Source organism: Schistocerca serialis, chromosome 2, assembly GCF_023864345.2.
Source record: "Schistocerca serialis cubense isolate TAMUIC-IGC-003099 chromosome 2, iqSchSeri2.2, whole genome shotgun sequence".
Lineage (NCBI taxonomy): Eukaryota > Metazoa > Arthropoda > Insecta > Orthoptera > Acrididae > Schistocerca > Schistocerca serialis.
This window is the reverse complement of record NC_064639.1, coordinates 238327931-238400019: the sequence shown is the minus strand read 5'-3', so window position 1 is coordinate 238400019 and position 72089 is coordinate 238327931.

Below are 72089 nucleotides of genomic sequence, written 5' to 3'. Positions count from 1 at the left end.
AAGTTGTTGTTGTGGTCTTCAGTCCAGAGATTAGTTCGATGCAGCTCTCCACGCTGCTCTATACTGTGTAAGCTTCTTCATCTCCCAGTACCTACTGCAACCTACATCCTTCTGAATCTGTTTAGTATATTCATCTCTTGGTCTCCCTCTACGATTTTTACCCACTGCGCTGCCCTCCAACACTAAATTGGTGATCCCTTGATGCCCCAGATTATGTCCTGCCAACCGATCCCTTCTTCTACTCAAGTTGTGCCACAAATTTCTCTTCTCCTCAATTCTATTCAATACCTCCTCATTAGTTATGTGATCTACCCATCTAATCTTCAGCATTTTTCTGTAGCACCACATTTCGAAAGCTTCTATTCTCTTTTTGTCTAAACTATTTACCGTCCACGTTTCACTTCCATACATGGCTACACTCCATGCAAATACTTTCAGCAAAGAATTCCCGAAACTTACATCTATACTCGATGTTAACAAATTTCTCTTCTTCAGAAACGCTTTCGTTGCCATTGCCAGTCTACATTTTATATCCTCTGTACCTCGACCATCATCAGTTATTTTGCTCCCCAAATAGCAAAACTCCTTTACTACTGTAAGTGTCTCATTTCCTAATCTAATACCCTCAGCATCACCTAATTTAATTCGACTACATTCCATTATCCTAGTTTTGCTTTTATTGATGTTCATCTTATATCCTCCTTTCAAGACACTGTCCATTCTGTTCAGCTGCTCTTCCAAGTCCTTTGCTGTCTCTGACAGAATTACAATGTCATCGGCGAACCTCAAAGTTTTTATTTCTTCTCCATGGATTTTAATACCTACTCCGAATTTTTCATTTGTTTCCTTTACTGCTTGCTCAATATACAAATTGAATAACATCGGGAATAGGCAAGAAGGAACTAATATCTCAATGAGCAGTGTGAAACCTCAGCGCAGAACGGAGTAGAACACGTGATTCAGCAATGTAAATTTACTTTCCTACACGCCGGTGCATAAGCAAGGTCACCGTAGTGATGAGACGCTATAACCGCAGAATTTTTCGCCTCAGCGGGATAATAGTAAAATTGCGCTTCACCAAAACTACAGCCGAAGAAGTCCGTCGACTGCTGTGGACCCAAGACGACCGTCCTGCTCCACGACCCGGCAACGACTCTCTGGCTCCACGCCCAAGGAACCACCTCCCAGCTTCACGCCCCAGGAACGACAGCTAACTTTCCTCCACTTTTTCCCAGCTCAAAGTCTTTTCTCCCCCCTTAACTTTGGGTGGCGAATCATCTTTCTGGAAGGCGCTCGTTTCCGAACGCCGACCAACCTCAGTTTAGAATTCAGACTGAAGTTTCTGGAAAATTGGAAATTTGTGGTAAAGTCTAATGGGACCAAACTGCGGATGTCATCGGTCCCTAAGCCTACACACTACTTAATCTAACTTAAACTAACTTACGCTGTGGACAGCACACACACGCATGGCCGGGGGGAGCCACACGGAGCGCGACAAGGCGCCCAAGACCGCGCGGCTATTCCGCGCGGCGTAGTTTCTGTAAGTTCTTTCTACGTCCGTAGAAAAGTCCGCGAATGCTTGCTGCCGCGTGGTTTTAGACGACCCGCTGCCTTCTCACGCCTGCCCGCCGGACACGTGTTCCCGTTTTGCAGGTGGTCCAGCTCCCGGGCATTCCGAGATTAGCACCGGAAGCGGCTGTGCCGTCCTATTGTCCGAAGGAATTTGCGAGCTCCTTGTGTCCTTCCGTTCTACCACTAGTTTCACAGCTGTGCTCGTTCCCCAGTCACCCAACATGCAGACATTCTACAATAAATAAAGTGTACTAGGCGATGTCAGTCACATACATGCTTTTACTGAATGATCACAAACATGCCTTCTCTATCATTGACGCGACTTACTTATGGTATTGGATGTAACACGGTTTGTAAAATGACGCCACCTTACAATATAATATAATCAATTTAATTAATTCGTAAAAGGAGATTGTCCATCAAAACATGCCAAGAGTGCTCAATATACCCATCTACTACAACTCATGAGTCCCACTTCGAATTGAGTCCCGATGGGCAGCGGAGAAGTATCTATTCTACTGCTTGTCTCCGTGCTGGCAGAAACCTACGTTGGCTGCCGAGATCGCCGGATCTATTCCCAATTGAGACTGTTTGGAGCACTGTGGGCAGGACTCTCCAACCAGCTCGGCGTTTAACGATCTAATGCGCCAGTTGACAGAATTTGGCACGATACCTTCAAAAGGACATCCACAAACTCTGCCAATCACTGCCAAGCCGAACAGCTGCTTGCATAACTTGCATAAGGGCCAGAGGTGGACCAAGAGGTTATTGACTGGCTCGTTTTATGAAGCTCTTTCTCTTGACTACATCACCCAGTTTTTCTGAATTTGTATCATTTATTTGTCCATATATATACATCACATCTATCGATTTGCGTCCCATTCGGATAGTTCCTTCTTGGTGCGTCTTTTTTTTCTGTACTTCATTATATGTAACTGCGTTATCTGGAAAAAGTCTGTGGTTACTATTAGTGTGGTATGCCAGGCGAATAGTGTACAACATGAACAGCAACGGTCCCAACACACTCCCTCAAGTTGCTTCAACTTCTGTAGATCACTCTCCACCCAAGATAGCATGCACCTTTCTTCCTACCTAGAAATCCCGAACTGAGTCTCAAATTTTGTTTGAAACTCCATTCAATGGAAATTTTATTAATTAGCACTACGCGTAAAATGTACATAATTTTCAATAAAACGATTTTAAGAATCACGTGATGCTTTTGATTTGTTGCGACAACACAAACGTAAAGACCTCTCACAGACTAGGCCTTACGCCTGGCCGGCCGGTGTGGCCGAGCGGTTCTAGGCGCTTCAGTCTGGAACCGCGTGACCGCTACGGTCGCAGGTTCGAATCCTGCCTTGGGCATGGATGTGTGTGATGTCTCTAGGTTAGTCAGGTTTAAGTAGTTCTATGTTCTAGTGGACTGATGACCTCAGAAGTTAAGTCCCATAGTGTTCAGAGCCATTTTTGAACCTACGTATCTGTACTATTATTCTCACTATTACGTAAGTTCTTTGTTAACCTTTTATATTGCAATTATGATCTGGATAATATTTGCGGCAATGAAAACAAGATTTTACCTGTCAGCGATTAACTCATAAGCAAGCCTGAGCATCGTATTATTATTTATTATGTTCGGGTTCGTCATGTATGTTTAATAAAAACTTTTCTCCAAGAAATATTTTTTTATCCTGATACCAAAAATATTTAAAATATTTTTTCTGTTGTTTTGTGGGTGTGCCCGAAAATCATGTGATTAATTATATACACGTAATGGCTGCCAATGCGCCACAAAAGAATGGCAGATGAGCAATAATAAAACTTGAACTCTAGCGATAATTAATTATTTCCACTTAATTACTTTCACACGGAGGGAGAGGTATGAAATGAGATTATGAGGACAAATACTTTTTATACATATATTCCGAAAACACTTACGTTCAGTTTACAAAATTGTGTGTTCAGAAGCAACCTCGTACAAAAGCGTCCAGCAGGTTCGAGAGTTGACATCACAGTGATAATTTTTTTCATCCAAGTCTCTATCTTACAGTCATATGGAAATTCTATGACAAGATATAATCACAGTCTACGTTAATATTAATATCTGTAACACAGAAATATATTTATTATTAATAGTTCTATGTTCAAAACACATCTAGGCGGATGTTATTTTCAATCAAAAATAATATTCCATCATTCATAGCACATTTACATACATGAGCACTCATAGTTTTGTTTGTTATTATCATAGTTCACTTGTGGCTATAGTAACAATTTACTACGGTTTTAGAAAGTTTATCAGGACACGATACAAGTCGAAATTTTGCGAATAACCTTGTGGCTGAAAAGACAACACTAAACAGCCGCAGAGAAAATAATATCTCAAATAAAAACAGCCCTGTTGAAATGTAGCTGCACCTGAACATAAGTGATGAGTAAACGAAGACAAGAAAAAAGAGTTTCCATAACCACACGCCACAGTACTGTCAATTAGCTGCTGAATACCGGATTAGAGACTGAGCCATTGCCACCGATATTTTAGTAGTGAATTTCCGATGCTGCCGAGCCATTTTGTCGTATCATTGGAAACTCTACAGCCGGCCGCTGTGGCCGAGCGGTTCTATGCGCTTCAGTCTGGAACCACGCGACCGCTACGGTCGCAGGTTCGAATCCTGCCTCGGGCATGGATGTGTGTGATGTCCTTAGGTTGGATAGGTTTAAGTAGCTCTAAGTTCTAGGGGACTGATGGTCTCATATGTTGAGTCCCATGCTCAGAGCCACTTGATTTGGAAACTCTACGCTTGTACCATTCGTGAAATGTGTCGTAAGTGTGTTTTGTAAGCGTATACCTGCAGCTTGCACGACGGCCACATGCTGCCCACCAAGGGTTTTTGTGTGGCCCGCCAACGTAGTCAGAAAAATCTGGCTTGAATCTGGATTTCCTCCCCGTGCGCTCGACCAAAGATCTGCACCAAGACAGCCATGTCAATAAGCACGCGCAGCGTAGATACCATATGCGCAAAGCAAAGTTCACAAGTGGCGCGGCGGCTGATGGCGACCCTAAAGGCATTTCCAACTTACGCTCGTTCCCGTCAGCCACCGCGGCGAGTACCAAGAGTATCAACATGATTTGGGCGTAGAGCTCTTTTCCGGTTGATCGGCTTTATTTTCATGATATCCGTGCAGTAGTAAGCGTATCAATGTCCGTCTTTCGTGAAACAATAAACCTCCGAACAACCGTACAATCGGCGATGAGTGTCGTGTGTTTAACGAGGAATCGACTTTTTCTGAAATACAAAGGTAATTAACGAATGCAAACATTTTAAAAGGTGCGGCCCTCAGCTAACCTCCGCCTTCACAAAGTGATCCCCGAGATACATTAAATTCCCATCCCTGAGCTAGACAAACGGAGGATGGACGGATGGGCCCCTAGCAGGGAAACGATGCACCTGCGACATTTTTGACACAAGAAAAGCTTTTTTATCTACTTTCCGCACACTAAAATTTTGGATGCATTGTTTTTTTAGATCCTGTATAGTGCAGCCTTCTGCATGTCGCTCCTGTAGGAATCGCGAAGACATAATTACCTTTGGTGTACTGGTAGCCATATAGGAACGTCAGACTTTTGGAAGATGATGCAGTTGTCTATAATAAAGAACTGAACTTTTCAGGCACATCTTCGTTATATTACAAATTGGTGCAAAGATTGGCAACTTTCCTTAAAAGTTCAGGAATATAAAATTCAAAAATCGGAAAAAAGTTTTATTCTATGTTTCGAACATCAACGAGTCGAAACTGGAGTAAGTCAACTGATACAAGCATTTGGATGAAACAATCTGTAGAGATGTGGAATGGAATGATCAGTTAGGTTTAATCGTAGGAAAAAATAGGTGGCACACTTCTGTTCACTGACAGGATACAGCGGAAGTGCTGTGAGTCTAAAAAGGATATACCTTACAAAACCGTAGTGCTACGCATCCTAGAATATTGCTCAAGAACAGCAGCAACAATGGTCAAAGGTTTCTTTAACCAATGAGAAAATGTTACAGAGACGCTGAAAATCTGAACTGTCAGGCGTCTGAAGCCAAACGCCAACGATTCGGCGAAAGCGTTTCAAGAACCAGTATTACGTGATAAATACAGAAACGTCGAGCGTGAAAAAAAACTACATATCATACAAAACAAGAGTGTTTAGAGGAGATAAAAGAAACACTATATTTACGCAACAGAAACGGCACACTAATGATGATCAGAGACGGTGTTCAGATTGCCGTGTGATGACAGTTGCTTTACATATGTTGCCGTCCTCCTATGGATTTGTTTTTTTTTTGGGGGGGGGGGGGGAGGGGGACACGAAGCGCCTGGTGTCCGAGACACGACAGCTACGCCAGAAGAGTGGTTGCCGTTTGGCTGAAGCTACAGCCATTACTCATGAAACACCCGGTTGTTAAGAGCACGTCAGACACTCATTGCCAAGCCGGTTCCAGTAGTGCATTGACGTAAACGGACGACATTATCAGCAACATCTCTAAAACAATATTCACCACATGGCACTTCGAACACCGTCTCTGAAGATCACTACCGTCATAATTTTCATGGACCCCTAGCAGGGAAATGGTGCAAATGTGACGTTTTTGTCACAAGAAAAGTTCTTTTATCTACTTTCAACACACTAAAATTTTTCATGCCTTCGTTTTTTACATTCTGCATAGCACAGCCTCCTCCACGCCGCTCCTGTAGGATTCGCGAAGACAAAATTACCGCCGACCGGAGTGGCCGAGCGGTTCTAGGCGCTACAGTCTGGAACCGCGCGACCGCTACGGTCACAGGTTCGAATTCTGTCTCGGGCATGGATGTATGTGATGTCCTTAGGTTAGTTAGGTTTAAGTAGTTCTAAGTTTTAGGGGAATGATGACCTCAGAAGTTAAGTCCCATAGTGCTCAGAGCCATTTGAACCATTTTTTTTTTTTTTTTTTTTTGACAAAATTACTTTAGTTTCACTGCACACAGAGATCTTTAAGGCCAGATTATCAATCAAGTGAGGAAAAAATACGCAAAGTTTGGAAATTATTTTCTTCGAGACAATGAAAAGCTATACAAAGGATATGTTTGGGGATTATGATTTGTCATACTTTGAATTTATTTTAGATTTTCAAGAAAAAAAAAATTATGGTTTGATCAACGACCTTCGAGTTGGATGTACGCAGACTACGTGCAGTGTAGCCCCTTAGGGGCTATCTGGAATCAAAAATGGATAACATCAGTCGATATTGCATTAAATTTATGGGCTCTTATACCTAACCACAATAACGATATGGTGTTAACTCGAACTCTGAGTTAAATTTTTGGAGGTTTGTTTCACTCTTTATGGCTTTGTAAAAATAGCTAATATTAACAGATTTCGTGTGTTATAGGTATAAGCTCTTTATATTCGATGAATTATTCTGATACAATTCTACCCTTGAATGACGTTTACTAATTTTCTATCTTCATACTCGCAGAATCCATGCGAAAAGTAGTTCATACAATAGCTATGCCATGAGCGCATAAGTATTCTTTGTAGTACTCTCTCTGGTGGTTGTTAGAAAAAAAAGAAAGGGGGCTTCCGAGATGGTCTTCGTGCCGATTAGCCTAAGTTTGATTTGGAAGAACTGTAATCTGATTATTAAGATTTATGACAGAAGATAACTGAGACGAAACTGTACGATTAAAAAGGAAATATATATAGATTGCTCCTTCAAGTAAAAGGTGTGTATTGGAAATTTGAGAATTAATGATATTTATCGATATATTGCGTAGTTGTTAATCAGAAGGGAACTTCCGAAAGACTGGATACGAACCTGCATTTAATAATCCAAGAGCTCCATTACTTCTTCGGAAGGTTAAACTTCATCAAAGCCAAATATCTGCTTGATTTGTGGTTTCCCGACTGATTATACAACGCTCCCAAAATTACGAGGCATTTTATTTGTACAGATTAGCAGACTGCCGCAAAGCACGAGCCTGCAGAGAAGAAGAATCATCGCCTGATTTCATTCTAACAAGTAAAATTTCAGAGTCATTTTGAGTGACTGAGCTATGACTGTGTTTCCTATCATGAATGATTGATTGCTCGAACGAATTGAGAGCTACAGAATTACGTAGAAAAGAAGGAAAAAAATTACACACTCTTTATGGCTTTGTAAAAATAGCTAATATTAACAGATTTCGTGTGTTATAGGTATAAGCTCCGAAGAAAAGTGTTTACTTTTCGCAGATCAAAAGTTGAAGTTAATAGCTCGAACGGTTTTTATTTTATGCTGCACACAGATCTGAAAAATTATTTCTCGAGAAAAACCTGTTTAAACGTCAGGGAAAACGTTTATATGTGTTATTAGTTCCATTTGCATAAAAACTCCATGTTATTATATATTACTGATGTCGCTGAACACAAATCTGAAGTTAGATTTTGAAATTCAAAATGGATAATCCAATATGGCGGACAAAAAATTACTTTTTGGCCAATTTTGATCAAGATTTGACCAAAAAATGTGTTTTCGATTACGTTTAAGCTGCAATTCCAGGGCTGTATATCAACCCCTCCTCTAATTCGAGTGGTTCCTGGAGAGCAATTCCGTCGTTATTCTTGGGGAGAAAAGTCGATCCGGCTGAGCTTGACACGCCGCGCTGGGCAACCTGCACACACTGTTCGCCAGCTTTTTCGGCAAATATGTTTGCATGCATACTGCAGTATAAATCAGTTAGCGAACGTGCGTCAAGTTTTCTACCTGAGTCGGGCTTATCAGGCTGAGCGTGTCCCACGACGGCCAAGACACTTCTTGGAATAGTGGGCTGCAGAAACTTTTGCAACGCACGGATTAAAAACCTTTTCGTCCCAACAATATAGAGACAAATACCTATCAACAACTGCAATTAAGAAATTGGATTTTCGACAATTTTAAGTGACATCCGCGCATTAAGCATTCTCCCCGTGTTTCACACGCTAGTGGAAAGGGATCGCTGTCGCATGTTGCAACAGGTAGGAAGTACCCTCTGCCATGCACTTCACTGTAGTTTACGGGCTGCTGATGCAGCTATACAAGTAGAACAACTTTACTGAAGCCCTGCCTTGTTGATATTCTAGCTCTAGAAGCTGTATTATTACAATTATTTACGTAATTGTCAGTAAGTGATAACAACAACATAAATATTAGCTTGTATATAATAATGTTCATTCATTTTCTTTGCAGGTGAGTACTGCGGCTGAACGATATCAATTCATTAGTGATGCAGCGCCGTAAGTACCAGTTATCTACAATTATTATATTTAGCACTGTCCGCCGCAGGCCTTAGCGAAAACTTTTTAGTGCACCTAACCGCAGCAGGTGGACGGCGGATCACTCACTGTTTACGCGTTACACCAACATTTGTAAGAACAACGCCGCACGTACTGCCTTATATGCTTTTGCATGTCAGTGTCTGATTGAGCGAGTCTCCTTGCGTAACTTCCTTAGTTTCGTGGCCTGCATTCTGATTCAAATATTTGCTGCTGCTGACGCGAAACGGATGAAAACTGTTGCTTCACTCATGAGCGTCGGAGATAGGGGTAGACAATCACCAAACTTGCAGGAAACTTTTTCTACTTAATGTTTTAAAGTGATATTCAAGTGTACGCCCCTGCTTCAGTAGCAGGTATTTTGTACAGAGAATGAAGTACCCTCCATTGTATAGTGTACAGTTACTTGTGGTGTATGTGTGTAAATGTAGAAATCATTTTATTTCCGATTAATAGGACTAGTACGTTGTTCTGACTCAGGCTACAGGCGATAAATTCGAATTTTACCAGGGAAATAATGCGTTACGTGGGGAAAATCAAACTCCTGGCATGGAGGTATTCAAAGTAAGTACCTTGTACAACTAATTCGAAATCAAAATTTTGCATGAAGTTGAAATTGTGAGGAAGAAGTATAGTTTGCTAAGTTAAAATGGAGGAATAATTCAAACAGGCCACTCAGACTGGAGTCACAGCTGATTAGTCCTGGTTTCGAGTCATGATTTTCTTTCTGTTAATTCCGTAATTTCCAAAATTTTAGTTTTTTTTCACTATCTGTGCAGCTTTCGGTACTGCACGACTGTCTCATTTCTTATACCCTGCGAGATTTCATTCCATGTCATGAATTAATTCCGCAACACTGGTAATTTTTGCGGTTTTTATTATTTTTGGACTTTTTTGTATTTTCGATGAATTTCAGTAGTTACTCGTTATCTTATCTGTACGTCATTTTCCGATAGTTTTTCACAAATTATACTATTTCCCTCATTTTGCTAGCTTCTTTCAGGTAATTAACGGTCGCAAATCGTAAAACTAGAATGCAACTAATTTAAGTACCTATCCTTTGCTGTTGCTACGGTGTTAGGTACCTGTAAGTGCTTCACTGCTTCTTATTTATATCATAGTACAAATGCACTCAGGGCTGTTGTTAATGTACACACACTGTTTATTTAATCGCATTTCTGTATCGATGCCGAGTAAGATATTAACTTGGTTACGGTTTCACCGTTTATAAAGTCTTTCATATTGCTACACTGGTAAGATATATCCATTAGTACAATTTCCTTTTGTCGTAATATTCTTTGTACATATTTTATATAATATCTCTTGTTAACACCAAATGCAAAGAAACACTTAAAAAGACCCTCGTAGACACAGTAATCGCCAAATAACGACCGGCCGGTGTGGCCGTGCGGTTCTAAGCGCGTCACTTCGGAACCGCGTGACCGCTACGGTCGCAGGTTCGAATCCTGCCTCGGGCATGGATGTGTGTGATGTCCTTAGGTTAGTTAGGTTTAAGTAGTTCTAAGTTCTAGCGGACTGATGACCTCAGTAGTTAAGTCCCATAGTGCTCAGAGCCATTTGAACCATTTGAACCAAATAACGCTAAGACGTACCTAAAGCGTACAAATGTCATAGTGCTGGATTTAAAATGAAGTTATATTGTGTAACTGAAGACGGAATTTATATATTTATTCATTTGAATGAGTTATTAGCAGTACAAAACAAGAAGCTCGTCAATGAAGTATTCCCTTCAAACAATGAGGATTGGATGTTACTTGTAAAAAAGATGTGAGCAATGTGATAGAACTTCTGCACCACTTGCCAAATTTTCTGCCGATTTCCTGGGTAAGAATGTCACAGAACGTAAGCTTTTTTTAGTTATAATATAAGAATATACTGCAAAAAAGGTAGTTGTACCTTTTCTTAAAGTTTATTCTGTGCAACTAACCGCAAATTACACTAATGCTCGTATGACTTCCATAACACAGTTACAACACACTCTTTCCCCTGTCGAAAATTTCCTTAGCATTTGTGCATGATTTTGACTCCATTTCCGACATTAAACATACTTCTAGAATCGTGGCATTAAACTCGAGAGCTCATTGTGGTTGTAGGGTACGTAGAAGAGACTTAATACACTCCAAATGAAGAGGGCCACGATGAGTCACGAGACCGAAGATCAGTGAAAAACAACTGGACATAAATGCATTCTTTCATACAGTCTGTGCCATGCTACTGAGACGAGTTGCCTCAAAACACAGCCGCGCGAAGTAGCCGCGTGGTCTTGGGCATCTTGACAGGGTTCGCGCGGCTCCCTCCGTCGGAGGTTCGAGTCCTCCCTCGGGCATGGGTGTGTGTGTTGTCCTTAGTGTAAGTTAGCTTAAGTTAGGGTAAGTAGTGTGTAAGGCTAGGGACCGATGACCTCAGCAGTTTGGTCCCTTAGAACTTACAACAAATTTCCAAATTTCCTTAAAACACACTGCCCACGAGTCTCCACGCATATCTCCAAATACACTGTGGGAACGTCTCCAACTCTGGCGTCTAATTCAAAGAAATACGAGCCCTTCTGTTCAACAATGCACATTCTATATTAAACAGCGACTCCTGGACCTGTCGAGTATTGCGACCAGTGATATGCACGTGTAGAGATGGAGGTAGTATTGCAGACGATTCATGTGAAAAGGTTTTCAGTGTGATTATGGTCGCACTACGGGAATTAAGACTCGAAGCGCGGAACAGTAGTTGGAGCTAGATGAATGAGACATTCTATTTCGGAAACCGTTACGGAATTCAGTATTCCGCTATACTCAGTGTAAAGAGTTTGCCGAGAATACCACATTTCAGGCATTGCCTCTCGCCACGGATCACGCAGTGGCCGACGGCTATCACATGACGTCCGAGAGCAGCGGCTTTTCCCTAGGGTTGTCAGTGCTGACAGACAAGCAACACTGCGTTAAATAACACCAGAAATCAATTTAGTACATACGACTAACGTATCCGTTAGGACAGTGAAGCGAAATTTGACGTTGATGGGTTATGGCAGTATACGACCGACACGAGCGCCTTCGCTAACATCGCTAGATCGCCTGCAGCGCCTCTCCCGGGCTATTGACCACATTGGTTGGACCCTAGACGACTGGAAAATCGTGACTGGTCAGATGGAGTCTGATATCATTTGGTAAGGGCTCCAGTATGGGGCAGACCCCGCGAAGCCATGGACACAAGTTGTCAGCAAGCCACTGTGCAATCTGGTGGTGGCTCCATAATAGTGTGGGCTATGTTTACATAGAATAAAATGGCTCTGAGCACTATGGGACTTAACATTTGTTGTCATCAGTCCCTTAGAACTTAGAACTACTTAAACCTAACTAACCTAAGGACATCACATACATCCATGCCCGAGACAGGATTCGAACCTGCGACCGTAGCGGTCGTGCGGTTCGAGACTATGGCGCCTAGAACCGCTCGTCCACCCAGGCCGGCTTACATGGAATAGACTAGGTCTCTGGGTGTTCGGATACTTTGAGACCATTTGCAGCCATTCATGGTCGCCATATCCCCAAACAACAGTAGAATTTTTACGGATGACAATGCGGCTTATCACCAGGCCACAGTTGTTTGCGATTGGTTTGAAGAACATTCTGGACAGTTCGAGCGAATGGTTTGGCCACCCATGTCGCCTGACATCAAACCCATAATTGAGAGGCCAGTTCGTGTACAAAATCCTGCACCAACAATACTTTCGCAGTTATCGACGACTATAGGGGTAGCATGGCTGAATATTTCTGCAGAGGAGTTCCAACGACTTCTTAAATCCATGCTACATCGATTTGCTGCACTAACCTGGGCAAAAGCAGGTCCGACACCTTTTGTCAACTCAGTGCAAGTATCTACTTCCAGACGATAGGCGTCTTGTCACGGCCCGCGTGCCTGCCCCCGCCGGAGGTTCGTGTCCTCCCTCGCGCATGGGTGTGTGTGTCGTCCTTAGCGTGAGTTAGTTTAAATTAGATTAATTAGTGTGTAAGCTTAGGGACCGATAACCTCAGCAGTTTGGTCTCATAAGACCTTACCACAAATCTCTAATTCCCAGACGACTTGGCCGGCGTAACGATTAGAACTTATACAAACAAAGCTTCATCGCGGATCAGTCTATCTGTTAGTAAAAACCGTATCAAAATTCCTTCAGTAGTTCCTGAGAATGATTGTCACATACTGTCGACGTCCGGCCACCCAGATTTAGGTTTTCTGTAATTTTCCTAAATCTGTTCAGGGAAATGCGTTTCGAAGGACACGGCTAATTTTCTTGTTCGTCCTCCAAGCAACCCGCGTTTGTGCTCTGCCTCTAATGACCTCGACGTCGACTGGACGTTACACCTAGGTTTTTGTTCCTTCCTCCCACGTAGAGACAAGAAAGCGGTGGTGGACTTAACTTTAATAATGTGCACAGATTATTTTACAATCCCTTTTTCTTTTGTTTTAAGCAGATCATCTGAAGATGACTTGCTAAGTAGTCGAAATCCTTCATGAGCCGAGGCTGTGAATTACAATAAAAGAAGACGTGTGAATATTCCATCGACTGATGGAGGATAATCACATTAGTGCGATTAGTTTGTAATGATTAACAGTCGGTAAATAAAAAACGCAATTACTGATAGTAAAAAGATGGTAGCATGACACTGTGTCAGTTGCTGCGTTTTTCATTTGTCTCGTATTCGACCACTTCACAGAACTTTGATGTTTTTCCGTCAGGCTTTTACTGTCACGAGAGTTTGATCCCAAAAAGACACAGGTTTATCGGACGTATGAATGTCTACCAAAATTTTCGGACAGTTAGAGACATTTCCAAAATTTACAGCACTTTTCCGCCACGAAATAATATTGGTCCATCAATAAGAGTTCCAGCACTACTTACCTGCAATGCAGTCGCATTCAGTTGAGCGCCTCCAATGTAATAAATGGATAAATGGTACACAGGGGAAATTACGCGTCTGGGTGAACCCTTTTGTGTAGCAGCAGTCTCAGAAATTTACAACCATTATGTTCTGTGTCATTTGTATGTGTAGTGAAAGGCGACAGTCTTATCACACTTCCTTTGTGCACACAGGGCACCACTTTCTCTCTCCAAGCGTCACTACGCTGTAGGCCTAGGCGATATCTTTGGTGTAAAGTGTGACTTGTCACTTTTCTAATTTCATGTATTTTTTGTTATTTAAACAACAACGTGATTTAACAGTGTCTCTGATTAGGTGACCCTTCTGCATGCTACGTAGTAAGTAAACGATTACAAGAAGTTCATAGAGAGGCAGCTTCTTCAGAATCAACTACAACTATGATTCGACGATTTCAAGAGCTGATATTGGTTAATATGTTTTCTCTGTAAATAATGGTATGAAGTAATGTAGGTTGTATAGTGTCTTTTTCGACTGTAATAAAAGCCTTATTCAGATCATATGCGTTTCGCTTTATTTCAAAATGGTTCAAATGGCTCTGAGCACTATGGGACTTAACATCTGTAGTCATCAGTCCCCTAGAACTTACAACTACTTGAACCTAACTAACCTAAGGACATCACACACATCCATGCCCGAGGCAGGATTCGAACCTGCGACTGTAGTGGTCACGCGGTTCCAGACTGAAGCGCCTAGAACCGCTCGGCCACACCGGCCAGCCTCGCTTTATTTCAAAACATCTTCAGTGGTCACTGTAACAAATGTTTCTTCTTACAAATCTGTGAAGATCTTAAACAATTTTCGTGTTTTAAATGACTACTATTAAACTGTATGAAATTGCTATGATTACTCACAATTTTTTTCCTGCTTCATTCCTAACATTTTTATACAAAGAAACATTTGATTTAGTGCCCTGCAGTTCACTGATACAGAACATTTTAACTAAAGCTACTATTAGAAAATAAGGATAGACAAGGAGCTTCCAACACTACGCAAATGTAACAGGCGGTCAAATGAAAACTGAACACCCGCCACAACGTGTCCATGGAATGATTCCACTTAAAACTAATCAAACCGCACGTTAAGACATTTATCCCATTGGGAGACGAGACAATCAATTCCTATTTCGTAGAAGACTGTCGGCCGCTGACGGATCCACAACCACATCCACTCTCGTAATTACTAGTCCGACTGAAACTGACGCCCTAGCGTGTCTGTCTACAAGTCGCCAAATATGTGTAAACCAAACTGTGCAAGATCCGGGCTGTACGGATGATGGTGCAGCGTTTCCTAACCCAATCGCCGAAGCGTTGCCTCCGTCCGATTGACAAAGTGGGGTTGGGCGTTATAGTGCCAGAGGACGTTTCCTCTTCTCTTCGAGTTTCCCCAGTGTGGAACCGCAATCATCGGACCTGGGACCATAATCAATGCGCAGCGCTATGGAGACATTTTGTAGAAACTGCGACTCGCCGTAAAGTGAAAACACCCAGAAATACCTCGGTATCATCCTGTTGCACGATAACGCCCCCCCCCCCCCTTCATTGCCCATCGGTCGAAGACTATGCTTCAGTGATTTGGTGGGCAAACACTGCGATATTCTCCCTGTAGCCCGGATCTTTCACCGTGTGATTTTTCACATCTTTGGCGACCTGAAGGCAGACGCGCTAAGACGTCGGTTTCAGTCGCACGAGTAAGTAGAAGAGTGGGTGTGGCTGTGGATCCGTGGACGCCGACTGGCGTTCTACGAAACAGGGACTAATAGTCTAGTCTCTCAGTGGGATAAATGTCTAAACACCTGTCGTCATTCCTTTCGGGTGGAATCATTCTATGGTTCCGTTGTGGCGCTGTTCGGTTTTGATTTTACTGCCCCTCATAAGAATCGTATTTAGACTCATACGAACAGATAGACTATCTGGTCTAAAGTGTCCGGTCACGCCAAAGTAATGCGTAATTGACTAATACATGTCACAAGAGGCGCAACGCCAGTATAACATGCGGCGCAGAGTATTGTGTTGTAAGTACACAAGTAGTAACAGTAGAATGGGTCCGTCAGGAGAGATCAGTGACTTGGAACGTGAAATAGTCATTGGATGTCACCTGAGTAACATATCCACCAGGGGCATTTCAATCTTACTAAAGCTTTCTTAGGAGAAGAAAAACTTCCTAGCCAACATCGCAATAAAACACTGTAGTGTGGATGACCGGTTTCGGTAAACTGTGTTACCATCATCAGATCTGTAACAACATTACAAAGGTGCTGAAAACTGTTTAATACATAATGTCAGATTACCCCAAAGAGAAATAAATGACAACATACCTTCGTACAGGTTATTATAAAAATCTTGTGGCAGATGCACACAAAATATTTCCGCTAAATTTCCAGATGCACAGCATATGAAATGAGTGATGTGTTGGCACGTGAAAAGTAAATGTTAAAATTACTATGTACACAAATCGCGACAACATTGCATCCATATGATCACACGTCATGCCTACTAGGGCACCACAAGACTGATTTTCAACAGTCGGTGCATGAGATGAAGTGACAACAATACGACAGGCGACGCTACAGTGCATAGTTTCTAACAGATGATTGGAATCGAGTGATTTGGAGCCGTGAATCGCGCTATACCCTGTGGCAACGAAATGAAAGATTGTGGTTTTGGCGAATGCCTCGAGAACGTTACGTGCCACTGTGTGCAGTACGAACAGCGAAGTTCAGAGTAGTTAGTGTTACTGTGTAGAGATGTTATGTGTGATTAGGTTGTGATTTCCCTATTGCGCTTATGTAAGCACCGAACGCAGAACGATACGAACACATTTTACAGAGTTGTGTATAGCGTACAGTAGAGGAACAGTTCGGAGATGATTGCCTGTATCATCATGACAGTGCATCCTGTCATGAAGCAGCATCTGTGAGACAATGGTTTGTGGACAGTAACATTCCTGAAATGAGCTGGCGTTCTCGGAGTCCTCACCTAAACCCAGTGGAACACCTTTTGGATGAGTTAGAACGGCGACTTCGCTCCAGAACCCAGCACCCAAAAGCTCTACGTTCTCTGGCTTCGGCTCTTGAGGAACGAAATCAACAAAACAGTAGAGTGGAAAATGAAGCAGAGGAACTCCTAGATGTCGATCATTGAGAAATATAAAGGCGCCACAGCCGGCCGGAGTGGCCGAGCGATTCTGGCGCTTCAGTCTGGAAGCGCGCGACCGCGACGGTCGCAGGTTCGAATCCTGCTTCGGGCATGGATGTGTGTGATGTCCTTAGGTTAGTTAGGTTTAAGAAGTTCTAAGTTCTAGGGGACTGATGACCTCAGAAGCTAAGTCCCATGGTGCTCAGAGCCATTTGAACCATTTGAAAGACGCCAGAGGGAGGTTGAGACATTGCATTTTCCTGTAGCTGAGCAGGTCATAGACCGCACCAGTGCATCTAAATTTCAATTAAATAGGGAACAGATAACAATACATATATTACACACTCATCGTTGCTACACTCCTGGAAATTGAAATAAGAACACCGTGAATTCATTGTCCCAGGAAGGGGAAACTTTATTGACACATTCCTGGGGTCAGATACATCACATGATCACACTGACAGAACCACAGGCACATAGACACAGGCAACAGAGCATGCACAATGTCGGCACTAGTACAGTGTATATCCACCTTTCGCAGCAATGCAGGCTGCTACTCTCCCATGGAGACGATCGTAGAGATGCTGGATGTAGTCCTGTGGAACGGCTTGCCATGCCATTTCCACCTGGCGCCTCAGTTGGACCAGCGTTCGTGCTGGACGTGCAGACCGCGTGAGACGACGCTTCATCCAGTCCCAAACATGCTCAATGGGGGACAGATCCGGAGATCTTGCTGGCCAGGGTAGTTGACTTACACCTTCTACAGCACGTTGGGTGGCACGGGATACATGCGGACGTGCATTGTCCTGTTGGAACAGCAAGTTCCCTTGCCGGTCTAGGAATGGTAGAACGATGGGTTCGATGACGGTTTGGATGTACCGTGCACTATTCAGTGTCCCCTCGACGATCAATAGTGGTGTACGGCCAGTGTAGGAGATCGCTCCCCACACCATGATGCCGGGTGTTGGCCCTGTGTGCCTCGGTCGTATGCAGTCCTGATTGTGGCGCTCACCTGCACGGCGCCAAACACGCATACGACCATCATTGGCACCAAGGCAGAAGCGACTCTCATCGCTGAAGACGACACGTCTCCATTCGTCCCTCCATTCACGCCTGTCGCGACACCACTGGAGGCGGGCTGCACGATGTTGGGGCGTGAGCGGAAGACGGCCTAACGGTGTGCGGGACCGTAGCCCAGCTTCATGGAAACGGTTGCGAATGGTCCTCGCCGATACCCCAGGAGCAACAGTGTCCCTAATTTGCTGGGAAGTGGCGGTGCGGTCCCCTACGGCACTGCGTAGGATCCTACCGTCTTGGCGTGCATCCGTGCGTCGCTGCGGTCCGGTCCCAGGTTGACGGGCACGTGCACCTTCCGCCGACCACTGGCGACAACATCGATGTACTGTGGAGACCTCACGCCGCACGTGTTGAGCAATTCGGCGGTACGTCCACCCGGCCTCCCGCATGCCCACTACACGCCCTCGCTCAAAGTCCGTCAACTGCACATACGGTTCACGTCCACGCTGTCGCGGCATGCTACCAGTGTTAAAGACTCCGATGGAGCTCCGTATGCCACGGCAAACTGGCTGACACTGACGGCGGCGGTGCACAAATGCTGCGCAGCTAGCGCCATTCGACGGCCAACACCGCGGTTCCTGGTGTGTCCGCTGTGCCGTGCGTGTGATCATTGCTCGTACAGCCCTCTCGCAGTGTCCGGAGCAAGTATGGTGGGTCTGACACACCGGTGTCAATGTGTTCTTTTTTCCATTTCCAGGAGTGTATAATTATGAATTGTGTAAACAAACCTTCCTCATGAATCAAACTCTCTGTTAGTGCAAACCGTATGAAACTTCCCACTGTAGTTCCTGGAATTAATCCCGACATAGAGACAAAAAAATGTGGCAGGGGACCGTGCATGGGGGCTTAATTATTATTAAAGAAAATAATTTTTTATTTTTCGTAGCTGTAAGTCCGATTACGCTGTCTCGTAAACGGTTGGCCCTGACTAATTTTAGTACGCAATCTGACTGCATAGAACAACAACAAAGAATGAAAGAAAATTTCCGTTAACACAATTAATTAATTAAGTCCCCAGCAACTATAAAACCTACGAAACCAAAACACAAGTGTAACTGTTCTGTGTGTGGAACTATGACTCAACGTACACATCTGGCACGGTTCTTCTTCACTAAGACAAGAAATTTCAAATACCATTTATACTGACGCGATAAAAAAAATTAGAAATACTATAATTGCGCAAGAAAACCAGAATTACACTCTAATACAAGAACACAAGCCAGATGCTTTGTTGACTGAACCTGTAATGACACATTATTTAAGACATTGAGATAATAAAAAGAAAAGGAAAAATTTTTTTCTTTTACCTTCATATATTGACGAAAATCACTCTAATCAATACAATATATCTCCACACCGACTCTCTACTACCACATCTCAACAAGAACTCTCCACCACGACCTCTCGACAAGCACTCTTCACTACCACATCTCAGCAAGCACTTTTCACTAGCACATCTCAACAAGCACTGACTACTACGAGTTCTCGACAAGCTCTGCCAGTGGAGGCGGCTGAATAATACTCTTTGGCGCAATCTCTGGCGCTGTGGCTCAGTGTAGCCACCTTTCAACCGTAATTCGTAATAGGTATACGCAAACAAGAACTAACAGCGAGCAATAATAATTTAAGACCAAGAGAGAAATGCTCGGATTAAATAGGGCGTAATGTATAAATGCAATCTTTCCCCACTGTTACTCAACATATGTACCGAAAATTCAACGAAACAATTAAAAGTAGACTCAGAAGTGGGATGAAAATTCAAGATGAAAGGATGTAAGTGATAAAATTTGTTAGTGACCTTTTTGTATTCGGAGAAGGTAAGGAAAAAATACCGAAACTGTTTGTTGTAATGAACAGCCTACTGAGGGAAAAATACTGATTAAAACTAAAAAAAAGTAAGTGTAGAGGATGCCGGAAATGACGTTAGCGACAGATATAACAGTAAAACAATCACAAAAACAAAAGCATGATCTTTTCAGGAATTTTCAGTCACCAACTTTATCCTTCTAATGCGAAAATATTATTTTGGAGCCCACCTACAAAGGGGGACACGATAAGAGCTCACTAGGAAAGATTAAGTGTTCGTTTTTCCCGCGAGTTATTCGAGAGTGGGTCGATAAAGAAATAGCTAAATAGCTTTAAGGTGGTTCGATGAACCCGCTGCTAGGCACTTAATTGTGAATTGCAGTCATCTAGATATAGATTTAAAATTGGCGAACACCTACTAATAGTTGACCAAGTGAAGAAATTTTAATCTCTGTAAAGTACAATAATGCAAGACGATAGAGGCAAGGAGGACAGGAGAACCAGACTAACACACACAAAGAGGGAATGCCTCGCTAAAAGAAGTCTGCCTGTATCAGATTTCATTAATTAATTTTAGGAAGAAATTTTTAAGGGCACGACGTTTATAAAAGTGGATCATGGATTGAAGGAAAGAAGGGAAGTTGAAATTTGGCGTTAGAGGATGATGGGGAAAACTAAGTGGAATGATAGTATAAGAAATGACGAGGTTCTCCGCAGAATCGATGAGGAAAGTCATACGTCGGAAATATTGACTAGAAGAAAGGACAGGCTGACGGAATGTGTGTTAAGACGTCAGGAAATAACTTCTGTGGTACTAGAGGGCAAGACAAGAATTTGAGTACATCCAACAAATAATTGAGGACGGTTGATGTGAGGGCTACCCTGAGGAAAAAAGAGAGTCCTGGCCGGTCTGTAACAAATCGGTCAGAAAAATGATGACGCAAAAAAGTAAGAAAAATGAAACGGATGGTACTACAGGTATGAAATATAATGAAGAAAAGTTTTTTTTTGCTTAGCCTGTTGCTGAGAGGAATTCTATAAAAAGAAGAAAAGGAACAACAGCGGATCTCAACCGCTTCTCGTATCTCCCTCTCTCATTATTCTTTGTTCGGGAAAGTTTTCTGTGAATGAGAGGAGCGGCTATATTTCTGCTTAGGACTTAATTACTACAATACGCTAACGCTCATTAAGGCACTTGGTTAACAGCTGGGTGCATATAAAGCTGATACTACACAGGTTCTTTTCTTTTCATCGGGAAACAAAAAGAGCTCTTGATGATAAAGTGGTATGTATTTTAGAGATAACAGCACGCTAAGTACAGCTGTCTGTTTATTTCCTCACAAGGGGAACTTGATAACTGGTATGCTCAGACCGTCTATTCTTTGATTGTTTCTCACCTCTATTAGTCTCATTTTTTATTGGCTTAAACGGTTTCTTAGACAGTATATTTTTTAGATTTATTCATGTGACGTGTGCCATATATGTTAAAATCGCAATTTACTGCATGTAGGTCTGCCCCATCCGAACGCTCGAATGTAATCGATGTAATACTGTATTATAATAGTTACCGACAGAGTAGGGCCTTGTTAGTTTCGGATTGTGGCACAGAGGGCATTGGTATCAATTAAAATAGTATTTTCAACACGATTTCTCCTTGTGACGTGATTCGTTTATGGTAAACAGCCTGAAAGCACGTGCTTGTCGCGCGCCTGCTTAGCTTGTCATTTCGGTTGTTTTTTATACGAAGTACAACGTGAGTGCTTGAAAATTACAAACAACGGATAGAAAAGGTTCGAAAAGTAGTCTCAATCAGGCAAAAAAAGAAAAAAAAAAAAAAACTTCAACTGGTAAGCCGAAGCGAGTTAATCGATATAATGTCGTCAAAATCAGTGTGTTTCGACATCGGCGAAAAAGAAGCGAACTGTACGGTGAATTGTCGATTAAAGGTTTGTTCAATTACATAATCTCAAAACACAATTTTTCAAGTTGGTAGGGGGTATAACTCATGAAATATATACGTAATTACATTACACTTCTTTGCAACTTGTGAGTCGGTGTTTTTTCTTCTCTAGTATGTAGGATTTTTTTGCGGTATCTTTTAATTATGATTTTTGGTGCCCGATTTTATAGCAATTTTTTTATCGAAAAAACTGGCATTTTGTTAAAAGCCAATTTCTTAAATATCCCTACGTACCACATTAGACAGTATCAACGGTTTCAAAGTAGTTGTCGAAATTTTGTTCTAGGCAGAAAATTGTGGCGTTCAGAGCTCGCACCAACCGCCCACGGAATCAGTAAAGGCCTTTCGCCAATGTCATGTAGTGTCCTCTGGGTGTAAGTCTTTCACTTAACAAAAACATGTAATACAATCATAGGGGTGTACAATAAAGGCCTAAAGCCAGTTTTGTAATTTGTTTGTAATTTTATTAAAAAAAATCCTGAATATAAGTTCCAAAATCGAGCGTCACCCTCGTCTTCCCCCCGCAAAAGAACGGCCGTTTTGTGGAGGCAGAATCTCTCCAGTGGCTGCAAAAACTAATAGTGTATCTAGGCCTGTTGCTGCTATTACACAAGGAAATGGCAAATTCTTTTGGAAGGTTATGCTTTCTCACTCATCTTCACGTAACCAAGTATTAAATCAAAATCTGTGGCAAGAAGGAAAGGGAGCATTTTAGGAATAAAACATACGTTTATTCAGGCCTTTTGCTCATACTTCCTTGACCTTTGAAAGTTTATGAATTTACATGTAATCGAGTTCGGCATCGTTGAATCCCTCCCTCAATCACCTTCTGGAGATCGCCAATAATTTTTCCATACATAGGTTTCATAAATTCAAAATAATTACTAAATTATAGCTTTCTGAGGCTGAAAAATTTTTCGGACGCTCATTAATTACCCACTCGTCGTGTAGCCAGGCATGAGGCGTGGTGCACAATTGAAGTGTATGAAGTCGGAGTTCGCACTCCCTTTACGTGTCGCCTGGACATGTGGATGCACGTGGTCTCTGTACAGTGCTGCTCCATGCGGCGGCACTTGGTACTATTGTCACCGGACAGTGAGCAGTACGAGATTCATCGCACAGACTAGCTGCTTTGCGTTGGCAAAGTGGTGGCTTTTTCCAAAGTGTCTACTTTTATTACTTACATTTTATTACTTCACAAATTAGGTACATCAGATTAAGACAACTAACTGTTCGGTATAAATACCGTCTTAATCACTTCTTTTATTACCGGCTACCTGTTTGAACCTGCGCTCCATATACCCTCTGGTCTAATTGGAACAGGTATAAAAAAAGGGAACAACAATAAAAATATAAAAATTACGAAAGTGTGACATTACAGACATTACCATCAGAGACTGCACAGCTACCATCAGAATATTATGAGAACCCACTCATACCAGGCGCCGCAAAGGGCTGTTGGTCAGTTAACGTAAAATACAAGTATTCGTGAGTTAAAATTTTTTTGTATAGTCAAGCGACGTATGCATATGTCCTTGGCTAGTATATTAAAGTAGAGAGAAAGAGATTCTTCCATGCTAAAATAAACTAAAATAAATAATGAAATCAACGACTAAAAGAGATGATCATGAAATAGGCTGCCCTATGTACGATGCGCCATACAGTAAAACAAAGAACCATATGTAAAAAACAGCCTCAGAGCACAGTGTGCATTTTACATTTTCGTTCTCATTTTTATACTTTAAAAGGCAGTGCAAAAGAAAGATACGTATCTAATCATCATACTTTGTATCTTCCGTTTGTTAAAACACAACATTTAGAATTGACCTTCATTTTATTGAGGAAGAATACAAATATACTGAGGACCATTACTGTAAGATTTAAAAAAACGGGAGAAAGGGAATGCAGATAACAAAAATAACTGTAGTCTTTTGCAAATACTATTAATTAGAAAGGCCTTTAAGGACAGTAATGTGAAAATATAGCCGGCCGGAGTGGCCGTGCGGTTCTGGGCGCTACAGTCTGGAGCCGAGCGACCGCTACGGTCGCAGGTTCGAATCCTGCCTCGGGCATGGGTGTGTGTGATGTCCTTAGGTTAGTTAGGTTTAATTAGTTCTAAGTTCTAGGCGACTGATGACCTCAGAAGTTAAGTCGCGTAGTGCTCAGAGCCATTTGAACCATTTGAGAAATATAACAGAGTGGCCACTAGAATGCGCCACCTACGACAGCAGGGTGAGTGACGGGCGATGCAGTAATATGTTTGTGCGTGTTACAGGCTGCAGTCTGCGTCGAGTACCTTCCACACAGAGCAGTCAAGAAGGATAAACAATTTCATGTTTGTGGAAGGAGGAGAAGCACCAGACACAGCGTACCTACTGCAGTGTTGTTGTTGTTGTGGTCTTCAGTCCTGAGACTGGTTTGATGCAGCTCTCCATGCTACTCTATCCTGTACAAGCTTCTTCATCTCCCAGTACCTACTGCGACCTGCATCCTTCTGAATCTGCTTAGTGTATTCATCTCTTGGTCTCCATCTACGATTTTTACCCTCCACGCTGCCCTCCAATACTAAATTGTTGATCCCTTGATGCCTCAGAACATATTCTACCAACCGATCCCTTCTTCTAGTCAAGTTGTGCCACAAATTTCTGTTCTCCACAATTCTATTCAATACCTCCTCATTAGTTATGTGGTCTACCCATCTAATCTTCAGCGTTCTCTGTAGCAGCACATTTTGGAAGCTTCTATTCTCTTCTTGTCCAAACTATTTATCGTCCATGTTTCACTTCTATGCATGGCTACACTCCACACAAATACTTTCAGAAACGACTTCCTGACACTTAAATCTATACTCGATGTTAGCAAATTTCTCTTCTTCAGAAACACTTTCCTTGCCATTGTCAGTCTACATTTTATATCCTCTCTACTTCGACCATCATCAGTTATTTTGTTCCCCAAATAGCAAAACTCATCTACCACTTTAAGTGTCTTATTTCCTAATCTGATTCCATCAGCATCAACTGATTTAATTCGACTGCATTCCATTATCCTTGTTCTGTTTTTGTTGATGTTCATCTTATATCCTCCTTTCAAGACACTGTCCATTCCGTTCAACTGCTCTTCCAAGTCCTTTGCTGTCTCTGACAGAATTACAATGTCACTGGCAAACCTCAAAGCTTTTATTTCTTCTCCATGGATTTTTATTCCTACTCCTAATTTTTCTTATGTTTCCTTTACTGCTTGCTCAATATACAGATTGACAGATTGAATAAGATCGGAGTAGGCTACAACCCTGTCTCAGTCCCTTCCCAACCACTACATCACTCTCATGCCGCTCGACTCCTATAACTGCCATCTGATTTCTGTACAAATTGTAAATAGCCTTTCGCTCCCTGTATTTTACCCCTGGGGTTGAAAGAGAGTATTCCAGGCAATATTGTCAAAAGTCTTCCCTAAGTCTACAAATGCTAATAATAGGAGTAGGTATGTAAGAGTAAGGGGAAAGGTACAGAATCCAGTAACCTGAGCAAAAAAAAGCTATGTGGGAACTTAAGTGTGAAGAATTCAAAGTCCAGAGAAACACTGATGGTGGTAAGACGGCTAAGAATAAATGACAACTGCTGTGTAAACTTACAGATGATAAGCTTATATAGGTGGAAGATGTACTACAAGGAACATGTTAAAGAATCGACCAGAATTTCAAGACATAAGCTCCTCTACAGGCAACGAACATGACACAGAAACCCAGGAGATAAAAGCATCGGAGGTATAGCAGACAGACAGATCAACACCGGCAAAGCAACACAATCTGGAGCTGTGTGTACAGAGTTTTTGATGGCCGAGCCAAATATATTTTCCGAATATCTCACTAAGCTACTTACTATCTTCTTAGTGGAGAAGAAATCCCTGTAGAGTTTAATGAAGGGTTCTTCACAAACCTATTTAAAAGGGGAAGCAAGGATAATTGCTCAAACTATCGAGGCATCACAGTTCTCAGTTCTATATCGAGTCTTTACGGTAAGATCCTTAAAACTAGAACTGAGAGAGAAATTGAGGCAGTAGAAGAACAGAGTGGCTTTCTAGCAGGCAGCCCGTGTATTGACTATATCTGCAGCGTTATACTGCTGACTGGCGAGACAGCGGCAAGCAACTTACAGACACACATGGTTTATACCGACTTGCATAAGGTATATGACAGTGTACCGCATTCTAGGATGTGGGAAGCAATAAATAACCAGAACATACATAAATGTCATGCACAGTCTGTATTTAAATAACACGTTAAAAGTTCGGAAGTGACTAAGGCAAGATGGTGCTTATCGCCTAACCTCTTTAAACTGATATTAAAGGAAGCACTGAAAAATTGGAAAAAGAAGTGCAAAACATGGGAATTTGAATAGATGATGACGCCCTGTTCTCCCTAAATTTCGCCGACGATGAGATCATTTTCGCCGACGAAGAAGATGTATACTAATGTTAAGAAAACTTGAGGAATACTGTGCATAGTGATATATAAAAATAAACTCACAATGACTTACTCAATACAATGCCAAAGAAAAGATAGCTATAGAAACTAGAGTGCACAAAATGGAAAGAGTGTTTCATATGACCAAAAACGTTTATAATAAAAAATCCTTGTCCTGGAACACGAAATTAAGACACTACCAAACAGTGGCCAGACCTGAAGCTCTCTATGCGGCAGAAACACTTAAACTAACAAGAAATGGAGGTCTTGAGAAACTAGAGAAGGTCGAAAGAAGAATTTTAAGGAAAATACTGGGAGCTAAAAGAAACGATAATGCTGAATACAGGTTAAGACCAAACAGAGAGCTATATCTGAAAACGGAGAAACTAACTGATGTAATGAGGAAGAGGAGACTACAGTTTTTTGGACATATATTCAGAATGGATAACAACAGACTAACCAAGCGGATATTCACATTACTCAATAGCTACAAATTCAAGCCAGCATGGTTCATAGAGACTGAAAAGGACATTGAAAATGCTGGAGTTACAATAGACACAATAGAAAACAGAACACATTTCAGAAAGGCAGTTCAAAAGGCAGAATTTCAGGAGAGAAAGAAAATAACTAGACGAAAGTGGACTCAAGAAGAAAGGGAACAACACTCTAAAAGGATGAAGGAAACTTGGAAACTAAAGAAATCTAATACAATGAAGAGTAGTCAAAGTTGATTCATCGTACCCTCCAAATGGGTTATTCGAAAGAAAAAAATAAAACCCTCACAATGACTGACTGACTGGCTGTCAGAATCATAGGATGGGATTAGTCACGGGTGATGGATCTATAGTCAAGTGTAGTCGACCAAATAATTATTTAGGTTCAATGATTTCGGATAAATTGGAAGCAACGAGGAAGCAAAGCGCAGAATAGGAAATGGAAAGGCAAAGGTGGCAGTGAAACAACTACACTCTATTATCTTGAATAAAACTATAGTTGAAAGCATCGCTCTCTATGGGTGCTCCTCAAAATGTGGGAAGTTTCCAGGGGCAATGAGAAGAAATTAAATACAGTGGAAACGAAATTTTGGAGACGCAGTTGTGAAGCAACAAGATTAGACAAAGTAAGATATGAAGTGCTACGAAGCTACGAACAGGTGATAGTTACCAACTACATTGTAGATACAACATACGAATCACACAGCCAGCCGGTTGCAAATAACTGTTTGGTACATTGGCGTAGGTTTCGGCACCTCTAAGGATGTTTTCATCAGAATGAGATATTAAAAAACCGTAATTTTTTTTTTACTTGAACGTATCTGCTCTTAGCTCTTGCCATTGCTTCTAGCAATGTAATTTTATGGTTTCTTAAAATCTAGTTCTGATGGTGTCCTTAGAGGTGTCGAAACCTAGCTCAATGTACCAAACAGTAATCGCCAACCGGTTGGCTGTGTGGCTCCTATGTTGAAACTTATATACGATTGCTGAGAAACATCCATGATTAAAAATGTAATATTTTAGATACATTTAAAAAAAAACGCCTAACATGGTACGAACGTCTTTGAAGAATTCCAGAGGAAAGTCGGTTTCCTAAAATATGGCACTGGAGACATCCACCGACACAAAAAGCGGAAGACCCCAGCTACATAGGAATAACTGAGTGAAGCATGGAATGCAGTGGAGAGAGACTTCCAAGAAGATGATTGGCAAGATAGAAGCAAGGTGGATGCGAGAGACGCCGCATGGAGCAGAAAACTCGCAGTAAGATGGAGAAGAAGAGGAGGATACTGTGAAACGTCCCCTTTCATCAATTTAAACAAGACTTGCTTAAACTGACACACAATATTTTTAGCGCAACGCAATCTGACCTTCAAAAATCCCTACAAAAGAATGGCCCTGACTAACATTAAACTATACCTTTCACAAATCACTTACCTCACAAAAATCTTCGCTGCTCAAGCTACTGCAATACAGCGAGCGCCACTACTGCCAGCTAAATAAAAGATTCAAACTATGGAAGGCACTAACTACTGATAGGGATAGTTAGCAAATGAAAGATATTAATAGAGAACAAACAATGTATTTACCTTGATATCATCATATATAAATACAGCAGTTCATGACAAATTTCAAAACTCCGCCATCTCTCTCCCCACATCCACCACTGCTGGCGGCTCACCTCCAACTGCGCAACGCTACGCGCTGTTCACATCCAGCTGCCGCTGCCCAACACTACAATGGCAGACAACAATGCAAACTACCCACAGACTGCACACAGCACAGCCAGTGATTTTTCATACAGAGGTGGCGTTACCAATAAAAAAACCTAAACAGCCTACTTACATAGCCCCCATGCTCCCCACAAAAAATTTTACAAATTGGATTGGGCAGTGGCCAATACAGATTTGAAAAAAAATTTTCATAATTACAATAACAAAGAAATCAAATGCACACACTTATTGATACAATGTTGGTCAAAAGCTAAAAATTTCTCACAGTCCATAAAGACAGTCCAGATTGTTCATCACAGTAAAAATGCAGAGTTTTTCTCAAAGTCTGAGCAGTAAAAGAAAATGCACACGGAAGTAGTGGATTTCCATGCAGTCTTGAAGAAGTAGTGTTGTCCTTCCAATGGAATCACCATTGAAGAGTCTTGCGGATAATATAGCAAGTCCATAAACCACCACTTGTGCACTCACAAAGTTTTTGAAATTGTCCTTAGAACCAGCAATGCTGTTATCCAGTCCCTTGCTGAATTAGTAACACACGTGCAAACACTAACAGTCTCTACTTCTCACATATTGTCCATATACTATAACCAACAGAAACGTGTGCAGTTAAATTTAACTAACAAGTTAATAATATCATGAACTGGTGACAATTACAATTTTATAACATAAGAATACAATTACAAAGGTACAAAATACATCATTAAAAACATAATAATACAGATAACATTTGTAGTAATATGGGCTTTACAAAAGAATCGAAATAACATATACATCAGTGTTACAGGAATTATGACATAAGTACATACATAAAAGATCAGAGTAACTTTCGAAACATCAACTTCACACATGAGCATTAACACGAAACAGAATAAATAATGTCTAAACATCTTTACAAAGTAAATAACACATTATTAATGCCAATTGTATTTGAGAATAACAGTATTCCTCATCATAGTGAATGTAACTTAGTATTAGAAGAGAAAAAAGTTCTATGAAACAGTACACAGAGACAGGAAGAAAACAAATACACAAGGGTACACAAACATATAGTGGGATAACACAAAAGGGAAAGGACAGGGTTTGTTTTACTGCAGTATTTTGTGTGGAGATCTCCCTTTGTTCATCATTATTCCCAAAAAGTCGTATCTAAGCCTGCTTTCTGTATTCTGTTCATATTTCTTTCAAAATAATTATTTCTGATTGTACAATACTCATTTGGGCCCAAATCTTTTTTATATAACTTCGCAATGCATTCTTTACCTATTCTCCATAGTCAGTTTCTCATATAGTCTATCCCCTCTTAAGCTAACTTAAATCTACTGAGCTCAGATGCTAAACTAAGGGACGAGGCAATGCAGCAGCACATAAAACAATTAATATAAACAGCAATGAAAAAAATGGTAAATCGCAAAGCAAGCTACAGTAAATCTAAATTACCAAGCAATTCAACATTACAATTAATATGAGGCAATGCGCAGCAAACAAGAAAAATAAATCTGGCTGAGCAGAGTAACACAAATTAAAGTTCAGTAGCACTATGCCTGGCAAACAGCAGCTTATATCTAAACATGACATAGCTCAAGCAGAAAAATATTACAGTAAAGACAACAATGCAGATAAGGGAAATGTATAATCACATCTTAATGTCTATGTAATTAAAGTGGTGCACCACAACAACTGATTGTAAAAGGAAATATTACCATGTACTTGAAAAGAAAATTATGTGTTACTGTTACTAGTTCCTTCTTATTGTTCTTTCCTTTCCAAGTGCTCCTTTTTTAAAGAATGTGGATCATAAAATAATTATTTAATAGATCTGTTGACAGAAAGTGTTCACATTAGCAAATGCATTTCATTTTATAAAAGCAATGCTGTAACACAGCTGGAAACCAGATATCAAATGAAATAAGCAACTATGAAAAGCAAAGCATAAAAATATCATTCAGTAGTCATGTGACATTTCATAAGTTAGTAGAAATTCTCTCAACTCTCATAGAAAGACGCTTGTCGTAATCGGGTGTGCAGATGTAAAAATATTTCTTGTCATTTTATTAGGCATTTCAGTAAATATCATAAATTACGAGCTCCACAGTATGCTTTCAACAAGGAAATGTCAGTAGCGCGGACAATGGCCTCCCCCTTTTTTTTTTCTACCTGTGCCGCTGAAAGGCTAATGGCTTTTTTTTTTCGGGCGGCTGTCGCCCAGGTGGGTGCCCGCGACGCATTACGTGCAGGTGGTCACTTAACTTTCTTACGGAAATATTTACAACAGCAGTTTCCGCTACAGTGACAGTCTCACATAAAAATATTTCACAGGTCAAGAATTAGCGTTGCAAATCTGTAGAAACAAAATCCTATAAATATAAGTGTCCAAAAAAATTTTCGCCGGCGTTGTGATACATTCATACATTTACACACATTTCATAACTCTTAAAGTACGATTCTTGGTTTCCAACATCCTGTTTCAGAAGTCAAGAGTCCCTACCCACTATTCATTACTCCAGACCTTATTACACATATACGTATCCATCGACACTCGTCAATATTTCGTCATTATAAATATGAAGCATAATCAAATAACTCATATAGCCTCAGCCTATTAATCATAAACATACCTCAGCAGCATAATACACATCGTCGTCGTAAAAATAACATCATAACACCTCATTCAGATCTCAAAAAGGTCGTAGCTTTCTGCAATAATTTCAAACCATAAAAAATATTCTCTGCTCATTTCAATAGTATCATCTGCCTCAAACGTACTTTAAAAATCATGATCTCATACCAAATACATCATTCAAAGCTCTCATAGTATCACAATGGTTCCGAAAAAATATGAAGAGTTCACACAGTACAGACAAAATACAATTTCGTAAGTGTGAAGTTATCCAGCGGTGTAATTACGTAAACATGTGTCACTGACGTAGTAAAAAACATGTTTATCTCTCAGTTAAATGATCAGATAGCTGTGTAATTTATGTTTTAGAGAAATATGGTACCGATGTGTAAAGTTGTATAAGCAAATACCATATTAGCTAGGGTTCCTTGTGCTTGCCAAACACATGGTACACAAAGTAAGCATGTACCCCCCTGAGGATAAATGTAATTATACTCCCAGGTGTTACAAATTACAGCAATGGAATGAAATGTATCACGGAAAACTTTCTTTGTAATTAAAAAAATCTTTAAAAATAAGTGTTTTAAGTATAAGATTAATCACTCAAATGCGTGTACTGTAGCGCTAAACTGTGCATCTTGTCGCAACATAATCTCTGTGGAAGTGTCGTAGTTATCGTCCTCCGAAAGCTAAGTTCTGCAGAAGTCAATGTACTTACCACATGATAAACAAAAGTGAAATGCTTTGCGTATAGATATCATAGTTATTATGCTTATTGGTGTGATGAAGAAAGTACTGTGCTGTAACGTATTGTTGTGCTACGAAAAGGCTGTCTCATTGTAGCTATACCACAAAAGTTACTACTAAAACATATTTTTCTTCCTAGAAGAATTCAGAAAACTGTGCAGATATAAAACAGATACACTGCAAAAGCAACATTGTAAATTGTCACTCATTAGTAGCGTCGTGATAACATCGTGTAGCTGTCACATAAACTAACCACTGTGTCCTCTGGTATCTCATAGAAAGTACTTTAAACCCAGAATGTATTTTCAAGTAAACCAAAATGTTGCATTAAAATCTCATTAGCAGTACCAGTATGTGCCCAAAGTATGTAAGCCTGATAGTCGTTACGTAATCGTGCAACTAACAAGCAAGAATGTACAACTAACAACACTGTGTCATCTGTTCATTATAACAATGCATTCGTAATTTCTGTTTAAATAAGTTCTCTTGGTTCTTGACTGGATATTTCACTTCAAACATTGTTACATGTTAACAGATTCTAAGTCTGGCAAAGCATACTAGAAATGTGAAGTGAAAAATTTTGTGGGAAAGACAAAGTTAAAAGGCAGATTATCTTTCAATAAACGATTTTACATGTGAAATGTGGTACAATCTTTTACTCTTCAAAGTACTCAGAATTTCAGCTTGAACGCAATTATCATGCAGTATACGTCAGTAAAGAATACTGGAATTTTTCACAAGGTTAGCGTCTATGTTATTTTTCTCTGAGCCAGCCGGCGCACGTGGGTGCCTGCGGCGTGAGTCATTGTCTGTCTCTTTGTTGGCGCGCGTTGTTATTGGGATTAGGAGACCTAACTTCTACGAATTCGCCTTGCCGAGAGGGCCCAGCTCTGTTAGAATCCCGCCAGTTCTGATGAAATTCACGTCTGTCGTTTTGTCGGTAGTTTACATAGTTTCTTGTTTGTCGGTCATGTGGTGGAGAATTTCTCCCTGAGTCGTAACTGCGCGCTGAACTGTTGCGTCTGAAGTTATTCTGTCTCCCTTGATAATAATAGTTCTGGTTGTCATATTGTCTATTTCTATGATTGTCTCTGTCATATTCATTACTACGGAAATGCGATCTTTCTCTGTAACTATTATTACTCTGCCAGTGGTTGTCATATGGGTGGTGTCTGTTTTGGTCACGATTTGCGTTGTAAGAATAGCCTTGTAGTGTCCACTTATTATTTCTTTCATCGCGAAATTGCGACGGATGTGATCTGTAATTGTTGTGCTCCTGCATTCCGCGATTGTCAGTGTCAATTTCCAGTTCTTGTAAGAGTCCTTGAAATGCTTCAATGTCGTCTTTGCAACGTCCTGCCAAAATAATATGTCGTAAATGTTCAGGCAGTTTGATTAAGCAAATGCGGATGAGTTCTGAGGGGCTGTATGGGTTTGAATGATATTGATTCTTATGCAACATGTCTTCAAAATATTTCATAAGACTGGAAAATTCAGATTGTTCGAAACGTTTCATCATTATGATGCTATGTTTTACTCGGTCTTGTGTAGCTTGAGACCAATACGGTGAGAGGAAGGCATGATAAAATTCTCCTTCACTGTGACAATCGTGAATGACCGATCGCATTCTTACAGCTGGTTCATTCTCCAAGTAGCCACACATAAATTCTAATCTGTGTTCTAACGACCAGTTGGGAGGAAAAAATGAGAGAATTGATGGAGCCATGCTTGTGGATGAATGTCGTTGCCAGAATTCTTAAATGTTTTGAATTTACGTGTAGTAATGAACAGCTTATAGTCAAAATCATCATGTCGGCAAGTCGCATGTCGGTCATTGTTACGTCGTTTCGGCGGTTCCATCTCAAAATTCGGCGTACCTTGCCAACTTCTTTCACAATTTCCAAAGTGCCCTGTGTTGTTATTTTGTGTGTGTTCCGTATTTCTATGTCCCTCTTCCCGTATTGGGGCACGAGTGTCCTCTGAAATACGTAATTCTTGTACTACTTGTGCCAACTGATCTTGCACTTCCCGGATTTGTCTTTTGTACTGTGTGTTGATTTGATTTTGATTTTGTTTGAATTTTCTAATTTGTTCATACTCTTCACTGTCCGTGAAGGCTACAGGTGTTGTGTCATTCAGATCATCATCTACCTTTGTAGATAAGTTAGTGAACTGATCTGAAAGATCGGCTACTTTATCCGATAGTGAAATCATTTCCTCTGTATGTTTTTCTGAACCAAGTTTCAGAGTGTCCATTTGTGTTGAAATCGTATCTACTGTGACCTTTAAGTTTTCCTGAGGTTTTGCAAGTTGCATAACCGTATCGGTAGATGCAACTGAGTCAAATTTTGCTTGCAAGGTCTCATGATTTTCATGAACAATAGTTTGCAGTTCTTTTATGGCTGCTTCGTGATTCTGTAGTGCATTTTCATGACGCGAAAAAATAGGTTGGAAATGCTCACAAATTTGTGTTTTTACGTCATTACAGACTTTTTGACATTTCGATTCAATGTGATGTAACTCAGTAGTTAAATCCTCACGTGTTTGTTCAAGAGTTTGCTCCAATGAGTCTAACTTTTGAAGATTTTGTTCCATTGCGTCTAACTTTTTAAAATTTTGTTCCATTGTGTCTAACTTTTGAAGCTTTTGCTGTGTTTGTCTCTGATTTTGTTCCATTGTGTCTAACTTTTGAAGCTTTTGCTGTGTTTGTCCCATTTGTTGTATTAATTGTAATAACAATGCATTGGTGTCTGAAACATGTTCCTCAGTGCTTTTCGGCAGTGAATTTACACCGGAAACATTCACATTTTGACAAGCAGAAAATGTGTCTTGACATATTTGAGAAAACGGTGAGGATCCAAAACCTGAATCTACAATATTTGCGAGATCGTGTCGTGTCATTTCGGCTTCCTGAGGCGAGCTATTGCCGACCGATCGATCGATAATGCGTCCCTCTTCACTAATTGTTTCACTGTCCACGCCATTGTTTGCCGCCCGCTCCATTTCCCTATGCACAATTACCAAATTACTACTTTGAACCTCAGTTAATTCATTACTCGGTGGCGCTCACACACTGCTTTCGTTTTCACTGTCATTTCTCAGTTTACATTGGAGCCTAGCATTACGTTTTTCACACGCCATTATTGTCACAGTATTTCACACGACAACACAGAAAAACACAATTTGAAGAGCAACAATAAGAGAACACATTACCATAACACTGAAAATAATATCTAGTTAATTGCAGCTGCGAAATACTTGGTGCAAATCTACATGCATGCCACAACTGTTTTAATGTACAACAATGAAAGACTGCAACTACAAAGGAGATTCTCTCTACAGTTACGCGCTAGCAATAAACAAAATCTACACTAATTACACAAACTACAAGAAAAATCAGAAGATTCCAGCGAGGTATCCTAGGCTACGGGTCGACATATGAAACGTCCCCTTTGAACAATTATACATGACTGTGCTTAAACTGACACACAATATTTTTAGCGCAACGCAATCTGACTTTCAAAAATCCCTACAAAAGAATGGCCCTGACTAACATTAAACTATACCTTTCACAAATCACTTACCTCACAAAAATCTTCGCTGCTCAAGCTACTGCAATACAGCGAGCGCCACTACTGCCAGCTAAATAAAAGATTCAAACTATGGAAGGCACTAACTACTGATAGGGATAGTTAGCAAATGAAAGATATTAATAGAGAACAAACAATGTATTTACCTTGATATCATCATATATAAATACAGCAGTTCATGACAAATTTCAAAACTCCGCCATCTCTCTCCCCACATCCACCACTGCTGGCGGCTCACCTCCAACTGCGCAACGCTACGCGCTGTTCACATCCAGCTGCCGCTGCCCAACACTACAATGGCAGACAACAATGCAAACTACCCACAGACTGCACACAGCACAGCCAGTGATTTTTCATACAGAGGTGGCGTTACCAGTAAAAAACCTAAACAGCCTACTTACAACTGTTGCATGAGAGGTAACATGTGAGGACACAGGACATCCACTAAGTCGCCAGAGTTCCTCTCTCACTACCAGCCGAGAACCGAAGTCCTATAACTTCAGGTCTCAGTGGCTCCCTACGTCATGAAGCCAGGAATAACACCAATGTGCCCCTCCAAAACATTGGAAGAATAGGACCTCTCCCCAGGTTATACTTATCCAGGGTAATGGAGAACCACGATTCTTCACTGAACACATTTATAAACAATCCATGGTTCTCGGTCACATCACTCCAAACGTAGCAGTTGATGTTAATAACAGCCTCCCCATGGAACGGTAATTCAGTATTCCGGCCGCTGCTTGTCTGGATGACATGATATATTTCAGGGAGTCCATTACCTGTTCTCAGATGGCAGATGCAAAGGTGAAGGGGTTACGATGTGCCTGGTTCACAATACGGCGTTCCTCTGTTGTGCTGATCAGGAGGAATCGATCGCAAACCTGATGACAAGTGTGCCTCTACTCACTTTATTCATAAATTGGCCACTGTCCCTCCGAATGCACCACAAGTTTGGAGATTGCACGATTCGACCAGTCGGTCAAATGGAGGCCCACTATGACATCCTTTTAAACTCTGTCAAGTGCTGATAACGCTGTCTCAGACGAGTATGAGGGATCTACGTGTCCTTCATAGTAATCACTGTACATCTGTCGCGGGTGACTCCAAAAATGTTCAAAGGTGTGTGAAATCTTATGGGACTTAACAGCTAAGGTCATCAGTCCCTAAGCTTACACACTACTTAACCTAAATTATCCTATGGACAAACGCACACACCCATGACCGAGGGAGGACTCGAACCTCCGCGGGTGACTCCCCTCATATATCCTACCATGACTGTTAACAAGACTTAACATAACACTATCACACTCTGGTTGCCTATTTAACTGTCGCAGAGAATTACAGCTATAATCATTTACTTACTCACCAGTAGTTTCTGCGCATGTGCGAAGTTACATTGATATCCGACCATGTTTTCTGGGTGCTTCATTTCATTTTTATTTTTTTCTGTCAGTGTGTCAGTCATGTGTAACGAGTGAAGGAATACGTAGACAGTCAGCTCCTAATAACAACTACGGTTCTACCATTCACTAAGGCAGTCTTGCATGCAACAATAAGATTTCGTTCTGCATAGCTAGAGCAATAACCAGAAACTGATGCATGCACGCGCTTGTATTTATGTATGTATGTATGTGTGCGCTCGTGTGCAGGTGGGTGTGTTTTGTGTGTGTGTGTGTGTGTGTGTGTGTGTGTGTGTGTGTGTGTGTCGCGAAAATGGTTGGGGGTGAGGGAGTGAGGGGTTGTAGAAGGGCGGGAGTGGGTTTGATGAAAGAAGACGGAGATGAGGTCGTGTAGAAGGGAGACGCCACCCCCGCTCCTTGCTGTAAAACCGCACTGCGTTATAGAGCGATATGAAACTTTTCATTGCCACACGACGAGAAGGTTTTCTGAAGCAACGGGGAATGAAAAACGCGAGAGAGCAAACACGCTATCACAACTACAACACACAGCAATGATACAGCTTTTTACGACTGGCATATTTATTTCCTGCTGGTGTATACATGACCGTGACCTGAATTTTAAATCCGTTCTCCATTTGCAGAGCGACGAGTATCGCTTGTCGGACAGCAAGGAACATGAAACACACTTCTCTGGCGCGACTGTTACTACTCTGTTTCGTATGAAAATACAAACAGTAGTACCGTCATACTATGTACTTCGTAACTAGCGTATTGTATTAGTTTCCCAGTTTCTTAAAAACGATAAATATTTGGCGACACATAAACGCTCGAGGCTTCCTTTGTATTTCGAAGAGAGTATTATTGTGTTGGAAAAAAGTGCTGTTCGTAATTCTTGTCTCCTTTATTCCTTCCTTCATTCTACGGTGCTCTCTTCGTGTTGATCAAGTAATACCATTTGCGCAGCATTACTATAATATGTTTACGCTTTTCTTTATTAATGGTAGTGTGCTGGTCCTCGTATGTGATGCTAAGCTCTGGCCTTTTTGTTGCTAAACGAGGAATAACTTTTGATTCGTCCTTCGCTTTTGCCCAAACGATTAGCAAGATGCGTCCGCATAGCATATCAACGTGCTGTGTGGAGATGATTCTTCGACGTTTTAACCAAACTTTGAAATGATGAACCCATGGAAAAAAATACATTTTAAAATGTTCAGTGGTTCGTCTGTTGTTGTTGGGGTCTTCAGTCTGAGAAGTGGCTTCATCCAGTTCTCAACACTGGTCTATCCCGTGGCTCTTCATCTTTGCTTAGCTACCGTAACCTACATCCATCATGATGTACTAGTGCCTAGGTATTCGTTTGTCATTTTTAAACCCTCCACTTCCCTCCATTATCAAAATGATGATTCCTTGATTCTTTTAGTCACGTTATGCCACAATATTTTTTTCCTCATATCGATTCAGTAATTCCTCATTAGTTATACGATGTGCCCATCTAATCTCCAGCATTCTTCAGGGTCTCGCCACATTGTAAAAGCTTCTATTCTCTTCGTGTCTGAGCTACTTCTCGTCTACATTTCGCTCCCGTAAAAGCCTACTTTCCAGAGAAACTTCTTCAGGCAAGACTTTCTGAAACTTAAACTAGATTAGATGTTAGCAAGTCCCTCTTTTTTATATCATCTCTATTTCATTCATCGTCAATTATTTTGTTGCCCGAACTGCAAAACTCATCTGCTGCTTGTAACGTACCATTTCCTAAATTAATTCCCTCAGCGTCATCTGATTTAATTCCACTACATTTCAATTCCCTTGTTTTACTTTTGCTCACGTAATCTAATAACCTCTTTTCAAGATACCAGCCATTCCGTTCACCTGCTCTTCCAAGTCTTTGCAGTATGACAGAATTACATCGTCAAATGCCAAGAGTTTTCATTTCTTCTCCGTGAAGTAAAAATTTCTACATCCATTTCTTTACAGCTTTCTCGATATATAGACTGAATAAAATCGGGGATATATTACAATTCTGTCTTTTTTCAGCTACTGCTTCCTTTTCATGGTGTTTATTCTTTTAAATGGAATGATTGCAAAACGAGTTTTCGCTCCCGGTGTTTTACTACTGCTACTTTCAGAATTTTAAAGAATATATTCCACTCAATGTTGTTGAAAGCTTTCACTGAATTTACAGATACCACAAGCTTAGATTTCCCTTTCATTAACCAGTCAGATAAGTCATAAGGTCGGTATGGTCTCCCGTGTTCCTGCGTTAAGTGGAGTCCAAAGCGACTTCCCCGAGATCAACTTCCATTAGCGTGTACATTCTTCTGCAACTAATTCGTGTAAATATTTTGCAACTATGAGACCCGCCTGCTTCGTGGACTCGGGTAGGCGCGCCGGCCCCGGATCGAATCCGCCCGCCGGATTAACGACAAGGGCCGGTGTGCCGGCCAGCCTGGATGTGGCTTTTAAGCGGTTTTCCACATCCCTCTAGGTGAATACCGGGCTGGTCCCCACGTACCGCCTCAGTTATACGACTCACAGACATCTGAAACACATTCGCACTTTTCCATGATTTACACTGGCCACAGACAGATGAGGTACTGTGATTCCGTCCTGGGGGGGGGGGGGGGGGGAGGTACGGGATGGTGGCAGGAAGGGCATCTGGCCACCCCTTCACATTAACATGCCAAATCCGGTTTAACCACGCCAACCCCGCGCAAAATGCGGGACAAAGGCGCAAGCGATAGATAGATAGGTAGATAGAATTTTGCAACTATGACTTACCAAACTGGTGAAAATAAAAAATTGCAGAAAATGAAGCTTGTGAAATGGAATACAAACGTCTAAAAATGAGAGTAACAGAAACTGCAAAATGGCCAAACTGCAATGGCAAGAGGACAAATACACGGCTGTAGAAGCATGAATTGTTAGGGAAAAGACAGGTGCTGCCAATAGGAAATTAAAAGACTCCTCTGGAGAAAAGTGAAGCAGCTGTATGAATATGAAGAGCTTGGACGGCAAGCCATTACTAAGGAGAGCTTAAAGGTGGCAGTAATAACAGGGGCGATCAGTTTCCTTTACAACGCTGTACATTCCAGAATCGGTATGCCACTCAGGCAAAATCGCCGTGTACATAGAGGCAGTCACCTCATGGGCGCGCCATGTTGAAGAACCCGGGTATATTAAGTACCGACGTGTAGTCAAGAGAGTAATGTGGCACCCATGTCTTTCCTACTGCGTGCGCCAAATGCTGAAGCATATGTGCAACGTAGTGTACATAGAGGCAGTCACCTCATGGGCGCGCCAGGTTGAAGAACCCGGGTATATTAAGTACCGACGTGTAGTCAAGAGAGTAATGTGGCACCCATGTCTTTCCTACTGCGTGCGCCAAATGCTGAAGCATATGTGCAACGTAGTGCGTGAAGAAATCGTGGGTGCCTGCTGTACATCCTCGTCTGACACGAATCATCGACTCTTTAAGGCCTTTTTTAGGGAGGGGGCGGGGGGGGCGAGGACGTGATGATCGCATTGTGAGAGTTCAGGACTATAGGGCTGGTGCTCGAATGTATTCTACCTGAGTTGGCGTAACTTCCGCGTTACAACATTTGCGGTAGAAGGGCATACGTTATCGTGAAACACCTGCAGTGCCCCTTGTCGCACCACTGCGTGATGATGGTTTTCGACGGACGTGCTGCCTCATACAATTTTTTATTTTCTGGTGGACGTCTTCCGGTATTTGTGATCTTACGGCAACCAAGAAAATAATAACAGCACTTTGATACTGTTTGGACGCATTTGGTAATAACGTCGCCGTAGTTCATTTTTCTGCATTTGTCGCACGCACGTAGGAAAAACATGGATGCCACATTACTCACTTGCCTACCCGTCGGTGCTTAATATACCCGCATTGGAGTCGCACTACGTTGCACATATGTTTCAGCAACGCCCTCGGCTGGGAACTGTTTGATCGGCCCTTATGTATAGACGAGATATATAAAGAAAATAAACTTGGAGACAATATTATTGAGAGAGAAGAGGAAATAGGTGAAAATGTGATGGGAGATATGATACTACGAGTAGAACTTCACAGACAACAGAAAGACCTAAGCAGAGTAAACGAGTAGACGAATTTCCATCAGAATTACTGTGATCCTTTGGAGAGCCAGCCATCACAAAATCGTTCCACCTGGTGTGCGGGATACATGAGACAAGCGATATATACTCGGATTATAGGAGGAATGTAATAATTACAATTGCAAAGGAGGCAGGTGCTCATAGGTTCAAATGGCCCTAAGCACGATGGGATTCAACATCTGAGGTCATCAGTCTCCTAAACTTAGAACTACTTAAACCTAACTAACCTAAGGACATCACGCGTATCCATGCCCGAGGCAGGGTTCGAACCTGCGACCGTAGCAGCAGCGCGTTTCCGGACTGAAGCGCCTAGAACCGCTCGGCCACAGCGGCCGGCTCTCATAGGTATGAAAACTGCCGAATCATCAATTTAACAAATCATGTTTGCAAAATATTGTCACGAATTATTTACAGAAGAAAGGGAATGCTGCTAGAAGCCGTCCTCGGATAAATCAGTTTGGGTTGTGTACAAATTTAGAGACACGGAAGGCAGTATTCAGTCTTAGAGTTAGCCTAGAAGATAGGTTGAAGAAAAACAAATCTACATTTATAGTTTTTGTAGATTTAGGGAATGTTTTTGACAATGCTGAATAAACGACATTCTTTCAAGTTCTGAAGGTAGCAGGTATCAAATAAAAAGAGTGAAAGGTTATTCACAAATTGTACAAAAATCAGACTGCAAGTATAAGAGTAGTAGTACAGGAATAGAGTCCGGTGAGCCGGCCAGTCTGTGGATGGTTTTTAGGCGGTTCTCCATCTGCCTCGGCCAATGCGGGCTTGTTCCCCCTATTCCGCCTCAGCTACACTATGTCGGCGATTGCTAAGCAAGCCGGCCGGAGTGGTCGAGAGGTTCTAGGCGCTACGGTCTGGAACCGCGCGACTTCTATGGTCGCAGGTTCAAATCCTGCCTCGGGCATGGATGTATGTGATGTCCTTAGGTTGGTTAGGTTTAAGTAGTTCTAAGTTCGAGGGGACTGATGACCACAGCAGTTAGGTCCCATAGCGCTCAAAGCATTTTTTTTTTCTGCGCAAACAAGTTCTCCACGTACGCGTACACCACCATTACTCCACCAGGCAAACATAGGGGGTACACTCGTCTGGTGTGAGACGTCACCTGTGTGTGTGTGTGTGGGGGGGGGGGGGGGGGGGTCCACTGGGAGCAGAACCACAGTATAACCCTGAAATAGTGGTTTGGTGTGGGACGACGGAGGGGTGGAGTGGACTGCGGTAGTCGTCGTGGGGTTGTGGACCACTGCGGCTGCGGCGGGGACGGAGCCTCTCCGTCGTTTCTAGGCCCTCGGTTAACATACAATACCAAAAAAAAAATGGTTCAAATGGCTCTGAGCACTACGGGGCTTAACATCTGAGGTCATCAATCCCCTAGAACTTACAACTACTTAAACCTAACTCACCTAACAACATCACACACATCCATGTCCGAGGCAGGATTCGAACCTGCGAGCGTAGCAGTCGCGCGGTTCCAGACTGCAGCGCTTAGAACCGCTCAGCCACACCGGCCGGCATACAATACAGTACATGAGTAGAAAGCACTTGAAGAGAAAAGAGTGAGACGGGGTTGTAGCCTCTCCCCGATGTTATTCATTTTGTATAATGAGCAAGGAGACAAAGGAGATATTCAGACAGGGATCTAAAGTTTCCGCGAGAAGCAATAAAAACTTTTAGATATGCTGATGAGACTATAATTCTGTCGAAGACTGCAAAGGCACTACAAGGGTAGTTGAACGGATTGGGTAGTGTCTTGAAGAAAGTTAGTTGGATGAAGCCAACATAAGTAAAACAATGGTAATGGAACGTAGCTGACTTCAATCTGGTGATGTTTAGAGAATTAGATTAGGAAATGAGAGATCAAAAGCAGTAGACGAGTTTTGCTATATGGGCAGCAAAATATTGATGACGGCCGAAGTAGAGAGTCTAACATTCTGCGTGGTGTCCGTTTGTTCTAAGTCGTGTCTCCCTACCACTTTATCGCGCAACGACGCTCTGAGCGTGATTTTTAGGGAATGGGCTAGTTTGAAACTGCGACCTGTTGCCGGTAAGAAGACGCCAGACCACACATGACATGCAGAGTTCAGAAGAGTTCAGTGAGACTAGCGATGATATAATCAAATACTTAATGATTTCAGCGTCAGCTCCACTGCACTCCCTGTCAAAGAATCTTAATACTAACTTAATTTAGTGGAAGGTGTTCAAGGCTTTCCTATTTTTAGTTAGCTGGTAAAATAACGTCGAAAAAGCAGTTACGTTTACCATTGGAATTTTTATTCTACTCACAAAACATTGTTGATATATTGCACTATTGAGAAAAGGAAATATTTTAATACAGGATGATAAAAACCAACTGTGTTCAACAAAAATGTGAACGAATATTCCCTGAATGGGTTTCCAAGTTCTACAATGGATCTAAGGATGACCTATGCCATATCACATCTAAAATCTAGGTTTAAGTTAAGTTTCATAAAAGAGAAAACTATCAAAATGGTCTACAATGACCCTCAATTATCTTTAATTACTTTTTTAACTTGTCGTAAATTGCAGTTTCAGATTTTAACTTCTAGTAGCATATGTGAATACCTCGAAGTTTAATTCACGATCGACACTAGTATTATGTAAAAAGGGGATGTAACAGATGCGACTTTTACAGTTCTGAGTGAAGCCTTATGCGGTCTTATGCGGCATCGCGTGCGTTCATTACCTTGTCGGTGGTTAGTCAGCTTCAGGGGGGCTGCGGGTGGCGCAGCTCCACACACCTCGCTGTCTCGGAAGCAATTCTCTCTAACTTCTCTTTACTACAATTTACTGAAGTGGGTTTAAGAAAATGTATCTTGCTGTGTTTTCAACTGACCAATCAGGGTCTCAGTGTTAACCTTAAGCTCCGCCTACAAAAATTCTGTTTGTCCAATGAGAAACCTTATACTTTTCGTGGTGGGGCAATGTTTTTAATGTTTGCAACGTAACAGAGACGTGTATACTCTCATGCTAAAACTTGCAGCAGGTGTGGCCCTTTTAGTGTCATCGTAAGATCTACACTGTTCTTCTGGAGGGCTCTATCTTTCAACATGGGCTGGGGGCTGCTCTTGGTGATCGGGGGCGATGTGGGTGTCCGTCCCTTATCGTAGGGACTTCTAGCTTACACGACTCTGCTCTCGGCTTCTGTTCTCGCTTCTCCCCTCGGAACTGCGTCTGTTTCCCGGTGGGAAGGTATGACATGCATTTAGGCTTTCTTGTGTTAGTCTGTGATATTCCATTTGCTCACTCGTTGATAGTATTACTTTGGTTAATTTAATGTCAGGATTTATTCGGAGCTATGTGACATACTGCCGGATTTGCTATCATGTCAGGGTTTTCATGGAAGGTGTTGGATTTGCCTGACGCCTTACAAGAGGATAACTGGCTATACCGTGAAAAGTAGTTCTGAAAAAATTTGTTGACATCTAACATAAATATAAGTGTTAGCAAATACTTCCTGAAGGTATTTGTATGGAGTGTAGCCCTGTATGAAAGTGTAACGTGAAGGGTAAGCAATTCACCAGAAGAGAATAGATGCTTTTGAAATGTCGTGCTACAGGAGAGTGCTGAAGATTAGATGGATACATCGCGTAACAAATTAGATGGTACTCAAATCGAATTGGACACAAAAATTTATGTCACAATCTGACTATTAGAAGCGATTGGTTAATAGTACTTATTTTGAGACATCAAGAAATTACGAAATAGCAGTGCCTGTGCTATTAAGAAGTACAACACAAAGTTCCTTCTGACATACATACATGTTAGGTTGCGACACATGGAGGACGACGTACAGAATTTTGTGTCTGGCCGTGATTCGTGCTCGGATGGCCGAAGTGGTTAAGGCGAGCGCTCGCGTAACGCGCGAAGCCCTGGTTCGAGTCCCGGTCCGGCACAGAGGTTCGTTGTCGTCACTCCAAGATACAGCCGAAGTGGTTCGTATTTTCAACTGCGAATCATTTCCTGGACATCAAGGAATTGTCAGTTTCGTAATGGAAGCAAGTATGAGGGATAAAAATTTTAGAGGGAAGACCAAGTAATGAATACATCAAGTATGTTTAAGTAGATATAGGTCGTAGTAATTTTACAGTGATAAAAAGGCTTACACGTGATACAGTTGGATAGAAAGCTACATCGATGCGGTATTGCGACTGAAGACACAACTACTACTTCAGTTTTAAATCTTGTAAGATGTAACCTTGGATTATATTTGAAAATTTTCCTGTATTACCCTATGTTCTGTGTGAACTAACTCAGAAAACGCTATTCACACAATTAGGTATCTGTAAATGATATCGCCGGCCGGAGTGGCCGAGCGGTTCTAGGCGCTACAGTCTGGAACCGCGCGACCGCTACGCTCGGGCATGGATGTGTGTGATGTCCTTAGGTTAGTTAGGTTTAAGTAGTAAACTTTTGAAATGTCGTGCTACAGGAAAATAATAAAGATTAGATGTGTAGATGATGTTAGTAACGAGGAGGCACTAAATAGAATTGGGCAGAAAAAAAAAGTAGAACTACTTGACCTGAAGAAGGGATCGGTTGACAGGACACATTCTGAGATATCAAGGGATAACCAATTTAATACTGGAGGGAAGCGTGGGGCATAAAAATCTTAGAGGGAGACCAAGAGATGAATACAGTAAGCGGATTCAGAAGGATGTAGGCTGCAGTAATTATTCTGAAATGAAAAGACCTGCGCAGGCTAGAGTAGCAGGAAGAGCTGCATCAAGTAAGTCTTCCAACTGAAGGTCACAACAATAACAACAACAATAACAACATCGTCACATACCCTGCTCTACAGGGCGGACGTGCCCCCCGACATCCACGTTCTGTGATAATGGAGGCCCCACACTTTGTCGCCTACACGTCGTTTCACCGCCCGATCAACTTCTCAAGCGAAGAGCCTACTAGCTTCGTCGTTTTCGAGATGCTCGTTGCCTTGCTCCGGACATAACAATCTTGTCTTTCTCAAAGTCCGTTCGTTAGTCATGTCTCCGCATTTTTTATTTGTATTGTCGCTACAATGGTTCACCTTTTGTCTTTCCTTCGATTGTATACCTTTATTAGCGCACCACGTGGCTATAACCACAACAGACGGCGTTTAAGTGTTGCAGTGGGCGGTGGTTGTAATATTTTGGCTCATCGTTGTACATTGGGATAACTGAGTAACGAAACAACGTTGGGTAGAGGCCTACATTCAAGTACAAATGTAGTTCTGTTGATTAGGCGTGTGGAACAACGCTTTGCAATGTTATTGTTTGATGGTCAGCATGATATAAAGAGAAAGTTTCAGAATTGTGGTGGTGGTAGATACAAGATCACGACCTGGTACAAGCTCATTTAGAGACACTTCGATAAAAAAAAGTTCGGAATGGCTCAGTAACAGTTTTAAGGTGATATTTTTGTTTCTGGGAGCACAGTACTTACCGTGCATCGAAAAGTTGTATAGCTGAAGATTACAGAGTTACGCCCTCTTGAGGACATCGTGAAGCGTCACTGGACATCGCCGTAAACGTCCAGTTTAATGTCCTGGGGTTCTAAAGACCGGTAATTACACATCCTGTGCCAATTTTTCGCAGTAAATGAAAAAGCTGCATATAAGACGGTCTCGCAATTTGCTCCTTTCAGCGCCTGCAGTTGCCGTTTTACGAGAAACGTTACGTGCAAGTGGATGACCGCATTGGGTCGATAGTAGCCACTGGTCTGTGTTTTCTTCGCAGATTACACCCAGGTTAACAGTTGCAGAGAACAGAGATTCTCCGCGAGTTGCATCGGTGGTCGTTCAAAGACTGCACAATTAGCTGGTTGTATGTGTTGTTTTGGAAAAGTAGTTGACGCCGTTGTATGAGGTGAATGTCCAACAGAACTACCTCAGGAATGCCAACTATGTAATGTATCACTTGCTGGCCGCCGTCTGGGATAGCCATATTCACTAATGTTGTCGCCTCAATCAGATTCCGCGGACAGGGGAAAAGGCGTTTTTTGTCTGGCCTGAAGAAGCTAGTTCCTAAATCGGATTCGACTATGCGGACCTTAAGGGCGAGCAAATCTGCCATTACGGCCTGACTTTCAGACATCCGCCGCTGAAGAGATACTAAAAGTCGTTCCAGAAAGCTGTACTTTAAAGAAGCTCAGTTAGTAGGAGCAGGAAATGGCCAATGAAAATGCCAACATTCTAGACTCGATTCGTCGGGAGCTCGGTGGCATTGTGGAGTTGGCCGGTAGCCGGCGTGTGGTTGAGGTGGCAATTCGAGAACACGCTGGAGCGGTGTTTTGGTTTAAAGTGGCTGTCAGCAGTGGGACACTTTTCTTTCTGGCGGATATTTATTTGCGACTTGACCTCTGACCGCTCATATGACTGCAACTTAATTAATTGGTCTCTTATGTAATTGCGCTTTCTGTCTCGACCCTCTCAATCGCTCCCTCCCTTCCTCCCCCTCGCCTAATGTTTCGCGGGGTATAATAGCAATAGAGTGTATGTGCCTTTCAGCCAATGACGCTGCTGAGCCTAGGACTCTGCGTGGAATTTTATTTCATATTGTCGACGGCATGAACATCACCAGCATCAGTCATTATCCAGCAGCAACAGACAATCAGCCAGTAAGTATTTGCAAAAAAATAGTATTTGCCAAATACTAATAATATCAAAATAAACTGTTGCTGTTATAATTGTTTAGTTCTTCAGCACCTGTAACATCATGTTTTCAATTGATGAGACACTTGGGTTGAGCAAAGAGGAATTTGTGGAGTCTACTTGTTGTAAATATCTAGTAGAGAATTGTAATCACAGCATTCTACTTAGGAACTGAAAGGATGTGACAGTGGAGAAACAGAAGACTGTAAACACGTGGAATATTGTTCAGCAAATAATAAGTCTATGCCCTTCTGTCTAGTGTCCCGCCATGCAAGAAGCGTAAGCAACTTCATTAAATATTGATCTATAGTAATTATTATTATGTTTGTATGTCATATATATAGATACAGGGTGGTCCATTGATAGTGACCGGGCCAAATATCTCAATAAATAAGCATCAAACGAAAAAACTACAAAGAACGAAACTCGTCTAGCTTGGAGGGGGAAACCAGATGGCGCTATGGTTGGCCCTCTAGATGGCGCTGCCGTAGGTCAAACGGATATCAACTGGTTTTTTTTTTTTTAAATAGGCACGCCCATTTTTATTACATATTCGTGTAGTACGTAAAGAAATATGAATGTTTTAGTTGGACCACTTTTTTCGCTTTGTCATAGACGGTGCTATAATTGTCACAAACGTATAAGTACGTGGTATCACGTAACATTCCGCCAGTGCGGACGGTATTTGCTTCGTGATACATTACCCGTGTTAAAATGGACCGTTTACCAACTGCGGAAATGGTCGATATCGTGTTGATGTATGGCTATTGTGATCAAAATGACCAACGGGCGTGTGGTATGTATGCTGCTCGGTATCCTGGACGACATCATCCAAGTTCAAATGGTTCAAATGGCTCTGAGCACTATGGGACTTAACTTCTAAGGTCATCAGTCCCCTAGAACTTAGAACTACTTAAACCTAACTAACCTAAGGACATCACACACATCCATGCCCGAGGGAGGATTCGAACCTGCGACCGTAGCGGTCGCGCGGTTCCAGACTGAGGCGCCTAGAACCGCTCGGCCACACTGCATCATCCAAGTGTCCGGACCGTTCGCCGGATAGTTAGGTTATTTAAGGAAACAGGAAGTGTTCAGCCACATGTGAAACGTCAACCACGACCTGCAACAAATGATGATGCCCAAGTAGGTGTTTTAGCTGCTGTCGCGGCTAATCCGCACATCAATAGCAGACAAATTGCGCGAGAATCGGGAATCTCAAAAACGTCGGTGTTGAGAATGGTACATCAACAACGATTGCACCCGTACCATATTTCTGTGCACCAGGAATTGCATGGCGACGACTCTGAACGTCGTGTACAGTTCTCCCACTGGGCACAAGAGAAATTACGGACGATGACAGACTTTTTGCACGCGTTCTGTTTAGCTACGAAACGTCATTCACCAACAGCGGTAACGTAAACCGGCATAATATGCACTATTGGGCAAAGGAAAATCCACGATGGCTGCGACAAGTGGAACATCAGCGACCTTGGCGGGTTAATGTATAGTGCGGCATTATGGGAGGAAGGATAATTGGCCCCCATTACATCGATGGCAATCCACATGGTGCAATGTATGCTGATTTCCTACGTAATGTTCTACCGATGTTACTACAAGATGTTTCACTGCATGACAGAATGGCGATCTACTTCCAACATGATGGATGTCCGGCACGTAGCTCGCGTGCGGTTGAAGCGGTACTGAATAGCATATTTCATGACAGGTGGATTGGTCGTCGCAGCACCATACCATGGCCCGCACGTTCACCGGATGTGACGTCCCCGGATTTCTTTCTGTGAGGAAAGTTGAAGGATATTTGCTATCGCGATCCACCGACAAGGCCTGACACCATGTGTCAGCGCATTGTCAATGCATGTGCGAACATTACGGAAGGCGAACTACTCGCTGTTGAGAGGTATGTCGTTACAAGTATTACCAAATGCATTAAGGTTGACGGACATCATTTTGAGCATTTATTGCATTAATGTGGTATTTACGGGTAATCACGCTGTAACAGCATGCGTTCTCAGAAATGGTAAGTTCACAAAGGTACATGTATCACATTGGAACAAGCGAAATAAAATGTTCAAACGTACCTACGTTCTGTATTTTAATTTAAAAAACCTACCTGTTACCAATTGTTCGTCTAAAATTGTGTGCCATATGCTTGTGAATCTATCACAAAGCGAAAAAAGTGGTCCAACTAATACATTCATATTTCTTTACGTACTACACGAATATGTAATAAAAATGGGAGTTCCTATTTTAAAAAAAACGCACTTGATATCCGTTTTACCTATGGCAGCACGATCTAGCGGGCCAACCATAGCGCCATCTGGTTTCCCCCTTTAAGCTAGACGAATTTCGTTCTTTGTAGTTTTTCCGTTTGATGCTTATTTCGTGAGATATTTGGCCCGGTCACTATCAATGGACCACCCTGTATCCCTGTCTATATATATCGCTGCATTTGAGGCTCGACAATGATTATGACCGAAGAAGGACACAGTAAGTATTTGAAAAAAACTGTACTACTATCACAGAACTAAGCATTCAGTGTCTTTTTTTTAACTTTTTATTTCTTTCACAGCACAATGTTATGATGATGACATGCAGTGCTGAGAATGTGACTGAAGAAACTTGTTGCTGCTGCAGTACCCTTCAATTTGTGATGAGAATATTTTCCGCAATTATTATGTAGTAAAAAGTGCACTGAGTATGCTGGTGGGACTGCCGAAAATGATTGAGTTGCATGTGGGCGCGTTTACAGTGAACCAGTGTGTGTGTGTGTGTGTGTGTGTGTGTGTGTTCAAAATGGCTCTGAGCACTATGGGACTCAACTGCTGAGGTCATTAGTCCCCTAGAACTTAGAACTAGTTAAACCTAACTAACCTAAGGACATCACACACATCCATGCCCGAGGCAGGATTCGAACCTGCGACCGTAGCGGTCTCGCGGTTCCAGACTGCAGCGCCAGAACCGCGCGGCCACTTCGGCCGGCTGTGTGTGTGTGTGTGTGTGTGTGTGTGTGTGTGTGTGTTTGTGTTGTACCTGCGTCAAAAAAATATAAAGTTCTGTAAAGAACAGCATTATCTTTTTTAACGTGGAAACCCAGTTATTACAGTGTGTGTATGTGTCAAAATGGCGCTCTCCATGTAAGTGGGTGCTGTTATATGCGCTCTAAAATGGGCTAAGGTCATCATACTGCCGGGTAATTATGCCTTAATTTAATGCTCAGTCTCTATACTATAGTGTTGCGATACTGTTTATAGTCACACGGGAGCATCACCATGGCTTACTCCTCTGTTACAGAGATAACCACAGGCTACATGTCCCCTGATAGTAATAGCTGACAAGCCTTAATTTAATGGACAGACTTTGAACCGGAGTTTTAGAGAGAGAGAGAGAGAGAGAACTGTCTTTTTCCCCTCGTGATATGAGATCCCTCCAGATGGCTGTCGTCTGTAGCTGCCTGGAAATATGGGCACAGCAGACTTCTTCGAAAAACTCTGTATTGCTCTTGCACTTATATATGCCCTAGAAGTACATGGTTATATGTCTTCGTTGTAGCTCAATTGGTGTAATGCCAGATTCAAATGCAGGTGCTAAGACGGATTTGATCGGCTGGTTAATTTGGGAGAGGGGACCCAAACAGCGAGGTCATTGGTACCATCGCATTGAGGAAGGAAATCAGCCGTGCCCTTTTAGAGGAACCACCCTGGAATTTGCCTGAAGCGATTTAGGGAAATCACAGAAAACCTAAATCAGGATGCTAGTAGGAGGGTTTGGACGGTCATCCTCCCGAATCCGAGTCCATTGTGCTAACTGCTGCCCCATATCGCTTCGTACCGATAATAATGAACAAAAAACAAATGTAATAAGAAAAATTTCTTAATATTCATCTCCTTTTCTAGAGCCAACATAATTTATTCTTCTGGGCAGTGGCCTAGCAATTTGACATCGCCTGTTCGCATCACAGTTTGTAACAGGTTCATATTTAGAACGAACAGCGCCATTTTTAAACAGTTGGGGTATCAGATAAAATAAGTGTGACAAACCACACAACTATGGTATAAATAGCACTGTAAACAGGTTATAATCAACATAATGTACATCAGTGAGCACCTTCCACACTTTTTAAATAATTTTAACCCAACGCACCTACAAAACGCACTGAAGAAATTCTCTTGAGCAGTAAATCCTTAATCTGCAGATGGAATCAGACTGTACCTTCCGGAGTAATAATTTGCTATAGAATAACTAACATTAGACTTGGCCACTGTTTCTATACAGTGTATCGATACGTGGAACTGTTTCAGTGTTTCGGAACGGCTGTGGTTCATTGTTTCGAAACAGTGGTGTTTCATTCCGCCCCTGTCTCGGATAACCGGACCGGATTCGATGTCGAGCCAGACACAGAAACTGTATCGTTGTTTCAAAATAAGGCTGTTTCAGTTCACTTGTGCTTGGAACGGACTAATTGTATCGAAACAGTGATGTTTTATTCCGCTCTGTGTCAGACGAGATTCGGGCTCGACACAGGTACTGAAACACAACATACCACTTCATGAAACACTTTCAAGAGTGTCGAAATCTTTTTGACAAGCAATAGCATGAAGCTTAAGATATCCGAAAATAAAGCTTCGTTTCTAGCTGACTGTCCTATTCCGAAATGGCGTAACATCTGCTTTATAAACACTAACCAAACAATAAAACAACGCATACTATTCACATTCAAAATAGTAAATATGTGAAAATCATTCAGTTAAATTACACTTTTTTATAACATGCGCTTCTGTGTTCATGTGCAGTAATCATATTAAGAAACGCAAGTAAGCCTACAACATTTTGAATAAAAAAAGGCGTAGAGTGATAGTTATTAGACATATATATAAATTTAATGTAGGTATAATTGCGAGCAATCTGTTTGACATATCACTGATAGTGTAATGGTGAACGGGAAGGGCTGGGAAGCATGGTGAAACACCTTGAAAGACAAAATTTTTTTCTGTTATATTTTGTTATTTATTCGAATTATTTGGCGTTATTTGTGAGTCTATAGTCACTGTGCCTATTATCCTCAATGATTCCCTTTGTGTGCAGGGAAATTAGCAGGATAGGTATATTACCCATACTAACGGAATGTAGGAATCCCAGTAGCATATCCGTTGTTTCTGCAGTTTGCTCCCACCTCTAGTTCCGTTCGTGGTGGTTCTTCTGTCTTCAGCTATGACTGTCCTCAGCCAATTGAGAAGTATGAGCCCGCATCTCGTGGTCGTGCGGTAGCGTTCTCGCTTCCCACGCCCGGGTTCCCGGGTTCGATTCCCGGCGGGGTCAGGGATTTTCTCTGCCTCGTGATGGCTGGGTGTTGTGTGATGTCCTTAGGTTAGTTAGGTTTAAAGTAGTTCTAAGTTCTAGGGGACTGATGACCATAGATGTTAAGTCCCATAGTGCTCAGAGCCATTTGAACCATTTTTTTTGAGAAGTATGAAAGTCACACGACACGAAAGCAGCGCATTTGCTGCAGGAAATACGAAACTGCCAAGACACCTAAGTGATAGTTTCATACTTTCTGCCATATGATTAGCGCTCTCGCACGTTATTTGTGTTTATATGCACATACTCATACAGCAGACATTCAAGATGATTAAATGTGTAGGTTTATTAGGTTTCAATCACAAACTGTTTCACTGTTCCGAAACAGCGTATCGAAACATTACATTATACTGTCTCATTAATTTCGTAACAGTTACGTGTTCTAGCATACCCAACTCTATCAAACATGTAGTAGCTAGGATGGTTTAATAAATACGAGTCCAGATTTGACGCCAATAATATGTACTCTGCTTTCACAGATATAACTGTGAGAGCGAATGCCCTAGTCAGTTTCAAGAAACACGACGACCTTGCTCATTGGTTCTGTAGGGATAAACTGAGAGCTGTGCTCTTTGCTTGCTTATATTTATACACTTCATATGTTGCGACACAGCTAGCGAAAAAAATCTGTGTAACCAGCTACCAATCGCTCAGTAGTATTAGTGGGTGAACTTCAGTAAAACATGTCGTCTTACCGTTTAGTTGCAACAAAGCAGTCATGTAAGTATAAGCACTGACGCTGAATATTGTCGGAAAAATTAGACAGATTTATATTTCTTTTTTCTCTACAGCTGTGGTGAAACGAGTACCTGAAAAATACTGCTGTTCATCTTTACGTGCAGTCTAAATATCACTTTATGTAGGCACACCAATGTCGGCATGTGTTCACATTTTGTCCTTTTCGGTAGTGGCATTCGCAAACCCCAAATATAGCGACTTCAACGTAATACTTTCCAGAGATGAGTGGAACTGCCTGTATGATAACTTAATGCAGTTCACGTCAGTGTTCTATGGAAGTGAACAGCCGCCCTCACTACAGTTGGGCAACCGTACTGTTACAACAGGACTTTCCCATGCAATAAAAATCTACAATGAGAAGAGGGTACATACAGAAACCTACCTTCACACCTTAATGTGTGCTAGTTATGCTATCTGGCCGGATCTAGACCTTAGACTCAGCTGGAAACCAGCTGTCTACAGTTTCTGTCAGAAATTATTGATCAATTTACTAAGGCTAGTGTGGTAAACAGTCTATCCCCCTTTGGAGGAAATGGATGCTCAACTGTACAACACCAAAAAAATGGTTCAAATGGCTCTGAGCAATATGGGACTTAACATATGCGGTCACCAGCCCCTAGAACTTAGAACTACTGAAACCTAACTAACCTAAGGACATCCCACACATCCATGCCCGAGGCAGGATTCGAACCTGCGACCGTAGCGGTCGCGCCTAGAACCGCACGGCCACACCGGCCGGCTGTACAACACCCCCTACTAGCAATGGATGGAACGATATATGATGCAACTGTGGCAGTTATTGGCAAGGAGTTACATTCATATTTAAGTACGTTTATACAGGGTGAAAAGTATTTAAACCGACAAAACCTGGGAGGTTGTAGGGGACAGCAAAACAAATATTTTTCCCTAATGTCATTTTCTCCTAGGAGGATTATTTAAACCGGTGGAGGCCGTATTACGCTCTTCAGTTGTTAGAGGGCGTATTACGCTCTTCAGTTGTAGGCACCTGTTGTTCTCCAGTGTAGTAGTGCATTGTCTGTCTACTAATCGAACGATACACCTGGAATACTACGTAGCGTACCACAATGGACGAGCTGCACAGCGGGTTTATCAACAACAATATCCTAATCGCCGTATTCCGCATCATACGACTGCTGTGTACCAACGTCTGCGTGAGACCGGATCATTTAGCAGATTACCTGGACAGGGACGCCGTCGCACGAGAACGCTGCAATTTGAGGAAGCTGTCTTGCAGCATGTGGAGCGAGATCCTTCAATCAGCACTCGTGCAATTGCACGTAACATGGGGACGAAAAGGTCCTTCGAGAGCAGTTGTTACTTGCATTTCACTTACAGCGTGTCCACAACCAGGAACAAGTTGATTATCCACCCAGAGCACAGTTTTCACAGTGTTACCTGGAACAGTGTGAAATGCATCCTACATTTCCATCCTCTGTGTTGTTTACCGATGAAGCAACGTTCGGGCATGATGGAATCTTGAACATGCACAATTAGCATGTTTGGAGTGAGGAAAACCCACATGCCACAGTTAATGTGTGGGTCGGTGTTGTTGGGGATTGTTTAATTGGGCCGTATCTGCTAGCTAGGCCATTAAATTGCAGGCACTATTACAATTTTCTCGCCAGAGCATTGCCAGAATTGCTGGAAGACGTCTCGCTCCCTACAAGGCAACGCATGTGGTTCCAACATGACGGGGCCCCGGCACATTTCAGTCGTCGTGTGCGTCGATTCCTGGACCGACGGTTCCTAGAAACGTGGATTATCAGAGGTGGTCCTGTACCACGGCCTGCTCGATCCCTAGATATGTCCCCTCTGGACTTTTTGTGTGGGGAGAGATGCGCAACCTTGTTTACGCAACTCCTGTTGCGTCAGGTTCCCCGGATGGTAGCAGCAGCAGGAACAATTCAGGATACTCCTGGGGTTTTTGCCCGTGTCAGACAGAACATGATCCGACGGTGTAACCTTTGTTTACGTGTCAATGGAGGCATTTTTTAAGATCCTCTGTAATTGAAATTGGGTTGTGTTAATGTGTTGTCTCTTGGTCATAAAAAATGGAAAAGTGTTTGTTGGTTTAATTAATTTGCCGCCAGAGAAATCTTCCTCTACCGGTTTAAATACTCCTCATAGGAAAAAATGACATTAGGGAAAAATATTTGTTTTGATGTCGCCTACAACCTCCCAGAGTTTGTCGGGTTAAATACTTCTCACCCTGTAGATCCAGTAAGATGTAGGAGTTTACAATACAAAAACAGGAAGTAATTCACGTGTGCATCTATAAAAACCCCAGTGCATTAATATGAATGCATAGTTGTCAGTGTGGCTCAATGAACGAAACACTGCCACATTAGGAACTTGTAGGAACAGAATGGTCCTGCAGTGATGCTGGAAACCTGAGGTAGAAGAAGAATCGACTGTTACTTCCCCCCGACCCTAATTCTGTCACTGGTAACACATCCTAAGGGGGTTTGATTCGTCAATGTATATATATATTAAAAAACACTGTTACAAGTAGAATGCCAGCTATTACAGGAGATTTTCTTGATTTTGGTGGAGTTACATACTAGCTGTTAAGCAAAAGTGATATCCTATCACCCTAAGAGGTAAAACCCAACACAGTATTTATTTTCGATGATGTCACTAAGGAGAATCAGCACATATTTCCGCTCTGGCCAACATGCGAAAGTGGAGGTTTTTTATTTGAGACAGAACTATTCCCAGGTCCTAAAACAGTCCGTTCATGACATTGCCAAGCTCATCATCGCTTTCAAACAGGACAGTATGAATTTAAAGCAAATTTACCAGGTGAAGGGAGGTACTGAAATGACGTTCAATGGATTTATAAACACGTGTGCAGGTTACTGGAAGTGCATGCAGTATGGGTTTCTGGTAATTGACAAAACTACAGAATTAATGATGGCCAGTATAGACGAAACCTTCAGGAGGTTCTTGTTATTAAAAAATAGTACCAGTATACGGTATCCGATGGATATGTTTGGACATACATCGAGCACTCAGGCCAGTAGAAGGTTATGCGTAGGCAGAATATTCGTCTGTACGTGGAGGCGAAAACTGAAGCTATCAACAATATTCTGAATCATTGTACTATGGAAACACAGGCATTGGGCAACATGACGTGAACTATGATAGTAAAGGTTCACCAAATAGAAGAAACACTGGAAGCTATCAACGAAAGTCTTATTCACCACACTACAGAGATTCAGACGTTGGGTAGTGCAATGAAAGCTGTAACTGGGATGGTTCATAAAATAGAAGTCACATTGGAAGATATAAAACAGAGTCCTCCGATAAATATTAGGGAGAAAAATGATCATGAAGCTATTATTTTAACCCTTCTGCAGTTAATACACTATGTGATCAAAAGTATCCGGAGACCCCCAAAAGCATACTTTTTTCATTTTAGGTGCACTGTGCTGCCACCTACTACCAGGTACCCCATATCAGCGATCTCAGTAGTCATTACACATCGTGAGAGAGCAGAATGGGGCGCTCGGTGTCAATACTTATGTACGCGAGATTTCCACACTCCTAAACATCCCTAGGTCCACTGTTTCCGATGTGACAGTGAAGCGGAAACGTGAAGGGACACGTACAGCACAAAATCGTACAGGCTGACCTCGTCTGTTCAAATGGTTCAAATGGCTCTGAGCACTATGGGACTTAATTGCTGAGGTCATCAGTCCCCTAGCACTTAGAACTACTTAAACCTAACTAACCTCAGGACATCACACACATCCATGCCCGAGGCAGGATTCCAAACTGCGACTGTAGCGGTCGCGCGGTTTCAGACTGTAGCGCCTAGAACCGCTCGGCCGCTCCGGCCGGCTGACTTCGTCTGTTGACTGACAGAGACCGGCGACAGTTGAATCTGTTCAAACTGCATCAAGATCCACAACAAGTACTATGACAGTTACGCGGGAGGTGAGAAATCTTGGATATCGTGGCCGAGCATCTGCTCATACGCCACACATCACGTCGGTAAATGCCAAATGACATCTGGCTTGGTGTAAGGAACGTAAACATTGGAAGGCTGAACAGTGGAAAAACGTTGTATGGAGTGACGAATCACGGTACACATTGTGACGATCCGATGGCAGGGTGTGGGTATAGTGAATACCCGGTGAACGTCATCTGCCAGCGTGTGTAGTGCCAACAGTAAGATTCGGAAGCAGCGGTGTTACGGTGTGGGGTGGTTTTTCGTGGAGGGGGCTTGCACCCCTTGTTGTTTTGCGTGGCACTATCACCGCACAGGCCGACATTGATGTTTTAAGTACCTTCTTGCTTCTCACTGTTGAAGAACTATTCGGGGATGTCAATTGCATCTCTCAACACGATCGATCACCTGTTCATAGCTGCTTGTTTTCCCATTCAGAGATACCTTGAATCTCCTGTTTATCAACATATTTCTGACTAGATCTATGATCTTCTTGCATTTCACGACTTTTGACAGTTTATACAGTATCCCTTTTGTCCATACGGTGTCGTATGCTGAGGTGAGATCTAATAATACCATGCCCGTTTTCTTTTTGTTTTGGTAACCTCTTTCAATGAAAGTGGTTAGGGCGAGAACTTGGTCGCAACAATCTCTTCCTTTTCGAAAACCGCCTTGCTCTGGGGGAAGAGCAGCTTCTATTTTACTTTCTATTCTGCCTAGGATGACTCGTTCAAACAGCTTGTAAGTGGTGCACAATAAAGATATCGGTCTATAATCTTTAGCATTCTCTTCCCTGGTTTCTGGATGGCTATGACTTGTGCGTTTTTCCATTGCTTTGGTAACCGGCTGGTATCTATGATATTAGAGAAAAGAGAAGACAGCCATGCTCTTCCCTTTGGCCCGAGGTTCTTCAAGAATTCTGGAAGAAGGCCGTCACAGCCAGCTGCTTTACCAGGTGACATTTTCTTTAGTGCTATATTTATCTCTTCTTGTGTTACCCAGTTCGCTAAACCTGCTTCCTCCTCGCTTGCATCTAGCTCTTCGTTCATCAGTTGGTGCAGTTCTTTTTTCTTCGAGGCGGAGGCATGGATTCTGGATGTTTGTAGTATAGAAGAGCATATCTTGTTAGGGGTCATTTTATTATTGATGTTCCGTCCCTTGAATTGTGCTCCGCCAAGTTTCCTCAGTAGACTCCAGCTCTTCTGTGAGGAGTGCGTAAAGTCCATTTGTTCCATCCGCTTTTGCCATCTCTGTTTGCGTTCCTCGTCCATAGCTCTTATGAGCTGTTCTCCTAGTTCTGGATTCTCTGTTTTGTTATATTCATCGAGTAGTTGTTCGCACTCCTTTGTCCAGCATGGGATGTATTCTTTCCGCGCTCCTCTTGGTATTGAGTTATGTGCCGCTTTAATAATTAACTTCGTAAATCTGTCGTAATTTTCTGGAATTGGGGGAATTCTGTTTACATTATTTTCAATGGTATCTTTAAACTTGTAACCTCCCCACCGCAATTTTAAAAAGAAAATATATAGCAATACTTAATAGAAATGGGGGCCAAGTGTAACCTCCCCACAAAAAATTTTAAAAGAAAATAACGATACTAATTAGAAATGCTGATGGACATGCTCTATGCGTAACCTGCCTACAATCAAATGTACTGACAATGGCAACAAATGTGAAATTCGCAATCTGACTCAATTATAAACCCTTCAAAAAATTAAAGTCCATTCAGTGACAAGAAAATTCAATTAAACCGAAATATCGGTTTTTGGCCCTGTGTAAAAACAATCAGAATTAAAGTCTTACCTCAGAATAAATGGATGTCACATATCTGCTCTTGTTGTTGCGCACCACTTGGAGGAACTACATTGCAAATAATAATATTCTCCTTTTTTTTTTGTAATTCTAGTGAAATTTTTCTTCAAAAAGAAGTGGAATGAAATGGGAAGTGCAACGAGATCTTTAGTTCAAAAAATTAAACTTTTGAGAAAATGCTTTTGAAATAAAAAATTATTATTGGGAGACTTGTTGGAGAATAATTACAATAAATAAAATTTTTCATTATCTAATGATTATATTAATTAACAGTATACCTTATTCCTCATCTTGACCATTGTTGCCGACCGCCTACATCACACAACCGCACTGGGCTGCTACTACTGACCGACCGCTCTGCATGACGACTACAGACTGAGTACTGCTCTCAACTAGACAGAGCTACAGACTCGCAACGACTGACTGACTGCTACTCTGCATAGCGACAACTAACTCGCAAAGACTACTACTGACTGAGAACCGCTCGCAACACTCGCGCGGTCAAGCGCATACTCTCTGGTCACAGATGCTACAATGCCTCGCCATCGCTGCTGCGTTACATACGTGTTTCATAACCCTCCACTCGGGGGGCAAAAATTTGGCAGCGATGGTGAGTCATTTGGACTTGCCAAGCGCGGCAAAATTTTTCTTTAATTAACAAAATCCTACAACTTACAGAATATTTAAATGTTGTGCACACGCACTAAGTACAAAATATATCAGACAAGGACAAAATGTGAATACTAAACATAGTAGCAAATCAGAAAAAAGTATATACAAACTTTTTGACAGATAAAGTGCACAGGCACTGAAAAAATTCTTTAGCATATGCAGAACAAATAAACAGACTGGCAAGAATAATTAGATGTAGTACATAAAGTAAATGTTGTGCACACGCACTAAGTACAAAATATATCAGACAAAGACAAAATGTGAGTACAAAACATAGTAGCAAATCAGAAAAGTATATACAAATTATTTGACAGATAACAAAGTGCACAGGCACTGAAAAAATTCTTTAGCATATTCAGAACAAATAAACAGACTGGCAAAAAATATTATGTTGACAAGTGTACATGCACTGAAAAATGTCTTTAGCATTGTCACAACAAATAAACATAATGGCAAAAAAAAAAATTCATGTCCAAAGTGCACATGCACTGAAAAATGTCTTTAGTATTTTCACAACAAATAAACATAATGGCAAAAAAAAAATTCATGTCCAAAGTGCACATGCACTGAAAAATGTCTTTAGTATTTTCACAACAAATAAACATAATGGCAAAAAAAATTCATGTCCAAAGTGCACATGCACTGAAAAATGTCTTTAGTATTTTCACAACAAATAAACATAATGGCAAACATCATGTCGACCAGTGACATAAGTGTACTCACACTGGAGTTTAGCGAATCGAAAAATGTATAACCTATGAACATAAATGATGTTACCAAAAAAAATTTTTCTTTATGTGACAAGAATCAGGATAGGAAAGGGAAGGATTGCATCATGGTTGTAGCACTTTAGATTGCACACAGCTGCTCTGAAAGTCCATATCTTTCCACAGTAGTACAACACCAAGTGACACAACTTGAAGTTCTTTTCCCATCAGAATTTATCAGTGTAGCCAAGACACTGAACTGTCGTAGTAATGTTCCATGTTTTCATTTTGGCAGTACATTAGGTACACCAAACAGTGGGACCATAATAATGTCTTCATCGCTCATGGTGGTGGACAGCATGTCGTGTCAACACCACACTCTTACAAGGCACACCAACGTAGAATTAGTGCAAAACCAAATATAGTGCTCCATGATCACTGGGATAAACAGGACAAATGGACATTGCAGTAATTCAGGGTAGTCAGCTTGTGAGGTGAAGGACATCAAGTCACATAATATTGACAATTACAGTCTTCATTGATAGTTCGTGGCATTCATAGCCCAGTTATTGAACATTTCTGTACCAAGTATGTAGTATTACAGAAAAATGTTCATTAATTGTTTTACATAGAATCAGTAGCCTTCTTTTCCTGGTTACAAAATATTATGAAATAATCGCATTCTTTTCAGTTACAGAGTATAATTAAGAATCATTAACCTTCTCCTAATTACAGTTAATTAATCATTTGTCTTTAATTAATCATTTGTCTAATTACAGTTAATTAATCATTTGTATAATTACAGTTAATTAATCATTTGTCGTTAATTAATCATTTGTCTAATTACAGTTAATTAATCATTTGTCGTTAATTAATCATTTGTCTAATTACAGTTAATTAATTAATCATTTGTCATTTCAATATACTAAGAATTATTAGCCTTAATTAATTACAAAGCATTATTAAACAGTACCATAGTTAATTAATTATGTGTCATTCCAATCTATTAAGAATCATTAGTCTTTTCCTAATTACAAAGCATTATGAAACAGTCACGTTCATTTCCAACAACAAAGTATCAACATTGGAAACAAGAGCTAATCAATGGCATAATTAATAACAATTCGTGGAGTGACATTAATTATTGGCACTCAGTGGCCAGCAAGTATTGAATAAAATCATCATTCAGTATTATTCAGATTATTACGAAGTCATTATTAAAAATCAGTTAATTACAGTCAAATCATTAGCAATCACAGGCATTACAATAAACAGTGGCAGTTATTAGCTAGTGACAAAGCATTATTTTGAATATAGTCTCATTAAGAGGTCATTACTCGAGTGACATGCTATTCAGAGTTGATCAGTATTATTCAGAATTATCATAAACTAGTGACATTATGTGGGACTGGTAATACATTTTTTTGGTAGCAATGCATTGCGTTGGGATCGATAATTAATTGCTGAGGCATAATACTTTTTGCTTTTGACCTATTGCTGCAAATGAGGATAGGTAACGTCATTCGTCATGAGTCAGCTGTAGCAAGATTATGTAACAAGGCAGTACATGTGATCACATTTATAAATGATAAACACAAATGGGTAAAAAATATAAAAATGCAAGTACTAGAACAGGTATAATAAGTAACAGGTTTAGTAAGTGTCATGAAAAACTTCTCCTGGAAAAAATACAAAAACGGATTATTGACCTGAAAGAAGAAACGCACACCATGCTGAAAAGTAGTGAACTTCGAATTAACAAGTAGTGAAATGTGTATAAAATGTGTTCCATAGCTGTCCTTTCCAAAACTTTCCGTCATCCTACTATGCAATGTAACACCTGCTGTCAAAGCAAACCGCAACAAATACTTAAATAACTACGTGGCATAAAAAAAAAAAACTTCATTATCCATATCATCATAACTTCACCATTATCATCACCTGTAGAGAAAAACTTCATTATTCATAATACCATTTCCTTCATCATTATTCATCAGTATTCACTATCATCTGCAAAAAATCACTTCATTACTCATTACCTAACTATTCCTTATCTCTAGCATATTTCATCACTAAAACTAAGATGTGTAGTTCAGTCTGACAGCCTGCATCAATCACCTTGTATTCTGAAAGAAAAAATTAGTTAAGACTGCTATTCTGTGATGAGTATAGTATAGTCTTGTTAATGCTTGTTAATCCTGATCCCTTTACTCTTCCTCATAAAGTTATTGCATCTCCTTTCGTGTATTCCTTAGGTGAAATTCCCATTTATGTTAAATTTATTTCTTAGAATCATCATTCCTTTCTGAAATTGATGAACAAAGATTAATGTCTTGCATTTAAATCCTATACCCACTAAATAATGACTGGTTTATGGTGACACAATTAACCATACAGCATAACATGACAGAAAACGTAATATGTCCAAGACATTGACAGTGTTCGGATGCGAAAAAATGTACACAGAATAATACAATGCAGTAGCAAAAAAAATGTGAAACAGTCACGATGTTGAGATGTCATAAGGCAAAAAAAAATGTCAAAGTCGACTGGTGTGTGTTATATCTTAACTATTTCATAGTGCATACAAACAAAACTGGAGTACAGTCATATACACAAAAAAATGGAAAATGTGCACGGTCTGATGTGTAACGACAAGAAAAGCGACCTGCTAACCTTACCTTGCCGGGCACTTGCCAAGAAAAAAAATACGATAATCATCAATAAGTAGTCACATAAATATAATTGCAGAAATAGTCGTAAATGTGTAAATTCATCTGGAAAAATATGCACGGTCTGATGTGTAACGACAAGAAGAGCGACCTGCTAACCTTACCTTGCCGGGCACTTGCCAAGAAAAAAAAAAATACGATAATCATCAATAAGTAGTCACATAAATATAATTGCAGAAATAGTCGTAAATGTGTAAATTCATCTGGAAAAATATGCACGGTCTGATGTGTGACGACAAGAAAAGCGACCTGCTAACCTTACCTTGCCGGGCACTTGCCAAGAAAAAAATACGATAATCATCAATAATTAGTCAGGTGAATTAATTGCATTAGTAAATGGCATCATAGTGTGTTGAATCATACAGTGGTTTCACTCAATAAACGGTTTAATGTTTGAGATATGGTGATTGCCTTTCGATTTTCTGGTTCTCAAAGTTTCGACGTGTACAACATTGGGGTGAGGGATGCTGCGAATCCGATACGGACCTGCGTATAGAAGTTCAAATTTACTGCACTTACCTTTTAATTTGCTGGATAAATAGTGTGTACGTACTAATATCTTCTGTCCAACGTGAAAGTCGCGGCGTGTACAAACCTGTTTTTGCTGTCTTCTCCGGCGCTCTGCGGCACGTTTGATGTTGTTCAGCGCAATGTCAATTATTTCGTGGTGTCGTATTCGACGATTTTTGGGGAATTCTATTAATTCTTTAATTTTGTTCGGTGGTTCAACGTTTTTCAGTATAACAGTCGGAGATAGCATAGTGGATTCATTTGGAATGGAATTAATTACCTCTTGGAATGAGAGTATGTGTGTATCCCAATCAATATGTCTTTTGTGGCAGTATATTCTGCACAGCTTACCAATTTCCTTCATTAATCTTTCACAAGGGTTCGAAGAAGCGTGGTACTTGGATATATAGATCGGAGAAATGTTTCTAGCTCGTAACATGCGTGTCCATGCACTATTACGAAATTGAGATCCATTATCAGAAATTACTTTCATTACATGCCCTACATGAAATAGAAAATGTTTTACAAATGCTTTCGAAACAGTTTTAGCAGTAGCTTTGCGTAACGGAGTGAAAGTAACAAATGTTGAAGTGAGTTCAACAGCGACAAAGATGTAGCAAAAACATGGTAGTGAGGTCGGACATGTTCTTTTGTGTTCCGATTCTACTTTGTTACTATCCGTAATAGTTTGCACGTGTCAAAATTAATCATTTGCTGAAAAACATTTGTTTGTGTTTTGTGAGTGTCGTAAATTGGTAGTGACAGCAGAAGACAACACAGCTGACGGACAGAAGCATTAGCTCGCGCAGCTGACCAAAGCGTGTGAAAAAAAAAAAGAATACTATGTCTCGTAATGACGACGAAATGAAATTTTCAAATGCAACTTGTTGAATGTACATGACGCTGAAATTTGCTTTGCAGAAGTTGGTTGCGATGTCTTGCTGATTGTTACTGAGAGAACGCGATAGTGCGTCTGCTATAACATTTTGCGTACCGGGAATGTGAACTATTGTAAAATTAAATTCCTGTAAATATAGTTTCCATCTGCTTAACCTGTCGTGAGTGAATTTAGCTGAAAGTAAAAATTGTATCGCTCTATGGTCTGTGTAGACGGTGGTATGTCTGCCGTAAAGAAAGTGCCTAACTCTCGTGAAAGCCCATACAACACATAATGTTTCAAGTTCTGTGACGGAATAATTTCGTTCAGCAGGTGACAAAATGCGACTTGCAAATGCGATGTTTTTAATTACTGTAGAACCATCTTCTTCTCTTTCCTGAAAAATATGTACACCTAAAGCGGTGTTAGAGCTGTCAGTGGCAATGGAAAAATTTCTGGTGAGATCTGGGTGCGATAAAAGTAGAGCATTCAATAAAGCATGTTTCAAATAACATTCTCGTGAACAAAATTCTGCGTGTCAAAAGTAATGTTTGCGTTACTGTAGTATGCAATCTGTGCTGTATCTGGTTAAATTCTATCGTTCGTCCTGTTATTTACGGGAGGATGCTGTGGCATATCCACTATATGAACTGTTCTGTTATTTCTTACTGACGTGTTACGCTATGGATGACACCTATTGTCTGTTCCATTCATGATTATTTGTTGTTGCTGATGTTGTTGCTGCTCATAAGATCGACTGTTATTAAATGTACGCTGAAAATTGTGCTCATCATTCTTTTTACGTCTGTCCTAATAATCATTCCTATACGGTGTATTGCGATAGGAATTGAAATAGAGTGTTGTCTGTACGTAGTTATTTCTTTGCTGCCATGCGTTACTATTTGTCGGAGCTGAGACTATACATGCACGCGGCGAAACATTAAAGTTTGGTTGACCTTGTAGACTGCATTGTTGGTTAGGTATGCTAAGCGGCTGACTTTCATGCTGTTGTGGTGAAAAGGTCTATTGTTACCAAAAAATGCGTTTGCTGTTAATTTTACACATACTGATGATTACGATTTTATCCGTTATTAAAATTACGCTGGTTCTGGAGTGCCTAAAGAATGTTGTCACTTTCAGTAAAAATATTTGTCATATCCGGTTTTCATTACATACGTTTCTTAATACTAGGTAGAGCAATAGTTAAAGAGCAGTTTGGATAGATATAAAGGATAGTAGAAGAGAAGGCAGCAGTGCAGAAAACTAAAGATGAAATAGCACTACTACAGCTCGGGGCCCTATGCTCGCTACGGCACATATTCATTAAAGCGTAATGAATCCCCTGAGGTCATTTACGCACTGCAAATAAATTTTAGCTTTTGTGTTACAGGCAATAGCGGTAAAATTTCAAAGGCAAATTGTTGTATTCGTGCTAATTCAAATTTCTTCATTACAGGCAATGCTGTTGTAAATACAAAAATAAATTGTCGCATCTGGTTCAAAGCTAGTTTCTCCATTACCGATAATAGCGGTGAATGTACAAAGATAAATTGTCGTATACAGTGCAAATCGTGTATCTGTGTTCTGTCATTATTAAATTCTTTACATTTGCTTACAAATGCAAATTGCTCGAAATCTACGTTCTCGTCACTCAGTTTGATAACACGTTCAGGTTTGTGTGTGAATCTGTTCGTCTGTGTCATTTCGGATTTCAAGTTGCGTAGCTTTTCAGATTTTAAGTCGCGTGGCTTTTCGGATTTTAAGTCGCGTAGTTGCTGTAAATTGCTCACATTATACACGCTGCGTGACTCTGACACATGTTCATAAAGTGGCGTCTGTTGTGGTATGTTATTAACTGACATGTTTTTCATCTCTGTTACTTCTTGTTGTAAATTTGATAACTTCCGACGTAACGTGTTGTTAGATGAATCGATTTCATTAATTGTCAGCTGTAAATTTTGAAATTCAGGTGTTTGGATAAAAGAAACCGGTGCAGTATCGTCTGATTTATTGTCATTAGTATTTTCGATAACATCAATACGACTGGCCAATTCATCACATTTTTCAGTCAGTATTTTAACCTGATCATCGGTTTTAGAATCAGACGCATTAATCTGTTTTTGCAACTTGCGCGTAGTTTCGCTCAGTTTTTTAACATCAGCTTTGATGACATCGCAATCCTGTGTTAGATCTAGTTGTTCGAATCTATCTGTCACTGTTTGAATATTTACTGTGTGTGTATCCGTTTTTGCTTTAAGATCAGAAATTTCATCCCGTAATTCCGCGTTCAATTGTTCTATGGTATTAATTTTGTCGGACACTGTAGTAATATTATTGTCTACATACGTCTTCGCTTTCGCGAATATTTTACGTTTGTCCTCTTGTCTCTGTGCAGTGATTGTTTCCATGACTTGTCGTTTTACTTTGTTTTGATCTTGAATAAATCTGCGGAAACGCGTATCACTGTTCTGTATGTGCTGACTAAAGCGCTCGTTAATCTGAGTGTTCTGCTGTTCGAATTTCGCGTCTATCTTTGCGTCCATAGTGCGCGAAAGTTCTACCGTCATTGCTTTAAACTCGTCCCGTAATTGTGTAGCTTTTTCAGAGCATTGTTTGGCGACTCCGCTAATTTCGTCTCTGAGTGTATTTGTCGCGGCTGTTTGCATTTCCCTTAATTCTTGCGCAACCGACTTTATTTCTTCGCTATTTTTTTGTGAACAAGCCTCAATTTCCACGCGCAACTGTTCCTTAGTGTCATGGCACTGCGCGGCAACGGCTGTAATTTGTTCACTAAGTTGTTTGAAATTTTCGTTCTGTTCACTAAATTGTTGTTTGAACTCTTTACTTTGCTGTTGTATCAAACTTGTCATAATTCGTACCAAGTCAAAATTAGCGTTTATATTCTCTGTGCTGTTTAGTGGTGGATCTAGAACTCTCTCGCTTTCCGTGACCATTTGGTCATTCTGTAATTTACAAAAGGGTTTGTCAGTCAAATGTATACTATCAGTCATTGTTTCGGAATTAAATACATCTGTCCTACTTTGTGTGATCTGTTCATTTTCATTAGACAGATTTGACTGTACATTACTTGAATTTTCCAAATCGGGTGTGTTAAGCTCTACAGCGCTCATTACCATAGAGCATTCTGCGTCATCAATTGTCGTCAAGTTAACAGACGAGACAATTGAGTTCGTTTGTTCATCATTAAGGTGAAAGTCATCATTAGTGGTTGGAATGCACTGATTGTTAGTGAACGCAGGATTGTCATCTTTACGTTGCGTATCACAATTACTATCGGTCACGTTGTTTAAGTCGGTAATTTCATTCACAATACTTCGCGATACACTATTCACAGTCTTTCGCGGCATTTTTACAATAGTCAAAATTTTTCACAAAGCAAATAAGCACAATGCAAAAGCAACACACAAATACAACAAAGCAGCAAATTGCCGTTGACCTGTAGAAAGAAAGTCACAATATTATTAAAAGCGTTGCGCCAAATCCTAATTATCTAAGCAAATAAGAGCAGATATCTGACTGTCGCTCAAAAGACTCTCAACGAAATACGATCCTGGACTGGGTGTCGCCAAGTGTAACCTCCCCACCGCAATTTTAAAAAGAAAATATATAGCAATACTTAATAGAAATGGGGGCCAAGTGTAACCTCCCCACAAAAAATTTTAAAAGAAAATAACGATACTAATTAGAAATGCTGATGGACATGCTCTATGCGTAACCTGCCTACAATCAAATGTACTGACAATGGCAACAAATGTGAAATTCGCAATCTGACTCAATTATAAACCCTTCAAAAAATTAAAGTCCATTCAGTGACAAGAAAATTCAATTAAACCGAAATATCGGTTTTTGGCCCTGTGTAAAAACAATCAGAATTAAAGTCTTACCTCAGAATAAATGGATGTCACATATCTGCTCTTGTTGTTGCGCACCACTTGGAGGAACTACATTGCAAATAATAATATTCTCCTTTTTTTTTGTAATTCTAGTGAAATTTTTCTTCAAAAAGAAGTGGAATGAAATGGGAAGTGCAACGAGATCTTTAGTTCAAAAAATTAAACTTTTGAGAAAATGCTTTTGAAATAAAAAATTATTATTGGGAGACTTGTTGGAGAATAATTACAATAAATAAAATTTTTCATTATCTAATGATTATATTAATTAACAGTATACCTTATTCCTCATCTTGACCATTGTTGCCGACCGCCTACATCACACAACCGCACTGGGCTGCTACTACTGACCGACCGCTCTGCATGACGACTACAGACTGAGTACTGCTCTCAACTAGACAGAGCTACAGACTCGCAACGACTGACTGACTGCTACTCTGCATAGCGACAACTAACTCGCAAAGACTACTACTGACTGAGAACCGCTCGCAACACTCGCGCGGTCAAGCGCATACTCTCTGGTCACAGATGCTACAATGCCTCGCCATCGCTGCTGCGTTACATACGTGTTTCAAACTTAACCCAGTTAGCCTTCCTGAGGTTCCAGCGGGCTATAGGGGGGCTCTTTATTACTGGTATTTGGATCCCAAGGTCTATAATAACTGGTCTGTGTTGGCTCCGAGGAATACGGCTCAGTACAGTTCTCTTGGACGGAAGTGCTATTCCAGTTTCTCCAGATGAGACAAAACAAAGATCAGGCGTTGATGTTGTGCCCCACGCTCCTGAACAGAAGGTGGGGGTATCTTTTGCATCGTATATTAATGTATAATTATTTATATCTGCCCAATCTGCCAGCATGAGTCCTTCTTTGTCGCGAGACTGATAGCCCCATCTGGGGTGGTGGGAGTTAAAATCGCCAATTATGACTGCAGGGTGTTGTGGGTTAGGTAAAACAGGTTGTTCCCATTTTTCTGAAGGTGGCTTGTACACGTTATACACAGTCATATCGTTTAGTTTGATTCCCACGGCAAATTCGTGGTGCATAGTTTCCTCAATATTATCAACCAGTTCTTTCTTGATCAGTGTTGCAATACCGTGTTTATTATGGGCTTTATAGCCCACAATTTCTTAGCCTGGTATTAGAAGTCTCGAGATATTTTCTTCTGATAGATGTGTTTCCTGCAAGGTCAGCACATCAATTTTTTCTTCTGTTAGTAGCTTTGTGAGGATGTCTCCTTTTGTCCTCGTGTATCCTTCTATGTTAACTTGGCATATACGTATTCGTCCACGCACTTGGCTCCGGGGGGGAAACTGAGGCATTTGTCTCGCTCTCTTGCGTAACTTCGCCTGTGAGGGCCGGGAGGTATTACTACGTCCGGCCGCCGGACGGCTACAGGACACTACAAAATGGTCTCCCCCAAGGGTCTGTGCTGGCTCCATGCCTTTTCAATTTATACATAGCGGACATCCCAAACCTGGAATCTCGTTCTTTTATGTATGCAGATGACATCGCTATCGCGGCTCACGCCAACACTTTCGAAGAACTGGAAGAAATTTTAAACAGGGATCTGGAACGACCACAACAATATTATGACAACTGGCACCTCAAAGTAAATCCGACTAAATCCGTGACATCAATAATGCACTTGTGTAACAAAGATGCAAATCGTGAGCTAAAAGTGCAAATAAAAGGTAAATTGTTGAAAAACGATAGAACGCCAAAATATCTGGGTGTTAAGCTAGATCGCACTCTCACATATAAGAGCCACCTGTACGAAGTCGCCCGAAAAATGAAAACAAGAAACAACATCATAATGAAACTGGCAGGAACAACCTGGGGATGTTCCACTGAAACTCTACGCACATCAGCACTGGCACTTCTGTATAGTGTAGCGGAATATTGCGCACCCGCAGTAGGCATGTCAGATATATTGATGTGCAACTTAACGAGACAATGAGGCTCATAACAGGAACAGTAAGACCCACCCCGAAACCTTGGCTGCCCGTCCTTGCCAATATCGAACCACCCTCGATTAGACGTGAAAGAGCAATCCAGAGGTACAAAGAAAAGTTCAGGGACCTACCTCCTCCCCCTGACAGATTGATGTCAAGAAATCCCTTCTGGAAAGAACTCAAACAACAGATTGATATCGATAACCTGTGGAAACAGCAATGGCAGGAAAGCAAAGTGAATAACAGTTTCCTTATTGAGGACCCATCTCAACGAGTTCCAGGCTTCCAACTCCAACGTAGAGTGTGGGTAACTCTAAATCGTCTGCGGACAGGTGTTGGTCGGTGCGGATATTTGTTGAAAAAGTGGGGTTTCTCCCAGGACCCCAATTGTGAGTGCGGAGAGAGTCAAACCATGCAGCATATAGTTGAGTGCGACGTACACGGACTTAAGGGAGGAAATCTGATGGACATACATGTGATAAGTGACCAAGCACTTTTGTGGCTGGAAACCCTGAAAATTTTATTGTAAATCATTGTTAATGTTAATTTAAATTTTTATGTTGATGTTTGTAAGTGTATCACGCTTTGCCTGTAGCTGAACGAGAAATAACCTGTTCATAATACACGGCCTGTGGCGTAGTGGTTACACGACAATAACTTCCCTGTAATAGACTGGCCTGCACAGAGACCTGACCTGAATACTATAGAACACGTTTGGGATTTTTTGGAATGCCGACATCGTGCCAGACCTCACCGACCGAAATCGATACCTCTCCTCAGTGCAGCACTCAGTGAAGAATGGGCTACCATTCCCCAAGAAACTTTCCAGCACCTAATTAAACTATGCCTGCAAGAGTGGAAGCTGTCGTCAAGGCTAAGGGTGGGCCAATACCATGTTGAATTCCAGCATTACCGATGGAGGGCGCCACGAACTTGTAAGTCATTTTCAGCCAGGTGTCCGGATACTTTTGATCACATAGTATATGATGATTTACAGCGACTAAGAGAACTACAACTCTTCTCCGCTGGCAACCATGTGTTCTACAATTGTCATCGGCACCAAAACTTTAAATCATCTCTCTGTGATAAGCTGTGTCTCATCTTTATCCAGACAAATTCATAAAAACGAATGCCATACAGATCACCAAATCAATCGTGATTAAGATGCAATGTCGTACAC